Source organism: Zingiber officinale, chromosome 6A (genome assembly GCF_018446385.1).
Source record: "Zingiber officinale cultivar Zhangliang chromosome 6A, Zo_v1.1, whole genome shotgun sequence".
NCBI lineage: Eukaryota > Viridiplantae > Streptophyta > Magnoliopsida > Zingiberales > Zingiberaceae > Zingiber > Zingiber officinale.
This window is the reverse complement of record NC_055997.1, coordinates 112,842,807-112,903,754: the sequence shown is the minus strand read 5'-3', so window position 1 is coordinate 112,903,754 and position 60,948 is coordinate 112,842,807. Positions and strand designations below refer to the sequence as shown.

The window sequence follows — 60,948 nt, the reverse complement described above, 5'->3', positions numbered from 1 at the left end:
AATGATGGATCCTACAAAAAGTGAAATGATGGACTATGACTTTATGTGTCTATTCTTAAAGTTTTCCTTAAATTTTTTTCCTTGTGTATATTATTACTTTTTAGGAAAGTATAAAGTGAGTGAAGGAAGAGGTATTATCGAAATTAAATACGCCATTTGAGAAAATAAAAATTACGATGCGTCCGTTATAATTTAGAAAGTTCGAGTGAGCCATTTGTTATATTTTCGGTTTAAATTAATTATTATTCCTTTTATTTTACTGTTCTTCGGGGAACCTATTTAATCCGACCCACAGAACGGCGTGCAAACGTCCGATTGGAAGTGGGTACATAACAAATTTGTTTTTTTCATTTCCTTTTTCCTTTAAAAAGCAAAAGCAAAAGCAAATGATCCAACAAAATGGAAATATATATATATATATATATATATATATATATATATATATATATATCTGTTTATTTATTTATTAGAGTTACAGGAGAATTTATATAATATTTTATTCTCATAAATAGCGATATGAATCTTCCTTCAATCGACTAAGCAGCGGGCGGCGGGGGATATCGAAGCACCGGAACCAGGCGGAGCTCCTCCTTCCTCACCACGGTCGCTCCGAATGCCTCCGCCATGTCCAGTTCCTCCGCCGCCGTATTCCCTTCTCCTCCTCCTGGAAGCTTCCAGTCGAAGTGGAACAGCAGCTGCGCCAATACGAGGTCCACCGTCGCCATCCCGAATGTCATCCCGGGGCATATCCTCCTCCCGGCGCCGAACGGAACGAACTCCAGGTGGTTCCCTTTGTAGTCCACCTCACTGTCCTCGAACCTCTCGGGCCGGAACCGCTCGGCGTCGCTGCCCCAGTAGAGCGGGTCCCTACCTAGCGCCCACGCGTTGATCAGCACCCTCGTGCCCGCCGGGACCTCGTAGTCCAGCACCTGGCACGCCTCCTTCGCCACCCTCGGCAGCATCAGCGGTAGCGGCGGGTGTAGCCTCAGGCTCTCCTTGATCACTAGCCTCAGGTAATGGAGCTCGCTGATGAGTTCCTCGTCGAAATCCCTGCCTTTCCTTCGCATCATCGCTTCTCGCACTTCCCCCTGTGCCTTCGCCATCACGGTAGGGTTCCTGATGAGCTCCGACATCGTCCATTCTACAACCGTCGACGAGGTCTCCGTCCCTCCCGTGAAGACGTCCTAGACACAATTAGGTTAGAAATTCCCCTAAATTTGTTGCGCAAAAAGTCGATTTTTGTGGAGTTCGGTTACCAAAATCACAGCTTTGATGTTGTCGAATGTGATTGGGATTTCTAGGGCTCCGTCGTCTTTTAGACGAAGTAGAACGTCGAGGAGATCCTCTTCGTCCCCTTCGCTCTTGCTCGATTGGTGCTCTTTGATGGTCGCGTCGAGAATTTCATCCACTTTGCGGTGAAGCTTCTTCAGCTTGGAGGTGACGCCGGAGAACAAGCCCACGAACTTGAACGACGGGAACAGATCCGCAGCGCAAAACCCTGACGCGAGCATCAGCACCTCCTTCATGGTCTCGACGAACGCGTGCTGGTTATGGCATTTGAAGCCGAAGGAAGCGCGGGAGACGATGCTGTTCGAGAGGGCCGTGAGCTTGCTGTTCACGTTCATCGGCTGGCCGGCCGCTGCTGCCTCAGCAGCGTCGCAAAGGAGCTTGGCGACCTCTTCCTCGCGGATGGCGGAGAATGACCTGACGCGCTTGGCGCTGAAGAGTTCGGTGGCGCAGATCCTGCGCATCTGGCGCCAGTAGTGGCCGTAGGTGGAGAAGGCGATGTCGGAGCAGCCGTAGAAGATGATGAAAAAGGCCAGGAGCTGGGGGCGGTAGGCGAAGTTGAGGTCGTGGGTCTTGGTGACCTGCAGGACGGCATCGCCGGAGGATACGACCGCGATGTCAACCTGGCCAAGGCGGAGGAGCATGACGGGGCCGTGGACGCCGGCGAGATCGCGCAGGACACGGTGGGGGAGGCCGCCGCGAAGTTGGTGGAGGTTGCCAATGATGGGTAGCTTCGACGGGCCGGGCGGGAGGCGAGCACTGCCGGAGTTGGAGAAAGGCTTCCTCTCTGTGCCGATAAGGAAGAAGGTGAGGAGGAGGAGGAGGAGGAGTAAGAAGAAGAAGAGGAGAGGAGTGAGTTGGGCCTCCGCCATTGCTCTGTTCGTGTTCATTCTGCAATTCTTATCCTCATATATTTAAATATGATTTTGTCCTGACGCATTTTCGCAACATTTTTTAATCTCAATCATCATCTCTCATTTTGTCTTTTTAGTCGGTATGTACGTACAAATCTATTGCATTTGATAATATCCTGAATTTTCTTTTACAATATCATTGACAATTCACTCAAAATATTTCATTGAATGTAAAATCAAATACAAGTATAAAGTTTAATAAATTAAATGTCTCATTTTTTTATCTAAATAATTGAAAATATTTTGTGAAATCATTTCAAACCCATTGGACAGTAGAGAACATAAATAAACATGAAGTTAATCAAAAAAATTATAACGTGACCCGTATCCCTTACACGTTGAAAGTTACTTTCTTAATTAAATGCTCGACCGTTTAAAAGTTCATCCCTTTCTGATACTTTATTAATAAAATCTGAATATTTCTCTTTCAGAAGATTAGAATGTTTATAAGATAATTCAATAATATTTATCACATCACCAATAATATAAAATAAAATTCGAAATCAATTTTTCTTAGACACAACTATAAGAGCTAGTTGAAACTATTAAACAAAATAATGTATATAAAATATACATAAGTAATTTTTTAAAATAAGTATTTTTAGACCATTAAATTTACTCGGTATATTATTTATCCATCAAAATCTTATCATCTCAATTTATACCTGTTCAAATTATATTTACATAACATCTTATAAATGCCAACTTTAAGTGAAAGTGTTATAGTATTGGTAACATGTTCAATTTTGTCAAAAAAAAAAAAAAAAAAAGAAAAACTCATTTACGTGTCCACTATTATCCACATAATGCAAAACAATTGACATTTGCTCTTTTGCGGACACATCACGAGATTCATCAAATAAAATAGGGAATAATGAATCACAATCACTACAAGAAAAAAGCTGAAAGATAACGCTTTTTATGTATTGTCTATGTAACTGAAAAAATGTTATTGATACGGTGAATAAGGTGGGTCCCCGAGTCAAGTCAAAGTTCAGGAGGTCGACTGATGTGTCGATCAAAGTCAAAAAAGAGTTAACCCTCGAAACCAGCACAGTCAATCATCGTGACCAAGAGTCTATCCGACCAAACCATTGGATCGGTTGGACACCGAGTCCCTCAGTATTGAGGGATAACTAAAAACAAGTCAACACCCTCCAAAGCCAAGTCCTTTTCATCATTTAAAACTATCATGATTAACTACTCCAGCCGAGTCATCTAGCCAATCGCACCTATGGTCCGACCGGACAAACTGGATACTTGGTCTGATTAAATTCAGTGGCCAGACTAAAAGGTCGATCGAAGGAGGAATCCTCGACAACATCCCCAAAGCTGACCCAGTGGCTCTTGCGAGTAATAGCCGGTCGGGCTTTACGAAGGACTTGGTTAGCTTGCCAAAGAAACCTCATATTCCTTTTTGACATTTTATGCTACGGAGGACAGAGAATATTCTATATGTAAACTGTGTACTAGAAACTTCTAGCCTGCCAAACATAGAGATTACTGATCCATTTTAGGAAAGGTGTTAGAGTATCTTTATGGTCTGTCCTTTTTTGAAAATGCTTTAAGATTCGTGCACAAGCAAACAGTAATACTATAAAAAGAGGTCTCCATCTACAGGTGTAGGTATGCGATACTATGTAATTTTACATACTCATAGCCACTGTTCATTTTATTGTTTACATTAAACCCAATCACTGACTTGAGCGTTAGAGTACATGCGTCGGGGACCCCTTCCCTAGCCCGATTGCTAATGTAAGTAACCCATGGCAGTTTTGATGTGGTCAACCGAGTTAAGTTAGGTCATGTTTGTATTTGATCCTTGTGTCTAAGTGTGCAGGAGCTTAGGAACACAAGAAGTCGAGCGGAAGACGCAACTAGCGAGAAGGATGTTATAGTAAGGGAGTGGATGGGCTCGGTGTCGATGGGCTCAGTGCATCGAGGGACGAGCTGCAATTCTAGTAAGCTCTCCAATGCTAATAAGTAGATTTACTTGGTATCCACCTCAAGAAGAAGTGACTAATCCAAAGATCCATACACACGAGCACTCTCCACTAAGAAAGAAGCTCTTTCTCGGATACAATCGGAGGTGGAGAAACCTCGTACAAGACTTTCACAACAAGATACAGCACACGCAAGAAGTAAATACACAATAATACAAATAAAACCTTCTTCTTGCTTGATATTATTGATGTAGATTGCCTCTGAAACCCTGGAAGTGCAGCAACACTTGTCCCCAAGAACCTCCAAGAACTGGTGTGAAGAGATGAGAGCTCGGTGAAGAATATTGGGAGAAGTCTACAGAGAAGAAAACTCGTCAACGACTTTATACTCTGCTCTCCTGGGGCTCCCGATCGATTGGGCCTGCTCCCAATCGATTGCCATGTCAGATCAGTGCAATCCCAGCTGTCCAAAGCTCACTACTTGCACAACAGTCATATCCCAATCGGCCGGTTGATCGTTGGGAAGGCTTGAATCGATCGACCGATCGATTCAGAGCGCCTCTATGGTCCTCCTTACAACCTCGCGAGAAATCCAACCCCAATCGATTGACTGATCGATTGACAGTGCCCAATCGATCGATTGATCAATTGGGAACCTCTCTGTGCTCGCAAGAATGTCTCACAATTGATCGGCTAATTGATTGGGCCCCTTTTTCTCGTAGCACTCTCTCGATTGATCAACTGATTGGTTGGGCTCTGGTTCAATTGATCTCCTGATTAAATTGACTAACCTTAACTTGCCTAAATCAAATCTAGGGTTCCTAATACCTAACCCCCGGTTAACCGTGACCTGTTGGGACTTCGTCGCCAAGTGTCCGATCAATCCTTTGACCTACTTAGACTTTTCTCCTCATGCCAAGTGTCCGATCAACCTTGACCCACTTGGACTTACCGTCTTGTGCCAAGTGTCCAGTCTTCCATGACCCATTTAGACTTCCAAACACCAGGTGTCTGGTCACCCTAGACCCACCTGGATTTCTACACGCCTGGCTTCACTCACCAGGACTTCCTCACTACCTAGCTTCACTCACTAGGTCTTTTACCTGGCTTCACTCATCAGAATTTTTCATCTGCCTAGCTTCACTCACTAGGTCTTTTCTAATTACCTGGCTTCACTCACCAGGACTTTCCCACCAAATGTCCGGTCAAACACTGACCCACTTGGATTTTTATCTTCTTCCAACCTTCCCGTTGGACTTCCCTTGTCTAACCTCCAATTAGGACTTTCCAGTCAAGTATCCGGACAACCTTGACCTTCTTGACTTTTCTTCACATTCAACTAGTCAACCTTGACCAATGTCCCTAAACGGACATTGCTCTAACAAATCTATTGAAGGCGCTTTGGACCTACTTAAATGTGCCTCCGAGCCACAGATAGATTTTTCCATAGGCTATAAAAAGATCCCTAGAGTTAGGAAATTAACAACAACTCAACTACAACTTCTTTAATCGCTTCCTAGTCTTTTTTAAGCTGTCAACGTCTGTAAGAGGCTACTCTGCCTTTAACAAAAGAGATTTCTAGTGGAACTTCTTCAACGCCTTAGATTAACAACCACCTAAGTTGTAACCAAGTAAATCTAGCCTTCTTACTATTCTCTTAGAAATTGTTAATTTTATGCATTCTTTTTTTTTTCAATTAATTATGCATAACTAATCAAATCCAAAGATCATGAAAGGACTTGTTTAATTTTTATAGACAATTCACCCCCTCTTGTTGGTCGTACCAGGACTAACAGCTAATACTCCTATTGACATGCAGGATCACTCAGAATCATCATTTCTAGCTAGGAGTCTTCATTTCATCAACACTAGAGTCATGTTCCCAACCAGCTATCTTCTCTGTTTTTTGACAAGATTATATTTGGAATCGTCTGTGGGAACTTTGTCTGTATCTGAAATGGAAAGATGGACGAGACTGGATGACCCATCACGGTAACTTTATCGCAAGAAGATTTAGAACTATTAATAACAGCCCAAGCGACTAGATTGGTCAGCAGCAAGCAGCGATCGGGTGCCCTCTTCCTAATTAGGGGTGCCAAAAATGAACGCAATTCGACGACCCAACCAGAGTTGACTCTAAAAAATCATGTTTGAGTTGGATATTTTTGAGTTTGGGTCGGGTTCATGTTGGAGGATTTTCGGGTTGAAAATTTTCGGGTTAGGTTTGGGTCGAGTTCAGGCTGACCCAATTTGATCCGAATTTAGGGTTTAGTGGGGTTTTAGGAGTTAAATCAAATTTTATTTTAAAAATTAAAATGTATTTATATATATTAATATCAATGTTAGTATGATATTATAGGAAAGAATTATAGGAAAAATAACCAAAAAAGTAATTTTGAATCGAATTTTCGGGTTATTCAGGTCGGGTTCAGGTTGGTCAGGTTCGGGTCCAAGTTTAGGGGTTTTGAGTTGAATTCGAATTCAGGTTGGATTTTTTAAAAAAAATCTAACTCGACCTAAACTCAATCTGACCCACCTGAATTGACACACTTATTCTCAATGACCTTGCTTTATCTATAACTGACCAGCAAGTCGAGCGCAAAACCCGAGTTGAAGGCTTGATCGAGTTCCAACCGATCCAGCCACCTCTGACCGCCTTCCTGCAAGTACCTGTACAGCTGACTAACCTTTCCACCCATGCATTCATCATCGATTGCATATCACCGGGCATTGTTCCGCACATCCCTTGATGATATGGGCGAAGCGGAAATGCATCAAGGATTGTCCTCTAAAAATGCACCTACTTGCAACATTCATAAAGGTAAAGCCCCAATGATCAGCAGCTCCCTTGAACAGGCAAGCATGCCGTTCTCCCAAGAAATTCTGGAAGACAAATTGTCTGCTCATTTCCTACCACTATCGATCAAAGAATATAGTGAAGCGACCGACCCCAAGGATCACCTACTCAAATTTGAAAACGCAGCTATCCTCCATCAATATATGGACGAAGTCAAATGCCGAGTATTCCTCACCACTCTCTTTGGCTCAGCACGGACATGGTTCAACCAGCTCCTAGCCGAGTCTATTTGCTGCTTCAAGGATTTCCCTAAGGCCTTCCTTCATCACTTTACCAGCAACCACCGTTATCATAAGACGACTCTGAGTCTGTTTTCTCTCCAGCAAGAGTCTAAGGAGACGCTGAGGGTTTACATTAAAAAGTTTAATCAAGTGGCCATGAACATCCCTTGGCCACCCCATAGATTTTAGTTAGTATATTCTCTTAAGGGCTCACAGATGGTGATTTTTTCTGATCCCTCATTAAGAAGCCGCCGAGGGACTTCAATCATCTACTCAGATGAGCTATCAAATACATCAACATAGAAGAAGCTCAATCCATTTGGAAAAAGGAGGTTGCTCCTGCTCCTGCCTCCGCTCCCAAGCACCGAGCGCCCCCTCCTACTTTGCCACTTAAGGGGCCTCAACCGAGTCACCCATCATATCATAATTAGGATTTTGGTGCATATTTTTAGCTCCTAAATTGAATACTTTATATCTCCTCATATGATTAATTCTTGATTTATCTTATATTTGACAAGTTAAGATTTATTGAGAGCTTTGATGCATTTTCTTTACATTTTGTGGAATTTTATCTAATAATTGCATTTTGTTTTGTAGGAAATTTGGTTCATTGAACCAAATGAGTTTATATTAGGTCTAATCCATCAAAATTGAGCCTACTTCTTGAACTTAACCCAAGTCAAACCCTCTCACCAAATCCCTAATTCCTTCCTAAACCAAACCTAAACCCAATTCAAATCCCGATTCAAACCATGGTATAAAACCCAAAAAAATTTGCATATGGACAGTGGTTGTGCCTACTGTTCATCGTGTCATTCTGTGTTTTCTTCTCCATGTGATTGTATGCCCCAGATCCCGATTGCTAACCTCTTCTTAAGCGACAAAACCATGGAGGAAGCCCAAGGAAGCTTCTGAAGTACTTTCCCGAAGCTGGAAGTTCGCCGGAGAGGTCTTGACGGCGAACTCTGCTTGTGATTTTGATCCTCATTTTCACCCTTGTTTGAACAGTGCTGATAGCAGGGGAGCTCCATCTATTATCGGGGACCATTAGAGAGGTTTCTCTGAGGATTCTGGACTCCATTCCAACCGCCATCAGTAATCTATCAGCATTTAATTACTGCCCATAAATTAGAGTCTTAGATCTAGCTTTTGGCATTTCAGTTTCAAATTCGAGCTTATGTTTTGCTGGATAGGTTTTCTTTGGCCAAGATCTATAAGTTTCAGATCTAAATTGAGTTCAACTGCAGTCTTCTTCTTCTTCTATGATTTACAAATTTAAGGTTTCAAGTGATGACTCTTGTGTGACAGCAAGAGTTGTGATTTGGGAATTGGTTGTAATTAGGATTGGTTTAGCTTTAATTCTACATTACATTATTGTTGGGCAAATTTAGATCTTATTTTGTTGATGTTTGGATTCAGTAGATTAGTTTCTTCCTTTCTAAATTATTTTAATTCTTGTAGTTGGTAATTTAGTTTCAATGAGTTTTTAATTTAGTTCAATTAGTCCTTAACCTTGTCTTTGGTAAGAATTTCATTGCTGTCTAGCTGTGTAGTGATAGATAGATTTAATTCCTTGCTTTAGTGTAGCTTTTATTTGATTACAATTGTCTTTCCTTACTTGGATTTCAATCTAAAGTAGTTTCATTCTTGTTTAGTTATCAAATTCGTGTAGTTGTTCTTTTTATTTCTTCAGATTAGATTTCTTTTACTTACGTGTAGTCTATTTCTTTAATCTAGGATTTAAATAAAAAATATAACCACCCCCACTTTTAAGGAGAAAATTAAAAAAAAAATAGTTTTAAATCTAAAACAAACATCCAATTGTTAGTTCCTCGAGAGATTCGACCTTGGACTTTATTCACTACAAGAAAATTGAGATTCTACAACACTTAAACGACAACGCTTTTTTTAAAAAGCGTTGTCTATTTTTTTTTAACAACGCTTTTAGTGAAAAGCGTTGTCTATTTCATTATTTTGTTATTAATAGACAACACTTTTTTAAAAACCGTTGTCTATTAGTGATTTTTATGGGTCAAAGACAACGCTTTGTAAAAAGCGTTTTCTATTAGTTTTTTTTAGTGTCTACGACAACGATTTTTAAAAAGCGTTGTCACTGTCAAGTTATCATCTCAATCTTAAGTGATCTAGACCGCTTATCTCAAGATCTGATGGCTGGATCTTCATCCATCTTCATCACAATATGGACGGCCCAGATTAAAGGAGGAGAAAACTTCATTTCCTTTTACCCATGCGATGACACGGTGCTGTGATTCCTTTCTATTCGCGACATCTCCTCTCGCGCGGCTAGGGCACGCAGCCTCCCACCGCCGGCCGTCTCTTCTTCCTCACCACCGGTCGGCAGCTCTTTCTTCTCTTCACTGCCGCCGGCCGGACCTCCATAGCCCACCCTTCTTCTTGATTCCAGCGGCGACAGCAGCAAGCACCGACGACGACTCCGAGCATCCACCTCACCTGTACGCCATGTGGTTGAAGCACATCGATGCATCATGCGGGTTCTCTGCCTCAGGTCCGAAAGGCTATTTCCTTTTCGCTATTCCCCGTCCTTTCCGTCTCCTTCAAAGTTGGCTTTTTGGTTGATATGAGGAACATCTCCTAGTGGATTCTTATTCAGCTTCTGTGTGCCTAGTCTCTACCGATGAATTTAATTAATGGATATATGTGTTTGGTGCTACTTTTCGCAGGTAGGGTGTGCTGGGTGTGCAGACGTTGTTAATAGAATCCGGGGAGTGCTTGGCGGGAGAGGGGATTTTCGGGCTATCAGGGAGATGAACTACAGGAGCAGTTCGATTTCTTCAGGTTTGCTTCCCTGTGTTTCTTCCACTTTCGATCTCTTGTTTTCAGTGGGGATTGATTGATCTTATGCTTTTGGATTGAAATCAAGCTGCTAAGGCTTCTGCCAGGGCATTTGATTTCGGAAGGACCCATGTGGTTCGACCCAAGGGAAGGCATTTGGCCACTGTCATGTGGCTTCATGGCCTAGGTGATAATGGAGCAAGGTACTTGACATTCCCTTTGTTTTTCCTTTCTTTGGTGTGTGTTCTCTATCTGTGATTACATATTCTGAATTATGGTATTAGCAAGACTGATTTTTGGTGTTTGCGAATCTTACCCATGATTTTTAATGGCTGCTTGTTCGGTAAGTGAAGTCAAAACTAATTCCCCTGCCTTTTGGTGTTCGGGGTACAACAATGACTACTATGCATTGTTTCCTTTGATATAGTAAGATGTGCTATGCGAATTAGAATCCATGCATGTTCGCCTGATGCTGATATGTTTGTTATCTTGCTTCTCAGGAAGTTAGTTATCTACACCATCTGTGCTCGTAGGAAATCTTTGTTCATCATAGGACGTTCATTTTATTGTGCTTGAGTTGACTGCTTGCTGAGACATTGACTCAATACACATTGAGAAGTGTAAAATTTTTCTTATGATGGTAATTCGAAAATTAGTTTGTATTCTTATTGGCTTTAAATGAAGGAGATTTGCTCCTGTTCTTCTTGATCCTGCAATAGAATTCACGTTTCTAAATTACAATAGCAGGATGTTTTTAGCTTAGTTAGTTGGATTTGTATCATATGTAGTTCTTTTAGTGAGAACTCAAAATGATAAAATCATTAGATTCTGATTGAGTCTTTGCTATTTTAGAGCTTTATGTAGATTTCATTTCATGCTTTAGGTTTCGTTCTATGTTTTTCTTCATGTTGTCTTTCATATAGAATAATGTTTTATGTGAATGTTAAGTGCTTGTATTAATTTGACCTCCTATGTTTCAATTTACACACATTATGATTTTATTGACTCATGCCCATCAAGTGTTTGATTAAATGTCTCTTCCATTATATAGATTTTAGTTGATACACAAGGAGAGCGCCATTTCAAAGCTGAAGTTGGAACTATCAGTCGTGCACACCATCGCCATTTGGTTTCTCTTGTAGGTTACTGTGTATCAGAGAATCAGAGATTGCTCGTCTATGATTATGTGCCCAATAGAACTCTTTATTACCATCTCCATGGTGAGTAATGATTTTTATTCTTTTTTTTTCGGGACCAAGTTAATTCACACAGGTCTTCAAAGTCTACCATCAAATTGTATTTAGTGATGCATGTATTCCAATCCTATCTGGCATTGCTTTTGCAGGAAAAGGAAGAGCAGTAATGCAATGGACCAAGAGGGTTAAGGTCGCTGTTGGGACAGCTCGTGGAATAACATACCTTCATGAGGAGTGTAATTTCTATTTTCTTTCTTGTTCCACTCATCTTTGTTGACTTGAAATAAACCATACATTAAATCAGAAATTTTTGTCAATTTTAGTTCTTGTATCAGGTAATCCTCGGATAATTCACAGAGATATCAAGTCCTCAAACATTTTATTAGATTACAACTTTGAGGCTAAGGCTGCCATACATCTTATTTGGTGCACTGAAACTGCCAGAACTTTGAAATAGAACTATCTACTTTGTCATCATATGTTTTAAATTCGAATGTCATTATTTACTTTGAAACAGAACTATTTAGTTTTTCTGTATAGTTGAATTCTCCTGTAAATACTAATACTTTGTATTGAATTCTATTGTTTTGGTACGAGTTTGAAATCATTAGCTGAGCTAATTAATGTTATTTTATATGTCAAATTCAAATCTAGACATGGTAAAAGAAAATTAATAGTTTTGTAAATATAAAAAAATGATTTTGTAAATATATATATTTTTATTTTTATTTTAAAAAGACAACGCTTTTAAAGCGTTGCACAAGTGTTGTCTTTGCCAAAAACAACAACGCTTTTATCTTTGCTACAAACGACAACGCTTTAAAAGCGTTGTCGTTGACCAGACTTTTAACAACAGTGCCTTTAACAACGCTTTTTCAGGCATAAAGACAACGCTTTAAAAGCGTTGTCTATTAGCTTTTTTCTTGTAGTGATTTGACAACATTCTTGCATAGTTGAGGGTTTTCAAAGACTTAATTAATTTCGAGTTCATTCGTGACACATCAATTTGGAGCCACCACGCCTCCTCCTACTTTGCTGCTGACAATGCCTTTGTACGGGTTCACTAGCAATGAAGTGCAGCCAATCGAACAAATTCGATTGGCTATCTCTCTTGGAGAAAGGCCCCTCATGAGGACTCGTCAATCAAACTTTATCGTGGTGGACGCCCCCTCAGCTTATAATGTAATTTTGGGCCGATCGGCACTGAACGAGTTTCGAGATGTCGTCTCCACATTCTTCAAAAAAATCAAATTCCCGATTGACGACTCGGTCGGTGAGGTAAAAGGAGATTAGTTGGTGGCACGTAAGTGTTACGTGGAAGTGGTGAGAGCTGCAATTTGTGCCGCTCAGAAAACTCAATGGATAGAGGTTAATAATATTCAAGAAGCTCCTTTGACTTTAATTTATAAAGAGAAAGAGAAAGAGAAAGTGCAAATCCATCCCAGCTGATCGGAGGCAGTCATTCAAGTAGCAGCCGATCTGAGCCTGGAGAGCAAAGCAGAGTTGATCACATGCTTAATGCACAATAATGACATCTTCGCTTGGGCACCTCAAGAACTAACGAGTATCTCGCTAATAGTAATGGAACATGTGCTTCATGTCAGCTCGGACGCTCGGCTGATGAAAAAGAGGAAGAGAGATTTCAGAGCCGAGTAGAACTAAATTATCCGAGCGGAGGTGAACAAATTACTGGCAGCTGGGTATATCCGTGAAGTACAATTTCTAATCTGGTTGTCAAATATAGTGTTGGTGTCCAAGCCCGGGAATAAATGGCGTGTATACATGGACTTCAGAGATTTAAACAAGGCCTGTTCGAAGGATTACTACCCTCTGTCGTACATCGACTAGGTGGTAGACTCAACTACGGGCTGCGAGTTGATATGCATGATGGATGCATATCAGGGCTATTATTAGATCCCTTTGGCTTAAGAAGACTAAGAAAAGGTTAGCTTCATCACTGTTGAAGGAATATATTGTTATAATGTTATGTTATTCGGACTAAAGAATGTAGGAGTAACATACCAATGGCTTATGAACAAGGTATTCCGAAGGCAGATCGATAGAAATATAGAGGTATATGTGGATGATATACTAATCAAGTCCCTTCGAACTGTTGATTTATGTACAGATATAGATGAGATCTGCCAAACCCTGAGGAAGTATGGACTCAAGTTAAAGCCCAACAAATTCTTATTCGGGGCCCGGAGTGGACGCTTCCTCAGATACATTGTGACAGAGCGAGGAATTGAAGCCAACCCGAGTAAGGTGAAAGCCTTCCAAGACATGGCCTCGCCGTGTAATTTGAAGAAAGCACAATGTCTGATCAAATGAATCACGACTTTATCCCAATTCATCTCAAGATCATTCGATAAGATTCTACCATTTTTTAAGATACTTTGCCGAGCCATAAAGTTCTAGTGGAACGCCGAATGTGATAAGGCGCTGGGAGAGTCTAAGGATTATTTATCTTCTTTACCTGTACTTGTGAAACCCATAGTTGGCGAGCCATTGTGGATATACTTATCTTCTATTGAAAGGGTTGTCGGATCAGTGTTGGTACGATAGGACTATAATAAGCAGCAACTTATGTATTTTTTTTAAAGTCATTTATTAAAATACATTGAATGTTGCCACACTACTCTCTAGAAGTTGGCATATGGACTGATCTTAGCCGTTCAGAGATTACGTCCTTACTTTCTTCTGTTGGAGCAATCTGGGTACCCTAGGTTTTGATGTTTGGGCAAAGGTTTAAGTTAGGTTTATTGTTGTATTTGATATGCATTGTGAGTGTGCAGGATACAGGTACAACAAGGAAAGTCCAAGAGTGAGTCTTGGTGGTGTAAGTCCAAGCATGTAGTCTTGGCAACGTAAGTCCAAGTGTGATCTTGGCAAAGGAGGAAAGTCCAAGGATGAGTCTTGGCGGTGTAAGTCCAAGCATGTAGTCTTGGCAACGTAAGTCCAAGTGTGACTTGGCAATGGATGAAGTCCCGGAGGCGCGACCTCTTGGAAAAGGAAGACCCGACAACAATGACAAGGTCGATGGAAGCTCCAGAAGGCAAGACGTGAAGGATGGGGAGGCATCCGAAGGATGCAAGGCTGATGGAGGAGGCTAGAAGGCTAGGTCTAGGTTGGTCGGGCGAGAATGAGTGCTGAGTGAATGTACTCGGGGTAAAATCCCAAAATTAGGGTTTACTGTAGTAGTACTGTAGCGTTACTATAGCAGTACTGTAGCAGTCGACTGTGTTGGAGGATCTTGTGGCTGGCTTGAAGGGGGGTCGGATAGACGGCGCCCCCAAATCCTTGCTTCCTACCATGTTAGCACAGCGGAATACAAACGAACACAAATAGAAAGCTAAACACCAAATACAAGAATGGAAATGCAAACCGCTAATACGTTCATTTACGTGGTTCGGAGATAACTTGCTCCTACTCCATGGCGTGTCCGTAAGGTGGACAATCCCTCAATTCGTCGGTGGATTAGTCCCCGGCAAACTCCGGCTAGCTCAACCTCCTTGTGGGTGGAGAAACCTCACCACAACACCAACCAAGAACACTTGGACACAAGAGACCTTGAGCACTTTGGTGACTACTAATTAGGCTTTAACCAAGTCTAATTTCGTCACCTTGGTCGGTCATACCAAGCACCTTCTTATAGAGCTTGGAACAAATCAGAACCTGATTTGCCCGTTACCAATCGACTGGTCCTTGCACCAGTCGACTGGTGCCAGCCCAACGGCTCTCTCAACGGCTCTGCTACAGTGCATCAGTCGACTGATCCATCACCAGTCGACTGCTACAGTGCGCTACAGTAACTGCTACAGTGCCGCTACAATAACCCCCTAAAACTAGGATTTTACTCCAAGTACAATCTCTCATGCACTCGTACCCTCACCCTTATGACTCATTTGACGCTTTCTTTGCAGCTTTGACCTCTTGCCTTCAAGCCTACTTCCTTTGGCTCTCGTCCCTCGGATGCATCCAAGCCCGCGGCTCGTCCCCAATGCCTGTTGGTGCAGGAAGCATCCGACGATCGAACCTTAGTTTTGATAATGGCAAAGGATTCAAAGTTAAGTTAGTGTGTGATCTAACATGTTTGAATGAGTGTTTCAGGAAAGTCCTAGCTGCGGTTAGGCAGGTGAAAAACCCTAAGGGGTGGTAACCTTAGGTCCTAGGGGGCGGTAACCCTAGGTGGAGGAAAACCCTAGGGGGCGGTAACCTTAGGTCCTAGGGGGCGGTAACCCTAGGTGGAGGAAAACCCTAAGGGGCGGTAACCTTAGGTCCTAGGGGTGGCAACCCTAGGTGGAGAAAAACCCTAGAGGGCGGTAACTCTAGGTCCTAGGGGGTGGCAACCCTAGGCGGAAAGTCCAGTCGGTCTGGAGGACCGGACTGGCATTAGGTAATCTCTCCTGAGGGGAGTAGGTGAGGACGCGTTCCCCGTAGAGGGAACAGTAGGCGTCGAGTCGACCTAGGGTTTCCGGTAGGAAATCCGAAGTCAGACTCGGACAGTCCGAAGACTGTCAGTTATTCCTTACTGTGTTTTATCATATTCTAACACTGTCTTGCAGGGTATTTTGCTCGGACTAACCTTTGTTTGCAGGTGAGGAACCTGCTGGAAAAAGGTGGTCCGGGTGCCCGGGACCAACTTTTATCCCCTGCGCGACTTCGCCACGTGGAGCATCCTGTTTGGTTGGCCACGTCGCACTCCAGGCGCCCGGAAAGGATCCAGGCGCCCTGAATGTCATATAAAAAGAGGGTTGAGGTGCAGCTTCAAGAACAACGATTCGACAAGCTTTCCTTCTGTTGTGTGCTGCTCAAGAAACGACTCTAAAGTGCTGTTACAGTCGCCGACGACCTAAAGCTTCAGTTATTATTTTGTTGTCGGTATTATTTCAATTCCAGTTGTACTTATTTCCTTGTGCTTATTCACGATATTATAGTTGTTGCCCACCGGAAGCGATCAAGGATCGCGGGCCTTCGAGTAGGAGTCGCCTTAGGCTCCGAACGAAGTAATTCCCTGTGTCTCTGTGTTTGACTGTCTTTATTCCGCTGCTTATTACTCTATTAGTTTCACGTACGATTTACGGATTTCGAAAAACGAAATAGCCACGAGCGCTATTCACCCCCCCCTCTAGCGCTTTCGATCCATCAATGTCATCCTTCGCGTATGTCTCGAAGTCGCTTCCCTAGGCCTTTGTTCTCGCTGCCTTGTCCACGGTCCCTCGGATGCTCCATCCTTCACTGGACCCGAAGCCGTCAACCTGAGTCACATGTGTCATCTGCAGTCCTGCACAACTCAAGTACACATATCAAATAACGAGGGTAATCCTAACTTAAACCCTTTGCCCAAACACCAAAACACATTGTCTCGCGGACCATTGAGATTGCTCCAACAGACTGGTGGTTTCATCAGTCGACTGGTGCAGTCGACTGGTAGCGAACAGAGGGTTGGTATCGAGCCGTTGGGCTGCAACGGTCGAATTTCCACGAAGGGCAGTCGACTGCATGTTTTGACAGTCGACTGGTAGGCGGGGTTTTCTAACCCGTGGCCTATATAACCAAGCATTGGAAGCTTGGTTGAAGTTGACGAAATTAGTGGTGGTTAACCCTAATTAGAGTCTCCAAGTGCCCAAGTGATCTAGCGTGCTTGTACGAGGTTGTGGCGAGGTTTCTCCACCCACAAGGAGCTACGCGAACTAGCCGGAAGTTTTCCGGGGAATCATCCACCGACGGATCGGGATCGTCCACCTTATGGACAGCCGTGGAGTAGGAGCTTTATCTCCGAACCACGTTAAATCAACGTGTTAGGTTTGCTTTCTATTGTTAAGTGTTTATCTTGTATTTTCGCTGTGCATACTAACCATTGTAGGAAGCGACGATTTGGGTGAGACGCTATTCACCTCCCCTCTAGCGGACGTCAAGGTCCTAACAAGTGGTATCAGAGCAAGATGAGCTCTTGTTGGACTAATCGCCAAGAGAGCGGCTAGAGGAAGAAGATGGAGTCGGAGGGACCTCTCGGATGGGACATCCGAATCCCACCTCCATACGAGTGCGAGGACTTCAACTATTAGAGGAAGCGCATGGAGATGTGGTTCCAAATGAATTGAGACGAATGGATTGCGTTGGAGGAACCGTTTAAAACTCCAATGGACAAGAAGGGAAAATGTCTCCGACGTCAATATTGGACCAAGGAGCAAAGGGAGCAATCGAAGATGGACAAGGAGGTAACTAGAATTTTAATTAATTTATTACCTCTTAATGCGATATTGAATGTAGGTGAATACGAGAATGCAAGTGACCTTTGGAAAAAGGTAATTGCGCTTCATGAGAGTCCTACACAAATCCAAGAAGAGGAGGAACCCAAGGAGAAGGACTCATTGGTTCAAGAAGAGAAGGATCAATCGAATGTTGACACGAGCTCAACATCCGAGAAGGAGAAGGAAGATGAGGAGGTATCATCCACATCTTCAAGGGAGGAAGAAGTGGAACCGTCCACATCTTCAAGTGAAGAGGAAGAAGAGCAATCCAAGGAAGAGGAGATCTTGGAAGCTCAACCCTCCACCTCAACTACCAAGAAGAGCACAAAGGATCACATCAAATGCTTTGAGTGTGATAAGATGGGGCACTACAAGAGTAGGTGTCCTTCGCTCAAGAAGGTAAAGGAGGTAAACCCTAAACTCACTAAAGTTAATTTAGAAACTAATGTGAGTTGTAGGAAGAAGAAGAAGGAGAAGAAGCACATTAGGTGTTTCACGTGTGGTGAGTGGGGACACTACCACACAAAGTGCCCAAGGAGAGGAGAGCTCAAGAAATTGGCGCACTTGAAGAAGTGGGAGAAGAAGTGGAGGAAGAATGGAGGCTTATGTCAAGGGGGAGCTCCAAAGGTAAAGGGTAAGGGAAACCCTAATTTGAATTTAAGTTCAAATTCAAATTCCTCCATGCATGTTAAAAATAATATGAATTATTTTCCCATGCATATTTATAGTTTTAGATATAATGATAGGAATAGGGTTAATGTAGGTGATAACCCTAGGAAATCATTTTCAAATGATAGACCTAAAAGAAAACAACCTATCTTGCCTAAGGAGAAGAAGGTGGTTGAAAACCTAGGCATTAATCCCAAGAAAGGGAGACATATGCCTAGGAAGGTGGGTAGGTCTAGGGATGCCCAAGTGGACATGTTGACTTTAGGGTTAGAACCCTAAAATTGGAAAATCAAGCCTTGAAGACAAAACTTGAGGAAATGGAGAAAATCCTAGAGAGGTTCATTATTGGACCTAAAGGACTTGACATGTATTTGGGTGGTCAAAGACCCAAAAATGTCAAATTAGGTCCCTCCAAGACCAAAAGGAGGTCAAGTGCTAAGGTAGCACATGACATTGGTAAGAGAGGTGTGACCAAGGATAAGGGAGAGTTATCCAAGGCCAATAAAAAGGAGTATGCTAGGGTGGCATATAATTATGGCAAGGATGAGGTGTCCAAGGTTAAGGACAAGAAAAAATTAACCAAAGACAAGATGTCTAAGGTTAAGAAGGTGAGTTTAGTAGGCCAAATGTCACCCGAGGTGCACCGAAATGGCCTAACCATAGTGGATGAGTCACCAAGGGAGGTGACTAAGGCTAAGATTCCTAAGGTTAGAAAGAGCCTCTGGGACCCATGGTAGATGGGTTATCAAATGTGCCAAGTGGTTAGGAAACAGACTTAAGCCTCTAACCTAGTGGGTTGACACAATTGGGATGTGTTTCGTGCATGGAAATATGAATTGGGTTCATATTGCATGAAAATTAGTTTTTGATGTATATATGTCATATAAACTAATTCTAGGGATGCATTATGGTTTAGTATGGGCAGATACATCAAGAGGAAGCCAAAACTAGGACTTTAGGTCAAGGTTCAATTGAACCATTTAGCTAGTTTTGAATTTTGTGTCAATCTTGAGATCTGTGATAAATATATTTTTATATATATTTTTCCCAAGTAGACATGGATAAAATAGACCTCTCCACAAAATTTGGGATTTTTTGGAGGTCTGTGAAATTTTTGGCGCATTTCTGAAAGTGGATAAAAAGGTTGATTTTTGCCCAAAAAGAGTATCAGTCGACTGGTACAGTTACCAGTCGACTGGTAACAGTAATTTTCAGTACAGAGGACCTCTGTAAGCTCATTTTGACGAGGCCAGACGACTGCTGGTTTTACCAGTCGACTGGTAACATTATTCATGAGCACAGAATGTCTCTGTAAGCTCATTTTGACGATGGCAGTCGACTGGTACTTATAGCAGTCGACTGATATGGTCTAAAAATATTTTTCAAGCATTAGAAAATGACCAAAAGAGTGGTGAACATGTATGTAATCTTATGGGAGATTAATACATGATGTTTATGGTCATTAGAGGTCAAAGAGTCCAATAATTGGGATATTGTTGGAGCTCTTTTTGATGTATGGCAAAGGGGGAGAAGTTTAGGTTTAAGTGGGAAACTTACATACCTTTGCAAGAAATCCTAGGTCAAGGGGGAGCTTAGGTGAAGGGGGAGCGATTGCTCATTTATTAGCAAAAGGGGAGAAGTTTACCTTTGCAAGAAATCCTAGCTCAAGGGGGAGCTTAGGTGAAGGGGGAGCCTAGGATTAGGTTCCATAATTTATGCATGTGTAGATTACATATATTTATTTGCATATGTATTGCTATATTGTTTCCCTAACTTAAACGGGTTGCCAAACATCAAAAAGGGGGAGATTGTTGGAGCAATCTGGGTACCCTAGGTTTTGATGTTTGGGCAAAGGTTTAAGTTAGGTTTATTGTTGTATTTGATATGCATTGTGAGTGTGCAGGATACAGGTACAACAAGGAAAGTCCAAGGGTGAGTCTTGGCGGTGTAAGTCCAAGTATGTAGTCTTGGCAACGTAAGTCCAAGTGTGATCTTGGCAAAGGAGGAAAGTCCAAGGATGAGTCTTGGTGGTGTAAGTCCAAGCATGTAGTCTTGGCAATGTAAGTCCAAGTGTGACTTAGCAATGGATGAAGTCCCGGAGGCGCGACCTCTTGGCAAAGGAAGACCCGTCAACAATGACAAGGTCGATGGAAGCTCCAGAAGGCAAGACGTGAAGGATGGGGAGGCATCCGAGGGACGCAAGGCTGATGGAGGAGGCTAGAAGGCTAGGTCTAGGTTGGTCGGGCGAGAACGAGTGCTGAGTGAATGTACTCGGGGTAAAATCCCAAAATTAGGGTTTACTGTAGTAGTACTGTAGCGTTATTGTAGCAGTACTGCAGCAGTACTGTAGCGTTACTGTAGCAGTACTGTAGCAGTCGACTGGTGGTTTCATCAGTCGACTGGTGCAGTCGACTGGTAGCGAACAGAGGGTTGGTATCAAGTCGTTGGGCTGCAACGGTCGAATTTCCACGAAGGGCAGTCGACTGCATGTTTTGGCAGTCGACTGGTATGCGGAGTTTTCTAACCCGTGGCCTATATAACCAAGCATTGGAAGCTTGGTTGAAGTTGACGAAATTAGTGGTGGTTAACCCTAATTAGAGTCTCCAAGTGCCCAAGTGATCTAGCGTGCTTGTACGAGGTTGTGGTGAGGTTTCTCCACCCACAAGGAGCTACGCAAACTAGCCGGAAGTTCTCCGGGGAATCATCCACCGACGGATCGGGATCGTCCACCTTACGGATAGCCGTGAAGTAGGAGCTTTATCTCCGAACCACGTTAAATCAACGTGTTAGGTTTGCTTTCTATTGTTAAGTGTTTATCTTGTATTTCCGCTGTGCACACTAACCATTGTAGGAAGCGACGATTTGGGTGAGACGCTATTCACCCCCCTCTGGCGGACGTCAAGGTCCTAACATCTTTCTCATCCTATAATTGTATTGACTAACAATATCCTGAGTCGAGTACTCATCAACCTAGAAGCGTTGAGAAGATTAATCAAATGGACTACTGAACTAAGTAAGTATGACATACAGTACCAACTCTGGACAACCATCAAAGCATAAACCTTAGCCAATTTTACGATGGAGAGACAAAATCTTGAGCTGGACGAGATTTGGAGAATTTATGTGAACGGATCTTCCACTCGGCAGGGCAGTAGGGTCGGGATCCTTAGATATCCCCGCACGAAGATAGAATGCATCTATCCGTTCGGCTATAGTATTGGGGCACCAACAATGGAGCGGAGTATGAAACACTAATAGTTGGTCTATAGACAGCAAAGTATGTAGGAGTTTTCCGAGTCCTAATCTACTTTGATTCTTAGCTAGTAGCTCAATAATTATCAAGCAATTTCAAAATAAACAACGATTGGCTAAAATTGTATATGGAAGCATTCGAGAGGCTAAAAGCGGGATTCCAAGAGGTGGTACTACAGAAAATCCCTCGATCAGAAAATCAGTATGAGGGTGAATTAGCCATGTTAGTTAGTTCTCCGAGCCCATGGACTCTGGATAAATCGGTCAAGCAAACATTATTGATAGCTCACATTTAAGGAATTTTATCGGCCAATCGGGAGCAAACACGTATGATAAAGAAGCGGGCAGCTCAGTTTACATTAGTGGGAGATCATTTATACAAGAGAGTCTTTTCTCGTCCGCTGCTCAAATGAGTTGGATCAGATGGCATTCAATATATTCTATAAAAAGTGCATTAAGGTTCATGTGAAAGTCATCCGAGCGGTCGATCACTCACTCGAAAGATTCTACTAGCTAGATATTTTTGGTCCACACTGTAAGCAAACTCGGCCAAGTTAGTAGCCACTTGTTTATCATATCAAAAATGTCAAAACATTCCACATCGACCTATGGAACTATTGAAGACCTCAATTGTCTCTTATCCTTTTGATCAATCGGGAATGGATATCGTAGGGCATTTTTCGATGGCATCCGATTAGAGAAAGTGCCTCCTAGTAGCTGTGGATTATTTTTCCAAATGGGTGGAACCAAAGACGTTTGCCAAGATAATCGAGCAGATGATCATCAAATTTTTGTGGAAAAATATTGTGTGTCGATTCGATATTTCTTATAAGCTCATATCAAATAATGAGAGACAATTCTAAAGATGAAAGATCCAGGAATGGTGATCAAATTATGGCATTCTGCAGGCTTTTACTTCCGTGGCTTGTCCCCAAAGCAACGGTTAGGTGAAGGTCACCAACAAAAAAAATCATTAGAGGATTCAAAACCAGGCTTGAACATCTTAGAGGAAGTTGGATCGATGAATTGCCCAGTGTATTGTGGGCTTACCACACTATGCCCCGAGAGGCCACGGGCATAAACCCTTTTCATCTAGTGTACAACAGAGAAGCAGTTATATACTAGTGAAGGTTGGCATAGAGTCCGATCGGAGGTAATTATACGATGAGGATAATGTCGTTCTGCATCTTATGGAGCTTGATCTTATAGACAAAATCAAAGATAAAGCAATTGCTCGGCTAACGGTGTATCAGTAGCAAATGAAGCAAAACTACAATCAAAGAGTCATTCCCCTTATTTTTTCAGGTCGGTGATTTAGTTTGGAAGTGGATCAAGTCTGTTGGTGATGTTAACAAATTAGAGCCACAGTGGGACGAGCCATACAAGGTGGTATGAAAGCTTACCTCAGGTTCTTATTATCTCTAAGACTTAAAAGAAAAGAACTTGGATCAACCATGAAGTGCAAATCATCTATAGTCTTATCGGGCTTAAAAGTAAATCCATAATAAATTTGTGCAAATAGTAAAAATTTATACTTAATGAATGCAAGTAAATTCAACCCAGAAAGTCCAAGTCCTAGACTCTCATACTGAGCGACTGAGTTATAAGTGAGTTTGCTCTCATGACCAAGTCTCAAACTCTCATACCAAGTAATCGAGTTATAAGTGAATTTGCTCTCATGACCAAGTCCTAGACTCTTATGTTGAATGACCAAGTTATAAGTGAGCTTACTCTTACGACCAAGTCTCAGACTCTCGTGTCGAGCGGTCGAGTTATAAGTGAGCTTGATCTCACAACCAAGTCTCAAACTCTCGTGTCTAGCGATCAAATTATAAGTGAGCTTGCTCTCATGATTAAGTTTCATATTCTCATGATATTCAACCACATTACAAGGGCATTCACTCACGTGCTTAAATGTGGCACACTTAGAACTCTGAAGGAGCAATGGTTATTTAGGGTCTCTTTAAGCCTTTAAAACATGGAGTTATCTGAGTGGATGTTTGCTTAAATAGCGCATGAATAAACTAGAAGAGGCAAGTATAAGGAAAGTAAAAGAGATGATAAAATGCTAAGGCATAAAAAGCATTGAATGCCTGAGAGCAAAGGAAAGTATCTACAACCACATAGTTGTTAAGATCTTACAGAACCATGGAAACTTTTTACAGAGGATATTATCCGAAATCAGGCAAGGCATCCTTCGAGATGATCTCCATGATCTTCTGGTGCTGAATGAATTTATAGGAATGGTGGTTGTCAGATAGCCTCCATCCCTCAGCTATTTGATGGCCCTCTTTGCATTATAGCCGAATATTTTGGAACTATGATTGACAAGAATTTGGTTGAAGTCCTTTGAGTGCAGATATTCTACTCTAAAGGCCTCTAGCCAATCGGACTCCCGTTCCTTATAGTTTTCCATCTCTACCTTTAAAGCCTTTAATTATGCTTTCAAAGCTACCAGCTCGGTGTCTTTTGCATCAAAAGCATGTTGTTTCTCTTCAAGTTGAAGATCATTTACCGTTTGCTTGGCCGCTCGACTGGCATGTTCAGAGAGAAGACTGGCCTCTACTTCTTCCAACTTCTTAGAAAGGGCTCGGGCCTCCTTGTTCTTGATGTCTAAGTCATCTACGGATTTGAATTTTCGAGCATTGGCCGAGTGGAGGCGTGACTCGAAGGTTTGTGCTTGTTTCTAGAGTCTCTCAAGTTGGACAGTCTGGTCGTAGTTTTTATCTTTCCCACTGCAAGAGCCCACATGGCCCCTAATAATATCTCTGGCTGGCTCTCCAACCCCCTCTTTAGTTGGGCTACCTCAGCTGATGGTTGCTTGGCTGAGCCTTGGGATGTGCTTGCTCCCCTTGTCAAGCCCTACAGAGTTTGATGTTCATGGCTCAACTTGGCAAATTTTTGACATAAAGTTAGGTCATCCACCCAAAACTATCAATGTAGAGAGAAGGTTAGTGGATGCATACGAGAAAGATGAATGTACAAGTGCAAAGTAAGTTTACCCATTGATATCTTAGCTAAAGCGATCAACCAGCTCCTCAAGTGAGCTCAAGATCACCCGGGCTCAGGAATCAGCCCAAGTTTGGGCTAGAGGACCTTGTATCTTTATTATATACTTTAGAGCTAGCGACTCGGTTAGGAATGTGCAAAGCCATTCATGAGAGAGTAACCTGAGGGTAGCCTTGATCCGTTTAGGTTTACCCTAGTCGCTTAGTTCTGAGCTGGATTTAGATTTGATCTTGGACTTAGAGAGGATGGCAGAATGTATCATTGAATGGAGTGGAGTCGGTTCAGTTGGGGGAGACATCAAAAAGGAAATGGGTTGTGCTGGGATAGCTTCAGTCTACAATTCGAGGAGTGAAGGCATCCGCTTGGATGAAACTAGGATATGAAAACTGGCGGCGACTACAGGGACCGCGGAGGTTGAACTCTCCCCTCATTCAGAGAGGGCTCGTGCAATCGATGCTTTGGCAAACATTTGTTGATGGGGTGTCACCAATCGCATGGGTGTGGTCGATCAACGTCTCTTACGTTGTTGCTAGAGGATCGGGGGTTCTCCAGATTCTATAGACGCGGAGGGGATGGTCACAGGAAGTAAAGATGGTCGCGAAGGTGGCAGTTCTTTAGTGTTTGTAGTCGCGTCGCTCCCCTCAACTCGGCTGGCTTCCGCTTCGCCAATAGGCTCCTTGGATGGGTCGATCAACAACAGCCCATGGCTTTCTAACTCGACTTCCCCTTGAGCGTTTATCTCTTCGTCTACTAACTTTGTGGAGTCACTCAGTACATGATTTTTGCTGTAAAATATAAAAAGAAATCAGTTAGATCCAACAACAATAGAAGGATGAATTTCTCATCGAAGCTATTAGGCTATCTGGTTCGGATGAGACTAAATCCAAATATGTATAGCACTCCCTCAGTCATCAACTTATGAATATGGTACTTCAGACTGACTAGCTGAGCAAAGGTCATGAGGTAGACTGACTCCAACTTGTACTTGCTTAACTCAGGAGTGTTGGCAATTCCATTTGCCACCCGGTCAGCAACATTACTAGATGGGTCGATCGAAAGTAGAAGTAGTGGAACTTCCGTCCTTTATTAGACAAGGGCATTTTATCAAAAAATATTGCACCCACTCGAGCTTGGAAGATAAAAAATGTCTGGCTTGGACTTTTTTGGATAATAGAAATATTGAAAGACCTAGGGGTGCAAGGGGACATAGTACAGACGGAACAGTATGATGACCTTGCACAGTAACCTAATGGAATTAGACGCTAATTGTTACAAATGGATATGAAAATAGGAGTAAACTTCAGAGAAAAAAGGATGCAAAGGAAAATGAAGGTCGACCATAAACTGGTCCTTGAAGAAATAAGAAAGTCGACTGGAGGAAGATGAGGGCGGTCATAGCTAGAGGGGATGATAAAGCAATGGTCAAGGGAATATTGTAAGAGGAACACATCTGGTTCACCTCCTCGCCATTGAATTCAGAGGTTGTGGAGGTATACCAGAGCCTGTGGACAGTGACAGGGGGAGCGAATGCCATGAAAGAAATATGACTTACTAGAGGATCAAAGGGTTTGAACAAGCATTAGCAATAGCGAGCGAAAAATGAAGAAGAAGAAGAAGAAGATAGAGAGAAAGACGCAAGAACGATGAAGTGGTATTAAAATGTAAAGCTTAAAAACCCTATCGAGAGTCTCAGCAAGCCATTCGATCAAGGGTACGGAGATCAGAGATTTAATCTAGATTATTGAGTTTAAACAGTCAATAGTCACATTGAATCTCAAACAGGCGCTTGTCACATTAGATATTCTTTTCACCCGTGTGCAACATGTGACGCTCTGACACATGGTGCATTTATAAGGGATGGAAGGCAATAAGTAAGCTTATGATAAAAAAGATGTGCTCATCATGTTCAACATTAATAATAAGTGATGTACCTTATTTCCAAGGTGTCAGAGTGATGTCAGCTCGAGCCAAGCAATGGTACAAAAAATGAGCGCCCAGTTGGTAAACATTGGATCCTAGAAACACTACCGGCTAAGTATAACATCAGTTCGAGCCAAGTGGCAGTAAAGAGAATAAAAACCCGATCAGAGGACAATGAGCATAAACAACACAAGTGTCTAGTTAGTTGGGCTTGCAACCTGCTTCGACTATACTTGAAGGGGAGACTTGTGATACGACAAGTAAGGTGAGGCCACCGAGTCATGTCAAAGTCCAGGAGGCCAGCTGATGTGGAGGTAAAAGTCAAGGAAGGGTCAACCCTCGAAGTTAGCACAGTCGATCGTCGCAATCGAGAGTCTATCCGACCAAACCATTGGGTCGGTCGGATGCTGAGTCCCTCAGTATTAAGGGATAACTAAAGATGAGTTAACACCCTCAAGAGCCAAGTCCTCTTCATCATTCGAAACTGCCATGATTAACTACTTACTCCGTCCGAGTTATTTAGCCGATCAGACCTATGGTCTGACCGGACAAACTAGATACTTGGTCTGATCGAATTCAATGGCTAGACTAAAAGGCCGATCGGAGGAGGAATCCCCGACAACATCCCCAAAGCCGCCCCAGTGGCTCTTGCGAATAATAGTCGGTCGGGCTTTACAAAGGACTCAGCCAACTTGCCAAGGAAGCATATCGTGGGCCCCTCAACCCAATGACTTTATATTTCTTTTTGTATTTTGTGCCACGGAGGACAGAGAATACTCTATATATGCAAACTTTACATCAGAAGCTTCTAGCCTGCCAAACGCAGAGATTGCGTGCCCATTTTGGGAAAGATGCCAGAGTATCTTTACGGTTTGTCCTTTTTGTTGGGACTCATTGGCCGGCTAGAAAGGGGGTTGAATAGCCCTGCATAAGTAAAACAAACAGCCCTTCTCGGACTTAAAAGAACACTTGCATAAAATAAAATAAAGAAATAAATTAAAAGACGAGGCTCACAGATTTTACTTGGTTACAACCCGGGAGGTTGTTAATCCAAGGAAATGAATCGCACTAAGTATCTCCTTCAGGCGAAGAAGCCTCTTACAGCAATGAAAGCACAGAAAGATGAAGCTAAACTAACAAAATCAAACGCATAAGTGTTGGAACTCAAATTGCTTGTTGTTGTTAAGCTTCTGGACCAAAGCTGTATTTATAACCTTGGTCGGGACGCTTGGAAGGATTCCAAGCGCCTGGAGTGGGATAGATTTCTATCCCCGACGCAACGGTCAACGCCCACATCAATGATGATAAAACTTGGGTTCCGGGCGCCCGGACCCTCAAAGTCAATCCTATTGACTTTTTCGGTCCGGGCCCTCTGCTCTAGTGCTGCTCGCTTCGATCTGGATCTTACACTTCGGTTCTGCTCGCTTGGATGATTTCGGCCAACCGAAATAAGGCTCACCTGAACTCAATTTCGTCCTTCTCCTCGAGCAACCTTCCTCCCCACCTTCTCGTCCCTCAAACGTCGCGCACGTTCTTCTCGTCCACCAGTGTACTCTTCCGGGGCACCTCATCCCTCGGATGCACCAAGTCCGTCGGCTCTCTCCCGTGTCGTCCTTCTTGTTAGCCGCGTCTTCCGCTCGACTTCCTATGCTCCTAAGCTCCTGCACACTTAGACATAGAGATCAAAATCAACAGGACCTAACTTAACTTGTTTAATCACATCTAAATAACCTTAGGGTTCCAACACTTTTTTGAAAATGCTTTGAGATTCTTGTACAAACAAACAGTAATATTATAAAAAGGGATCTCCATCTACAAGCATGGGTATGTGATGCTACGTAATTTTACATACTCATAGCCACTATTTATCTTATTGTTCACACTACTCGATTCGATCACTGACTTGAGCGTTAGAGTGCTTGCTGGGGACCCTTTCCCTGACTCGATTGCTAACGCTCCTGTTGACACGTAGGATCGCTCGGAGTCATCATTCCAACGAAGAATCTTCATTTCGTCATCATTTTAGCCATCTTCTTTATTTTTGGACAGCGGATCAAATCAATAATGAAATTATTGTATTAGTTTATCTTAACTATAAAATTACATTAGTACACTCTAAGCGTATTGAGCAGGACCATTTAAGATAAGATTCTTGTACAAACAAACAGTAATATTATAAAAAGGGATCTCCATCTACAAGCATGGGTATGTGATGCTACGTAATTTTACATACTCATAGCCACTATTTATCTTATTGTTCACACTACTCGATTCGATCACTGACTTGAGCGTTAGAGTACTTGCTGGGGACCCCTTCCCTGACCTGATTGCTAACACTCCTTTTGACACGTAGGATCGCTTGGAGTCATCATTCCAACGAAGAATCTTTGTTTCGTCAATATTTGAGCCACATTTCTAATTAGCCATCTTCATTTTTGGACAGCGGATCATATCAATAATGAAACTATTGTATAAATTAAAATTTTAAAATAGGAAGATTTGAAAATAATAAGTATGTAATTATTTTACAGTGTTTTATGATTATAAAATTTTATATTTTTTATGTTATTAATTATATATATTATTATCTATATCGAAATAAGATGCGAGCTCCGCTCCGTAAATGTTATAAAAATATTAAAACGACCGGTATAACAATTATAATTGAAGCAGACCCTGAAGAAAAATAGAATAATTTAATGTATATAACAGTATTATGTAGTAATTTTAATTAAAAGTTGTTGATCGTCCTCTTATTATTTTTTGATAATAATTATACATTTATACACCTTCAAATTTGACTTCTAAAACCAAATTAAATAAAAATTACAATGTTGTTCCAGTAGTTTAAGCATTGCTGGCGTAACTTAGCTGTATAAGAACGGGGGAGTGTCTTTACAATATATCATTGTTATATATCAGTGATATTGATGATTCTCAAATCAAAATTGTGGATGAAATGGCTTCTCACTCATGTCTTGATCGCAATTGAAAGTTCATGTCTATTAAAAAAAAATACATATATATTCTATTAGTTCGTCTTCCATATGTGAAGATAAATCTTGTATTTATAATATTAGATTGCATAATATTATTTATGGAATTTATCATATCAGAGTCATAGATGAATTATATTACCATAATCAATGTTATTTTTCATAAAAATTTCTCCACCCTCAAAGTGCCCTTCAGGTTTCAGCCAAGGACATTTGACCAAGAGGCCAATAGCAATGCCATACATTTTTTTTTTCAAAAATAATCTTTTTATGAAAAAAAACAAAGTCAACTTCGAACCTTACTCAGAGTCAACTCTAAAATTTTGTGAGAAGTTAGGGAGAACAAGTATTGCTTTAATAAATAAATAAATGAGTAAAAATAAAGTATATTTATCTGAATATTTGTCTTTGCTCATTATTATATTTCATCAGCCATGCTAGTCCCGTTCGAACCGAACCGAGCGAAATGTGGGTCCGGATTCTATCACCCAATCAAAAGCCTAGTACGCAAGGGTGAATCAAGGTTTAATTTGTATTCGCAGTCGCCTACTGGAGAAATCCACGCGAAGGAGAAGTCGCCGTCGAGCTCTGGGAAATGGAGGGAGGCGGCGCCGGACGTTTTGTTGGTTGATGCGAGCGATGTCAAATCCGATCGCCATTTCATGCTTCCGATCGACGGATCGCGGCTTCTCTCGCACTCCATTTCTTCCCTCGTTCTTCAAATCGGAGCTTGAGCTGCGCGTGGATTGGATTTGGGAGGTGGTTCGTCGTCCCGTCGTTTGATTTTGTTCTGGATTTGGAGCAGTAAGCTCGAGATCGGCTACAGTTTGCCAACCAAAACCCTATAACCAAAACTTGGTTCGGGGGGATGAACTGTCTTCCGCAGAAATTTTTGATCTGATAAGCGGAAAGATCAGTTATTTGATGATTTTGAGGCGTTCTCGGTCGGTGAGGCTGCTTTCCCCCAATTCGCCGATGAGTCCACCGCCGGCCATCAGCACAGTCTACTGCTGCGTCGCCAAAGGCAGAAAGGTGATCTATTTCTACAACAACGCCGGCCAGGAGCTTGAGACCCTCGCCGCCGAGTGCCTTCAGAACGCCCCCGTCTTCCATTACTGGTACTTCCACACCGCCGGAATGAGGACCTTCGGCTTCTTAATCGCCGACGGATACACTTACTTTGCGATCGTCGATCCCAGCGCGGGGAGTTCGTGGGTCCTCACATTCCTGGAGAACATCAGGGCCGCCTTCAGGAAGTCCCCCAGGAACGAGTTGATCTCGGTCATCGAACACTTGGTGTCGACGCTCAAATACACGCCTCGTTCCTCCTTTTTGATCCGCGATGACAACGGCGAGGGGAGCCATGCTTCACCTTCAAGAAGAAGTGAGGAAGACGAAGATGACATGGTGATGATCAACATGCCAATGCAGCAAGAACTGGAGGTTGCACCCTTGCAGAGTTTGACCTCAAATAGGCCGCCGCGGTCGCAGCCAGTCGTCGGATACAAACTGTGGTGGCGCCATGTAAAGCTCATCGTCTCCGTGGATATCATCCTTTGCCTGGTCTTGTTTTCGATTTGGCTAGCGGCCTGCAACGGTTTTCATTGTGTTTCCAAGTGATGAGCAAACATATCGAATATGTGACTATGAAGAAGATCCAGGTATATACATACATACATCTTGTGAATTATTGATGTTTATCAACTGATTTTTTGCATCCTTTGTTTGTGTCTCTTAATTTGTATTCTTCAGTTTAATTCAAGTCGTTTGGTTGATTCTGCTTGTTTTACTTAGTACATTGAAGATAAGAAGTTGGAGTGTTTTCACCAGCAAGTTATTAATGAGCAAACTGTGAGACATCTGCGAATATATGTTTTTGATTTAGTTAAATTCTCAATAAAGCAAACATCCAAAGATAATGACATTTTCGATGAAGATTTATTGAAAGAATACTAACTATAAGTAGCAGCGAAAAAGGTATGCGAAAATGGGAATAATAACAAATATTTACCAAAACAACCTATGCATTCACAAAAGCTAATTTTAACACGTCCAGTATAAATCTAAACCTAAACCTAAAAAAAATGACTAATAAATGAAGCAACATGTACAATTTTTATTTTAAAGTAGCAGATCATGGCTATAACCTGAGTTCATGACCCTAGTCATCTTGTCTTGGCTTTCTGCTCAAATCAGAATATTGCCCTCCCATCAACTGCAAAATCTCTTCCCACAAAATTGGAGAGTGAGCGGAAGACTTGATCAAACCCGAGCTGCAAGCAGCGACGACCCAGTAGTCAGACTTGATTTCTTGCAGCAACTGATCGATATGCCAACCGGCGTAGCCAACGAAAAATCTGATATCATTTGGATTCACCACTCCTTTTTTGACCAATGCTGCAACTTCCACTATGTTGTTCATGTCTCCGAAGCAAATGCCTGATATCATCTCATTGAATCTTGGGACCAGAGAGCTGTCTTGGGAACTCATCAAGAACAAGTCGCCCACGAGTGGCCCTCCATAATCAACGGTACAGTTGGCAAACGTAGATGCAACCTCAGTGTTCGAGGGATTCATGTCCTTGATCTTAATATGGAGATGGTGGTTTAGGATGATTCCAATGGGGCCGTCTCTTGGATTTTTAGTTCCTAATCTGAGGAGGAGGATGACAGTTCTCCCAAAGTTGGGTTCTTGGTCGAGCTTTTCTGTAGCAACTAACACGCATCCATCCTCTGGCATCGGAATGGGGTGTGCCCACTTTACACTCAATTTTGTTGGGGAATCGTTAGAGGATGTATGATTGTGCAACTGCTCCTGAATCAACAATGAGCACATGCATCAGAGTTCTACTAAAAGAAACATGTGATCTTCAATAGGTTATGTGCTACTCACTTCTTTGGAATTTACAAAAATAGCATAAAAGATAATTCTTGTGATTAAGCCTAAATCCAAAGCAAAGATTATCCCAATGATTACTTGATTTGGCGTTTTAAACATGCACTCCGCAATTAGACAAAAAACTGCAGTGATCAAACTAAAAAAAGGAACTGAATTGCTCTCTGAATCAGTTTCATTCAAAGTTTAGATAAGAAAAAGAAAAAAAAAAAAAAAAGAGGCAAGGGGTTCAAGAACCAGAAAAACTATACTATACTGGCCCGGATATTTAACTCCTGATCTGGTAATGAAATTGATTATATAATCTTCCATAGGTTCAATGGCGCATAGAATCTATGCCACAAAACCAGAATCGTAGCAGCATTCAGGAGCAGTGTTTCATGCATTTGGTAGATTATAGACAAGAAAGTGGCTTTAACTAGCATAATGACCACAAGTGGAACAGCAAATGAACAATTGAAATTAACCAACTCAGACAAATACAAGACTCTACCGCAAGACTCTTATGTGAAAATAAACAACTCTGGGAAATACTGTATATAAACACCTCATCAGTTTCATCAAATTGTGGTTGTCCTAACTATTTGGATCAACTACATGAATATTATCTCTATATATAAGTCTATATCCTTCACATCTAGAAACTTTCACTTTGATGGAACGAACTCGCCTTTGGCCATATCCATATCATCTCACTTAATTTCTCTTATTTTATTATCAACGGGAGACATTCCTGATTGTTCTCAGATATTGAATCAACTTTATGTACCTATCGCTTTCTAATAGCTTTACACTCTGACCCATAAAACTTATGAGCATGGACTTTGAATTATCTCAAGTATGAAAGAATAAACCCACAAATAACACACACCATAAGTTTAAATTAAAAATAAAAAAGTAAAGATTTGTCACCACACATTGCAAAATTTGTGTATCAATGATGCTAAAACATGACATGTGAAGTGCTTCATGGCTTGCATTGGCCATGCAAGCCCAAAACAGAGACTAGTTTAGTACCAGGCAAAACAACCATTAATGGATGATGCACTACTTGCATTTGTTTTCAACTTACCTTCTCTCTAGCAACAAGATTTGCCCTGAAATCTCGCCAACCCCACAATTCATTATGGGACTTGCTTGTGAGCTCATTGGGCTTTGGTTTCTTAAAGTGTGGAAAGTTTTCATCAAGATCATCCTCTTCTTCAGGGATTGAAGGGTTGCCTTTTCCTGCTGATTGGGACTTCATCATGGGATCGTTGGACTCTTGTTTCCCATGGTGTGCAAAGTTTTCATCAAGACCATCATCTTCTTCAGGGATTGAAGAATCATCTTTCCCTGCTAGAACATTTGATGAGATAAGAAAGTATCTCAAATTTGTCATTACAATATCGAACGGTTGACTAGTATGTAGTACCATGAAAGTTTAAATCAAGAAATAACTCTTTACTAATGCTTCAACTGAAAACATGGATGTGGGGAAAAAAATGCACAGTCAAGGCACGACCTATTATCATTTTTTTGCTTGTAAATTAGATCACTTAGTAGCTTATACAATATTATGCTTCACTTTACAACACAAAACAAAATATAAGTGTAACCTTATTAAACTATTGCACATAAAAAAATAGGTCCGCTCAAAAATTTATACTTAGTCTGAACAAAGATGGAAGAACCAACTGCTGAGACCTTCAACCAAGAATTAAGTTTAGTACCTCTCAAGGTATGGATTTGATTGAGTTCAACAGAAACATAGTATTGCCATTTTTAAATAATCATGGCACTGCTGATGAGGCTTAAGTATGAAACAACCACTATGGCTTTCCACTACCTCAATAGCTGGTATAATTTATTGTAGTATTAGCTTAAAATTAATGTTCCTCCTGTTGTCACTAGTTTATATTTGCTTCTTCAAAATCATGGCACTGTTGACACGGCTTAAAACACCTTGAGATAATCTAAACAGATAATATTGCTTCATTATTGAATGAACCATTTTCAGCCTAAATTACAAAAAGATAACACCAATCTTCTATATAAATTTAGAGTCTCCTTCAGCACTCTGAACAGAAGATAAACTAACTTGATATCATGATATCCAACTGCTAAATGTATTGAAGTGTACCTTTGGGTTGCTCTTTAATATCATTTATATGAAGGGGATAAAATTCCCATCTGTATAGTCATATTTCATATTGATATACCCAAGTACAGATATGAAGAACATATAGCAAGTTCAGAAATGTATTCAGAATGGGTACAATAACGTTTATCCATCCACACGAACAAAATCCGCAAAACACATTTTTGTTGAGAAGAATAAGCATCTGGTATACTCAGAATCAAGAAAGGGAAAATGATGTTTTCTTTCAAATGTATACAATGATACCAAGTCAGCAAGCTCAAAATTTTCGTTATTAGGATTATCTTGATGTTCTGGCTGATCCAGTGCACCCTTCTCCACATACTAATGCCACAATATAACGCAGAAAATCGAGAAAAAATAAAATAAAATAAATCTCATATATCAATAACATTTTTGAAGTGATATAGTATGGAATGGTAAATCTATAAAATTTCTTCTCTTTGATCAGAATCCGATATCGTGCTAGAACCCTAAATATATTACCCAAAAAAAAAAAAAACAAGGGAACAAGGGAGAAGGTGAGGCCTTTACCTGAAGAAGAGGAATTTCCATGGTTGTTCTTCTTCTCACTGCCGGATCTCACCACCGCAGACCGGAACCTGGAACTCGGACTCCACCTCCGCCCCCTTGCCGATACACGGACCTTGATCCTTGAGAATGCTTCTCCGCCGACGATCGCCCAGCCAGCTACAGAAGAGTAGAGCGGGGCTGATCCCATCGTCACATTATTCCTCGCCGCTCGGAGTTGGGGAACCGCTCCTCCGCTACTGAGATTGAGAGCACAGGCGTCCATGGGCGATCCCCGAGTGCCCTCCCTTCCAACGATTCGCTCGCGGTCGAATTGGAGATGATGTGCTAATGAGTACAGTCACCGGCCCGTGACGCTAAGAATGTTAGGACATGTTAGGACTTGTGACTCTCTTTAGTTTCACCTCTGACGTTGGGTGCGAGTGCGACCCGAGCGCCTTTGTCTTCATGGGAGGTGAGAACACTGGCGGAGGCCGGTAAGCCTATTGGTTGTCACCATTACACGGTCAGATCCCATAGGAGAAATGATCTAACGGTGTAGCAAAATTTTATAGTAAAGGCCTTAATCCGACTTGATCATCACCATTCGACGCTCAGATTCAATATGACAAATTGATCACCATAATCATCAATATTCTACGATCAGAGTTAATGTAGAAAAAAAATGATCTAACGGCTCCGGAAAGTATTACGGCCTCACAGAACCTAGTCCACTTTAATATTCACAAAAACTTAATCGGTCAGATTCGATATGGAGAATTAATCCAACGGTGAAGAAAAGCATGGCTTAATCTGCTTTAACATTCACGAAGTTTTCAGGTGTCGTTGATTTTTTTTTAGGCATTTTACTGAACAAAAGTTTAGATAAATTTTATTTCATTAGCACAATGATATCCACTGACCAATAAATTTTTAAAACTCACCTTAGAAAAAATATCATACTTTTAAATTTATGAATAATATAAATTCACAAAATTAACACTGATGGCCGATGGAAGCTAATAAATCTAAAGCAATCTGTATCATTTTAAATTAAAATTAATATATTTATCTAAATTTTTTTAATAACCAAAATTTAAGGGGACGGATCCTCTAGTCCTAAAAATAGAATCAATTCATGATCTAGTCTTTACATTGGTAGGGGATAATAACCCCCATTTGTTAACAGGTGGGGGTCATTACCTCTGACCAATTTCTTTATCCTGATTTAGAAGTGGATCAGGATAAAGAGACCAAGAGATCAGAGGATCCAATCCCAAAATTTAATAGTTTAAATTGAGAAGATTAAATTTGTAATCATGAAAAAAGTTTAGAAAATTTATAGTAAACTTATTATAAAATACAATAATATTTACAAACTAATATTATCAATAGATTCTACGACTCCCTAATTCAAAAAATATTTTTTAAAAAATGTTGAATGATGTATATCCTGGTTTAGAATTTAAGTTTGTTTAGAATTTAAGTTTTTTTTTAATGTATCCATACCCTTGTATCTATCTGAATTCCATAGTAATACGGTAGATGATATGAAACCTCTAAGTCAAGTCAAAATAAAGAAGGTTGATTAATATGACAGTCAAAATTAAGGAGAAGTCAATCCTCGATGCTAGCGTAGTCGACCATCATGATCGAGAGTTCGTCTGACCGGACTGATGGGTCGGTCGGACGATGATCTATTGAATACCGATAAATAATTAAACATGAGTTAGCACTTGCTCGAGCCAAGACTTCTTTGACATTCGAAGATAGCAAGATTAACTTGCTCGATCGAGCAGTCTAGTCAATTGGAACTACGGTCCAATTGGACAAACTAGACGTCCGATCCAATTAAACTCTTTGGCTAAACAGATAACTCAAGTGAAGGACAAGTCCTCGACAATACTTTATAAATTCGATTAACCGCCCTTGCAAGCGATGGGCGATCAGGTCATAAGAGGACCTCGGTCGGCTTGTCATGTAAGTATATTATGGGCCCCTCAATCTAACAGTCTTATATTCCTTTTTAGCATTTTGTGCTATGGAGGATAGAGAATACTCTACATGCATGTTGTACACTAGAAGCTTCCACCCTGTTAATCATCGAGATTGTGAGTCCATTTTAAAAAATGTGTCAAAGCATATATAAGATTGTGAGTCCATTTAAAAAAAATGTGTCAAAGCATCTTTATATATGGTCTGTGCTTTTTTGGAAATACTTTAGAGATTCATTCATAAACATTAACACTATAAAAAAAAAGTCTCCATCTAAATGACAGGTACGTGATACTACACAATTACACATGCTCATAGACACTATTCATTCATACTATTGTTTACTCTACTCAATTGGATCACTGACTTGAGCATTGGGTCATTAACTTGAGCAACAGAGTGTCTATGCCGGAGACATCTTTCCTAGTCGGAGTGCTAATGCTCTTTTTTACACGTGAAAACACTTTGGAAGCATTTTTTAGACAACATAGAGTCTTCATTCAATCAATATCATAGCTACATTTTCTAGTTTATCATTTTCTCCGCTTTAGAACACGATCATATAAATTGAGATAGTAAACTTTTAACGGTAATTTACCAAAAGCTATATTAGATTTTTCAAATTTACCAAAAGATGCAAGTTACTTTGTTATTTACAAAAGGGTGCACCTTTTTACAGTACTTTTCTTTTTATTTTCTCTGTCATTTCTCTCTTTCTTTTCTTTCCCTTTATGCATGGAACATCTCTTCTCTTTCTTCTCCTCTTTTTTCTTTCCTCTCTTTTGCACGTCGATTCTTATGAAAATATTTTAACATATCTGAGAAGCCAAAATAAGAAATGAATAGCATCGTTTAACTCCTTACAATTCTAGAAATCCACAGAAATTAAAATGAATGCAATCAGAGCTTTCTAGCCTTAGAAATAGTGACTAACACATAAGGGAGGTATTTACCTCGGCTATGTCGAGACTTGAACCCCAGATCTCATGGTGGCAACTCATGTGTTATCATGGTGGCAAAAAGGCAAATACGCTCGTCCCCAGTGCCCCCGCCACCCCGTCCTAACGCCAATATGGAGGAGGTAAATCACGGGCGACTACTAGCCTTTGGAATAGTGATTAGCACATAAGGGAGACATTTTCCTCGGTCGTGCGTTATCATGCATGGTGACATGGTGGAAAAAAAAAGGCGAGTACCCTCGCTCCAGCGTCCCCGTCAACCTGTCCCAAGGCCAACACGGAGGAGATGCGTGCATTATCATGCATGGTGGCAAAAGGCGAATACGCTCGTCCCCAGCGCCCCTCCTAGACCTGACCACGGTTCGAAACCGACGGTTCAGAACCGCCAGTTCAACGGTTCTAGGCAGGCCGACCCTTAGCCTTAACCGCCCAAGATGATTACGGTTCACGGTTCAGAACCGCCGGTTCATGGTTCGGAACCGCCGGTTCATGGTTCGGTTCACGGTTCATCACGGTTTGCCACGGTTCAAAATTATTATGTTAAAAAAATTAAAAATTAAAAATTAAAAACTATTGGAAAAAAGGTTTGCACTTATTTAAGTTGCCTATATATCCCTTTCGGGGAATCAAAGCCCACGTAGTTTTTTTACATTTTTATCGTTTTACATTTTCTTTTACATTTTTATCCTTTTACATTTTCACTCACTACCATTTCCTATTCTTGTCGTATTTGTTCCTCCAGTATCAAAATCTTCAACTTCGTCATCTGAAAGTTGCATTCCTTGGATTCTTTTCTTCGCTCTGGTTCAATAGTCCAGTAATGCTTGGGCTTCCAATGAGTCAGGAGACAAAGTTGATCGTCGTTCATCTAATATATTACCGCTGGCACTGAACGTCTGCTCTACAGCAACAGTTGACACTGGACAAGCTAAAATTTCTTTTGCGATCACGGAGAGAACGGGAAAAACTTTAAGCCTTCTATGGCCACCACTTTAAGATATCGAAGTTTTCACTATCTGCTTCATTAAAATCAAAAGAAGTCGTAAAATAATTCTCAAGTTCCTATGTGGAACTTGAGGATCCTCGTGGACGTTTTGTCCGTTCTTTTAATAAGAGTTGTGTTTTTGTAAGTTTTAAATTACTACTAGTAGTTTGTTGTATTTCAGAAATATTAATTTGTGTTCCATATTTTGCATAATATTGATTATAAATATCATATAAATAAATTCTAACATTATATATAATATTAACTGGATCAGGGTAAAAAAAATCTTTAATTGGAATTAAAATGTCATAATATAAAGTTAACATTTCTTGTAAAAATTCTAATTTAAATCTAGGATCTGAAGCAAATGCAATTAAATAAATTTCAGAAATTAAATAAAAATAATTTTCCCATTTAGTTTTCATAGCTAAGATGCAGGGAGATAAAAATTCATTATTAATATGTTCATTTAAAACTAATACTATATTAGAAAAACTTTCTAAAACTAATTGAGCAGTGGGATAATAAACACCAGAAAGTTGTTCGGTTGCATCATTAAATACTTTTAAAATTTCACAAATACTACTACAAATATTCCATTGTTGTGAAAATAAATAGATATTAGTATTAGTGTTTTGTGTAAAAAATGAACATAATAATTTTTTATATTGAAATGAATCTTGTAATAATTGGTATGTTGAATTCCAACGTGTTGGTACATCACGGGAAAAATTTTTAGGTCTCATCCCATTAATTTTACAAAACCTACCCCATTGTTTCATTATAGATAGATGAGACCATAAACAAGAAATTGCAATTCTAATTGGTTTAATATAACTTTCTAAAATTTTTAAACCATCTTGAACACATAAATTTAAAACATGATATACACAACGAATATGAAAAAATAAATCTCCAATAATAGGTTGACAAACAAATTTTAGATCATCTATACAAGCGGTATTGGGACTAGCATTATCTAATGATATTGAAAATATTTTATGAGTTAAACCATATTCTTCTAAAATTAAACATAATAATTGTGCGATATTATGAGCATTATGTGATTCATCAAAAACTCTATAAGCTAATAATCTTTTTTAGAGTATCAAGAGTTATCAATCCAATGACAAGTCACACCCATATACGAATGTTTGCCAATGATCACTCCAAATTTCAGAACATAAAGAAACTTTATTATCTAATTTACTAAATTCATCAATTAAATTCTTTTTTCCTTGTTTTACTAATTTTTTAATTGTACGAGTAAGTGTAGTCTTAGGAACACGTTTAGCACATAGATTAAGAGATTCTTTACAAAAATCTTCAAATATGCATTTAGATCCAAAACTAAAAAAAAATGTTCTACGGAAACAAATTTAGCTAATGATTCTCTTAATTTATTATCCGAATATAAAAATAAACCGGAATCGGTACTACCGCTAGTTGAAGAAAATATTGATAATTGTGTTTGAGAATGGTCGAGTCTATATTCCGTCGGGTGCTTCGTTTCTACATGTCGTTTCAACAACCCATAGCCGTCGCCGGCTTGGAATTTGTAGGAAGCATTGCAGTGCTTACATTTTGCACGCATTTCTCCCGACGAAAGAGTGATCTTCTCAAAATGTTTAGTAAAAATAGAAGACTTTAGATGAGGAAGTTCTCAAACCTTAGAAGTAATTGCATCGGTACTTCCTTGTGTTTCGAGTGACGGATTCAGAAGATGCTCGATCTCATCATCGGTAGATTGAATGTTAGGGTCCTCCTCTCACGGATTCATTATTTGCTTTCCCTTCCGGGCTCGAGATGATGCACCTCCGCGGCCTCCTTCCATTGTAATTAAAAATTGGAAACGAAAGCGTGTAGAGTCTAGAGATTAGAGAATACGAAAATGAGATTAAGAGTAGAGAAGATGTGTGTGAAAAATGAGCTCTCTATTTATAGAGTTTTGATAGTAACGGATACTAAATCATAGCCATTGATCAAAAAACGGTCAAATTATCTTAACCGTGGAAAAAAAAACCCAAAAAACCCTCCCAACGGCTACGAATCGTCGGTTAACCGGTGGTTCCAACGGCTATAAACCGCCGGTTAACCAGCGGTTCAAGCCGCTTAAGGGGAAAAAAAATTATCGGCTGAACCGGCGGTTCAACCCGCCGGTTAACCGGCGGTTCGCCGATTTTACAGCGAATGAATCGGAACCGACCAGGCAACTTGCCGGGCCGGTTCCGGTTCGACCCGGTGAACCAGATCAACGAGTAACCGACCCGTTGACACGGTTACGGGCCGGGTCCGGGCCAGACCCGGCTCGGGGTCGAGTCTACCCCCGCCAACCCGTCCCAGGATCAACACGGAGGAGGTAAATCACGAGCGGCTACTAGCTTTTGGAATAGTGACTAGTACATAAGGGAGACATTTACCTCGACTTTGTCAAGATTTGAACCCCAGACCTCATGGTGGCAACACCTCATGCGCTAGTCACTAGACTATCCCGAGGGGACGTGTGTGCTATCATGCATGGTAGCAAAAGGGGAATTGAATACGCTCGCCCCCAACACCCTCGTCAACCTGTCCCAAGGCAAACACGAAGGAGATAAATCACGAGCGACTACTAACCTTTGGAATAATGACTAGCATATAAGGGAGGCATTTACCTCGGCTTTGCCGAGATTCGAACCCCAGACCTCATGGTGGCAACACCTCATTTGCTAGCCACTAGATCATCCCGAGAGGAGGCGTGCGTTATCATGTATAGTGACAAAAGATGAATACGCTCGTCCTCAATGCCCCCGCTAACCTGTCCCACGGGCAACACCTCATGCATGCGTGTGTTATAATGCATGGTGACAAAAGGTGAATACACTCGCCCCTAGCGCCTCTGTCAATCCACCCCAGGGCCAACATAGAAGAGGTAAATTATGGACGGTTACTAATTTTTTAAATAATGACTAACGTATAAAGGAACAATGAGACGCGTTATCATGCATGGTGAGAAGAGGAGAGAGAAAGGAAAAAAATAGAAGAAGGAGAAATAATGAAAAAATTAATAAAAATAGTCAAATTTAATAGGATAAATAGAAAATGTATAGTAAAAAAGTACGTTTTTTTATAAATAATTAGTATTTTTTTTTGATAAATTTTAAAATCTAAATACGCTTTTTTGATAAATTGACGAACTTTTAAACGAATACAATACAAAATTTAGAAATGCACGTGCCTAAATTCATATAATTATTTCGTAATAAAAGAAAACGGAGTATAAGTAAGCTGTGATATGTGTTTTTAGAATTATGAAAGTTAAGTAAATAAGTTAATGGTTAAATTTATAATTCGAAAATTTATTTATAGAAAGAAAATTGTAATGTCAAGTACTAACTTATATCAATTATCTAATTTACCTTTCTTCATATTCATAGAACCAACTTAAGGACCGTTAATATGATGATTCCATATTTTTTTTTTATATCAATTATCTAATTAAAACAAATAATTTAACTACTACATATTATTTAGAGAGGTAACTTGTTTTCCCCACCCCTTTGACAGCACACCCCCTCTTTCTCCCCTGTTATATGTTCTTTTTACCCCTTTTCTTTAAAATAACAAGTTATTTTATTTTTTTCCCCAATTTTATTTACTTTCTTAGTTTTATTTTTTTCAATTTTATTTACTTCCTTAATTTTATTTTTTAAAATAATTTTTATTTATTATTTTTTCAGCATTTTTTTTTTAAATTTTATCCATATTTTACTTTTAAATTTTGTATAAATAATAACCCCTAAAATCTACTATTAAAAAAAACAAAATTATAATATATCGAATCCTCTATCCCAATATCACCTGTCCCCGTATCCTACTCATTACCCCAGCCCATCATCGGTGGCATCGCCGACGGCCTTCGGCTGTTGCCCCGATTAAAACTATATCCTAGGAGGAAGGTGAATGCGATCGCCATCGACGCGATCAACCCCGAAATTCGATCAGATTTGAGTAAACTTTTCTTCATCGACGATCTGAGTCCCTGCTTAAATTCGGTCGAATTTCGACGTCGATCGTCCTGATAGCGACCCTCGGGTTCACCTTCCCTTAAGGTAGTTCTGATCGGGTTGACGACCAGAGGCCGCCGGTAGTGGGCTCGAGGCGATGAGTGGGATAAGAGGACAGAGAAAATTGAGGATAAAAGATTCAATCTCATATTACAAATATAAAAAAAGCATGACACTTTTGTCGACAAAATACTTAAAAAACAAAAAAAATGATATAAAGATAAATAATATGAAGGGACGGGGAAGGGAGTGTGTGCGAAAATCTACGACTAAAAAATAAATAAAAGATTATAAATATATAATAAAAAAATTTAAAAAGAATTAAAATTATAAAAAAAACTGATTAAGAAAAACAAAAATCAATAAAATAAAATAAAACGTGACACTACCCCTCAATATATATTAATTTCATATATATATATATATATATATATATATATATATATATATATATATATATATATATAATTTTTATTTTGATCCATATTTTTATACTATTTAAATTTTTATAAATAATAACTTTAAAATCTAACATAAAAAATAAACAAAAATTAAAATATATAATAAAAAAATTATTCAAAAAATAAAACTGATAAAAAATAAAATTAGTTAAAAAAACAAAACTTAAACAAATTAAAACAAAAAAAAACGTGAATGAGGAATAAGGAAAAAGGTAGAAAGGTAAATACAATTATATTTTAGGGTGGGCCCGGGGAGGGGAGGGTGTCAACAGGAGTGGGAAAAGCAGCTCTCAGACAATTAATAGAAGGTGAATAGCTAATTAATAGTTTGTTTACTTGATTCTATAATAACAATTAATAGACAATAATAATATACAAATAAAAGAAACTAAATAATTTTAGCAGTCTTCTCGTTGCTAGGAAATCGAAAAAAAGGAAAAAAATTAAGGATGAATGGACATGAAAAGATTTCGAGTCAACAGACGGCAGCATTTGCACCTACCCCTAATCTACATAATAAGACGACACTTTCATTTTCACCCACGATCGTACCTTCTCATACGTTAATGTAAGTAAATTAAAATACTGAAAAAATCGGGAGAAGGTAGGGGTGGTTGGTGCAAGGGCGATGGCGATGGCGATGGCGATGGCGGTGGCGGTGACCACCACGATCACCTTCTCCCCGTCTCCATTAAAAGCCCATGGGACGGTCCTTTCTCACCTCGCTCTCGCCCACGGCAACCCTCACCTACTCCCCTCTTCCTCCTCTGTGATCTGCTGCTTTCATGGCTGGCGAAGCTGGGGATGGCGTGGTGGTGCAGAACAAGCAGGTGCTGCTGAAGAACTTCATGGTCGGATCGGCTAAGGAGTCCGACATGGAGTTGCGCGAGAGCACCATCAGCCTCAAGCTTCCTCCCGGGACGGAAGGCGCCATCTTGGTCAAGAATCTCTTCCTCTCGTGCGATCCCTACATGAGGGGGCGGATGAGGGAGTACTACGAGTCCTATATCCCGCCTTTCCAGCCCGGGAAGGTACTATCCCTCCACATCTAGGGTTTTGTTTCGCTTCCCCTTGAATGGTCCTCGATTTGGCTATTCTCTTTTCTTTTGTGTGTTTCCCGAGGCCGCTTCCTCCAAATCCTCGTCATCTGTTACTTCTCCAGTAGGCTACAGAAGTTCTAGTCACTCTTAAAGAAGTTCCTTTTTTTTTTTTAGGATTTTTAAAATCAACAGTAAGGCTCCGTTTGGTAGGGATGATAGGATTAGGATTATGTTTTCAAAAAAAGTTATTAATATGTTTAGTAGGGTTGAGTAGGGGTAGGATTAGGGTTGATTAGGAGTGGGATTCACAATCCTTAGGCATGGGGAGTGATTATTAATCCTACCCCCAATCCTATCCTAATCAACCCAATTCTAATCCTATCACCCCTACCAAACGGAGCCTAAGTGAGTAATTTTGTTTCTTGATAGGAACAAAAGGAAGTATAGAACCCTAAATTAGGCAAAGACTAACTAGGAACGAACATCTGGCAAATAACTTCTGTGAGCTAAATTATACTTCAGCTGAAATGAACAATATTTATTGAGATTTGATTACTATTCTTACATTGACAAGGAGCTTCTGTGAACTAAATCATGCTTCAACACAAAAGAAACAACTTCAATTATTGGTGTGTTTAGCCATTTATAAATAGGTAATGTGGGTAGGTAGTCTCAGTATGATCCACATGCTTCAAGATGAACATATTCAATTACAGTGCTGAGATAGGATATGTTTAAAATATAAGATGGAAAACTACAGGGTAGGTTGACATATAAACAAAGTATAATGGGATCGAACTCTAGTGGAAATGAGACTACACTGCTTAATGTCTAAGATTCTTTTTGAATTAAGCATCTTACAATATATACTTTGATTTCTTATTACCAAGTTGTATGCATTGGTTCGATTAAGAATATGACTTGTATAGGCAATCATAAGCAATCCAGGTTCAAGATTTATTTGTGTTGCTGTACCTATTTGACTCATTATGCATTGCATTGTAAACTAGAAGTCTAGAACCATATTGTTCTATTGGATACCATGTTCCCCAGTTATGATTATTCAAAGTCGTCTAATGACTGCCTTTTGTCGTTCTCATGAAGCCCATAGAAGGATTTGGGGTGTCCAAAGTGATTGATTCCACAAACCAGAAATTTGGTGTGGGTGATTATATCACAGGTCTAACTGGCTGGGAAGAGTACAGTATTATTACAAGGACCGATCAGCTGAGAAAAGTTGAAAGTCTTGACATCCCTCTTTCATATCACGTCGGACTTCTTGGTAAGCAACTCTTCTTAGCCTGGGCATAAATGACATTATTTTACTAAACTATGGAGTTAAATGAAGCTATAGCTAATCTTATAAGAAAACACTTGTATCATTCACCTCTGTTTCCTCTTCTTCATTTGTCATTTGTACTCGGTCACATATGTATAAGAAACATGGTTTGAGAAAATACCTTTTGGAACAGGTATGCCCGGTTTTACAGCTTATGTTGGCTTCTATGAGATCTGTTCTCCAAAGAAAGGTGATTGTGTCTTCATATCTGCTGCATCTGGAGCAGTTGGCCAACTTGTTGGTCAGCTTGCCAAACTACATGGCTGTTTTGTCGTTGGAAGTGCTGGGTCAGCCGATAAGGTATCGCGGTTTCTTAGTTAAAGTTATATATCTTTGTTTTTATTTCCCACATGACTAACTCAACTACATGTCAGATTGAACTTCTGAAGCACAAGCTAGGATACGATGAAGCATTCAATTACAAAGAGGAACCTGACCTGGTTGCAGCCCTCAAGAGGTTAGTATCAATCATCCACATGAGCGAGTGTATCGTTATACCAACTTATGTGTCCAGTAGCTGTGTATCATTATACCAACTTTTGTGTCCAGTAGCTGTGTATCATTATACCAACTTATGTGTCCAGTAGCTTACACGTCATCAGAGTCCATTCATCTTGCTGTGACTTTTATTGATGGCCTTCTTTCATCTTCTGCGTTATCCATGTAAATCAAGTGTACTCAAAACTTCTCTCATGTCTGACTCCAGGTACTTTCCCAATGGCATCGACATCTACTTCGACAATGTAGGTGGGGAAATGCTCGATGCAGCACTCGTCAACATGAAAGTCCACGGAAGAATTGCTGTATGTGGGATGGTCTCTCAAAGTGCTGTCTCTTATCCTAAGGGTATCACCAACCTGTACATGCTAGTGACCAAGCGCCTCACCATGAAGGGCTTCATCCAGAGTGACTACCTGCACTTGTTCCCTCAATTCATGGAAGCCATATCAAACTTGTACAAGCAAGGGAAGATTGTTTATATAGAGGACATGAACGAAGGGCTGGAGAATGGCCCGGCGGCCTTTATTGGACTGTTTTCTGGCAAGAATATTGGCAAGCAAGTAGTCCACGTCGCGGACGAGTAACTGAATTCGAAGTCTATGCGTTCCTCTCATGTAATGTCGAGTAAAAGAGTAGCTATTTATCGCACAAGAGGCATATTGATTGTTCGCATTCGTCTTGTATCGTTTGATTTTTCATTAAGACACAACTATTTATAAAATATGAAAAATTGCTTCACCAGGGATGCCATCTTATGAGTTGCTCTGTTTACTTCGGTGGAAGGAAAGGGATCAACAGAGGAATCAACTAAGGCATTCACATTTGGATTAGAGGAAGGCTTCAACTTAAAATTTTAATTATAACTTCTATGACCTTTACCAACTTGAGCTAGTTGATATTGTCAACTATGAATTTAGCTTTGACACCAAGTGTAGTTTCAATTTTAATAAATAATTTTTTTAACTAATACAAGGTATCTCGCCTTTTGGAGTCGACTAATCCTAGAGATGTCAATCTTATGAAAATTTTTCATCGCTCATGATGAAGATAAATCTGAAAGGTAGCGAACCGTCTTGCAATCAAACCTTTCAAATTTATCATCCCACTAAAAAAATTAACCTGTAAATTTGTAATGTGGTGTAATTAAGAATCAAACACCATAAATACTTTCTTAAGTACATTAGCACCCTACAGTTGCACCCTAGCCTGGGGCAATAAAAATAAATTCGAAGTGGCTGATAATTGAATCAAATATACTCCAAACTGTAGGAATATAAGGAGATTAAATATCTTTTATCAACATAAACTTTAAATTCTAGATATTGTTTACAAAAAGTTTAAGATTAATTATATTTTTAAAGAATTGAGTTATATAACGTAATTAAATTTTAAAAATAACCTTAGATCATTTTGAGAGGTTTTATCATCATCGTTAGTTGTGTTTAGAGTTTAGACACTATTATATGAACAAAAAAAAACACACGATAATTAAAACAAAAAAAGTGTCATCTTGACATGCAGAAGTCTTCATCAACACTAATGAAAAAGCCTTAAATCACTATTTTTCTCCACCGAATCGAAATTAATTGAGCTTGATAATAGCTTATTGGGCATAAGACACAATAGAGTATACTCTGGATAATGAAACATGAAGGTTATAGCATGAAATCTCACTCTTGATCTCCCTTTTTTCCGCAATCTTCTTCACCATCCTTCAAGAAATGAGAAAACCAAAGGGCACTCGATTTGGGGTACCTAGTAAGACCATTCTTGTAGTCGATATAGACCATCCCAAACCGTTTGGTGTATCCTTCTGCCCATTCGAAATTATCCAAGAATGACCATGCAAAATATCCCCGGACATCGACACCATCCCTGTAACAATTATGACAAATACACGAGCTATATAGCAAGAACCACCAGCTTATGCTGCCTGAAAACAACTAAAAAGATGTTGTTTAGGGACTGTGATAACGTACTTGATTGCATCAGCAACTGCTCTGAGGTATGTTTTATAGTAATCAACTCTCATTTGGTCATCGAGTAATTCCTCAAGACTGGCTGTTTCAGTTTCTTCTTGATCCATGCCTGGCAGTTAATAAAAGGTAGACAGTTATGAAACCAAATCTTATGAGGGGTAAGCAGGAACTAGTTTGTGGAGCTTTCTTTCAGTATTCATTTAAGTCTGCGATAAATCTCTTAGGGAAGTATGTAAGATACTTTTGTTTGTTCAGCTAAGTTAAACTACTTTTGGGGACTTTCAGAGGTATTTTCCGAGTCTACTACAAATGAGAATTAGTTAACAGGCCATTAATTTTCTAGTGAATTTCTAAAACAGAAACATAAAACCTGATTACTTTCTATGGTTGTTCCAAGTCTGAATAACTTTTGTTAGTAGAGAGAACCCTAGAAGAGGAGGTCAAAAGTTCCAGAATATTCTAGAAATGACAACAGGTAATGTGAATTTTATAAGGTTTCATCAAACAATTTTATTGTTTACCATATTCTTGTCCTAGTTCAGGAGTGATACATCAAAAAACAATACAAAGAAAGGCCTAGAAGAATTGTGACTTACCATTCTCAGTAATGTATATTGAAGGATTGTGGTAGCGCTTTGCTATATAGTTAAGAAGCTTCCGTAAACCCCATGGAACAATGTAGAGCCATTCTGATGCAGCCTGCAAGATAGAGTTTACCGAACAAGATTATGCATCCTTACGAATTATGGGGGGAAAAATCATTATTTTTGCAGACGGATAATTTCATCAATGAACATGTGTAAATTTTTATTTGTATACTTTGGGAGGAGGATTTCATCGATGAACATGTCTAAATGTTTATGTGTACTTTTTGAGGAGGCAGATGCTTACCCTTGCACCAACAGCTTCACCATCACTCCCTATGGCTTTTCATGGCAAACAGAAAAGAAAATTGTTAAATAGAGAAACACTATTAAACGTAGAACTAATGTAGTTTCTCAAAGTTAGGATGAGCAAAGGAGCTAACAAGCATTCAGTTTGATAAGAGTAAAATTGTTCTTTTGAGGATGGTGCAATAGTAGAGTCATTGCTTTCCTAAATGAGCAGTATGAATACTAATTATACTGCACATTGAACTTGAGAGTCCAACTTAACTAGTACACATTTAAAATGTTTCTGAATGCTCAAGTAAAAGAAGTAAAGAATGTACAAGAATATTTTGCTATGATAAATTCCCCAAAAATTACTTAAATAGTGTACCAAAAGAGCATATTTACTGAAATATAAGGTGGCATAATAGGTTTCTGATATTAAACATATCTTCTAACGTGCATAAAGAACAACAATGACAATTAAAACAATATACTAAAGTCTAAATGTATATCAACGGGTAGGCATTTTGCCTTTGTTTATACCTGTGATATGTGATTCTTGAACTTGATAAAAATGAAGACCTCCTGTGTTTTCTACATGACGAACAAACTTAGTGGTGTAATGATTAAGACCAATAAAATCAGTTGAATTCCTCAACAACTCCTTATCTGCCTCTGAAAATTTTGGAAGTTGATCTCCAACCCTCTCGCGCATAGACAAGGGATACTCCCCATGGTAAATTGGATCCAGATACCTTGGGACAAAAAAACTGTGTGTTAGATAGCTTCTATAAGCTCAAACAACTTGTAAAATGTTACCCAAAACACAAAATTGGCCAAGTATTTCAATCTCAGGGATCAAGAAATAGCTATTTCTAGCTTTACTTCAGGAAAAAAAAAATAGTAATACAAGTTGTTTGTAAATAAGATTCTCTAGTGTCTCAAATTGCTAATAACCATTTTTCACAAAAAAACAGGATTAGAAATCTCATGTTAGGGGTACATATTGCCTGAACTGGGAAAGATAGACCTCTCAATTTCATATATACCATGCCAGTTCATCCTATACAGAGGTTTGAGGAAACGAGAAGGGATAGGACGAGAATTACATGACAATGACTAGCATTATTTTGCCTTATTTTTATTGGTAGGTTCAGAATTATTTCATATCTCATCCTCTCATTTCAAATTCTTTCTTTAACTTTTAAAAGTTCAACATAACATTCTTTCTCGAATTCTGTTAGTTCCAGAGATGCATGGCCCTGGAAATATAAAATGACGATCTTCAAAAGTAATAAGTCGGACTGAGCAAAGTTGGGAGACATCATGTAATTGGCGGCGGTGGTCTTGCTGTCAACAGAACTTTAACTATTAAACAGCAGTTAAGTCACAAAGTTGGCTCAAGCTATGCAAAAAGGAGCTCAAAGAGTGAGCTTTAAAATAGTTAATTTACAATGTACTCACAGAAATGAAACTGAAGAGGAACCTAAAAAGGTAGATTGCCACATTCTTCCATAGTATAAGCATGAAAAAAGGTGGCATACTGGCTCAAAAATATGGTAATCGCTACATCTATAGGTAGGCCCCAAAAATACTTCTTTATCTGTACAGGATTAATGTTTAAAAAAAATGGAGAATTCCAGAAAACTCCTGAGTAAAGAAAAAAAACTTCATCCATTTCCTTTGACAATCCATACAGTGTAGTCACTAAAAAGACAAAAAATGCGAAATAAAAGAAAAGCAATTGTTTGAAAAAACAATATAAAAGGTCACAAATAGTGGTTTAACTGAGGTCAAACTGTCATGAAAACAAGACTTAACAATAGAAAGAAATTAAATGAGCAATTCTAATAAAAATGTAATTGACAATAAAGAAGCGCTATATGAAATGGTACAAGGTAGCCCTATTTTTGATGTGGCAGTATAAAGAAGCAAGTTGACCTCAAAAATGAAGATATCCAACTGGAAATTAAAAATACAAAAAAATTACCATCCAAGCTGAAAGTCCAGCCATCTCTCAGCAGCAAGTTTATCTTCCAGTTTATCAGAAAATGGTTCAGCCCACTCACAATCCACTACCAGGCCAATTAGACCACCTTGAGTATCCTGGAGAAAGCATAGTTAACCGAACTCATTGTCATAATACATGACCAAAATATGGTAAAAATGAAGAACAAATTATAGTTCGATCAACAATAAGTAGCCATCTATTATGCTCTAACTTATGCAATAAGCGAATCACAGGCTAAACATCCTTCGACTTAACATGGTATCCTAGGTTTCCAAAAAATGCAGATAAATTGTACAGACATCAGACCTTAAATTTCTTCTGGTAAACAGAAACAGCAGCTGCATGAGCCAAAAGTTGGTAATGGGCAGCTAAATAAGGCTCCACAGATGAGTTTTGATGTCTTCCAGGAGCAAAAACACCATAACCATATCCATTAATAGCTGTTTGTCGTGGTTCATTGATTGTTATCCAGTGCTTCACCCTGTCTCCAAACTTCTCAAAACAAACTTCAGCATACAATGCAAAATATTGCCTGTCATAAAAAGAGTGACAAATAATCAAAATAAAAAATCATCTAAATTGATTGATAAAACCATAAATACTAGAAATGAAGATTAAGAACTATAGTGTTTGAAGGTGACATTTATTAGCTGTACTGACTGTATAGTAGAGATGACATGTATTGGAGCAAAAGGTGAGAACGCTCACTTCAGGCGGCTGCCGACCCCTGACTAGATGCAGGCAGCTAAATCAAGGAGGTATTTTGCCCTAGCACAGCGGCCCTTTGTATGGGGAAAGTCAGGCACCCAACGAAACATTTTACACCCGCTGGAATTGACTTAAGATCTATTAGCTATTGGAACAACCACTCCTATAAGTACCAATTGTGCCGATCCGTGGGAACTAGAGATGAAGTGTATTGGCTGTACTGATTGTGTAGTAGAGATCATTATTTGGGTCAAATAATCTGGCATCAAATTCTAACAGGAACTTCTCAGGTCATGGGAGCAATGATATTTACGTATGTGTCCCCAGGAATTAGGCTTCTATGACCCAAATGACGAAGTAAATGATAATAGAATGGTCATACTAGTTTCTTGGGAAATTTGGATTATCTCCTACTATATCAATCAATTATGTTTTGATGGAGGGCCTCAAGCAGAATAAATGAAGAATAGTAATATGAAAGAGAAACTAGAAGTACTATGCTTCAATTTCACTAAAATTCTAATATAGGGGGAACCTCTCAATCAGCGGGTTTGAGGAAAAAAAGACTTCCATCAGTTATAATGGATCATGTGATAATAATGTTGAACAAAAGTGATTGTAAATTGTAGCGATAATTCAAGGATTTGCATAATCACAATATGTATGATGTACGACAACAAACAATGTTTCTCTAGTAAAAGTCACTTTCACAAATAGGATGAAACAAATGGAAAGTTCATGCAAACAAAGGAAGCAAAAAAGATCAGTATGCTTTCCACTTAAGAACCATTTAACTTAGTTGTAGCATAATGACAATCCAATTTAATAACTTCCTCAGGTGCAAGAAATGCTATTGTAATCATATATACTATGACAAGTCAAAATACAGAGACAGCAGATGTTTTTGAAGTGCCAGTTGTATGGTTCTGTTTGTTATAAAACAAGATTGGTTGAAACAAGAGACGTAGATATATTATAGCATCCATGATTGAATTTCAATAAACCTATATCCCGCATGAACTTTTTATGTTCAGACATACACAATATTCTCTGACAGCCATCCCCCTATAGACTCGTGCAGAATATTTGGAAGGTCCCAATGATACAGTGTGGCATAAGGCTGTATACCTGCAATTCAAAGTTTTCAAAATCTAGAGCATAAAGTTGATGGTCTAAATTGCTGTCTGAAGGTACACATGATAGTTAATGACCTTTTTCTAGTAGAAAATCGATCAAACTGTTATAATAAGCAACTCCATCCTCACTGATCTTACTTCCTAATCCATCTGCCAGAATGGAAAAACTGTCAAAAAAAATAATGAAATTCTTCAAAAGCATTAAAACATAATCTGGGTAAAGAAAATATAGTCCAAAAATTTTAGTGAAAGAGATACCAAATAGTTTACTTCAACCATTATGGAAATGGTTTTACAATCATTACCTTGTATGAAAGAAAAAGGATGGACCTGACAACCAGACACTTTTAATCTTCAAGTCATTGGTTAGTGAACCTGTTCTTCAATTAGATCCATTTTATGTAGTCAATATGACATAATTGACGTAGTTTTATCTCACTGAACACCATTTAGATTTTAGTGCAATAACAATATGGTTGTAATGCAAAACAAAGAACTACAGATTGACTAATTGAACATCAGTTAACAGGAAAGAAATAGAAACATCCACCCTATTTAAATGGATTCTTATGCTGGTGTTAAACTTAAAAAATTTAGTAAAATTTCCATAATATTTATCAACAAGTTAAAAGGAAACTGAGAAAATTTTGGGTTTCTAAGAGATAACTCATATTAATTATAATCAACTTGTTCTCTTTGTGTATTCTTAATTTCCTATGAGTAGCTAGTGTAGAAAATGGGAAACTTTCTGATGGCTCAAATAAATGTCTAAGAGCAATCGGTGATAATTGATGACTTACCACCTTATATAATGTAGCTCATTTAATCACCAAGTTTAGGTCAACACTTGTATGTTAGAAAATGTACCAGGAAATATTCGAGTCCAAGCTATAGAAAATCGATAAGCTCCAAACCCTAGAATGCACATAAGCTCCACATCCTCCTGTATAACAAAAAAAATGCAGGTTGTAACAGATAGCATTTATGTTCCATCAAAAAAAAAAAAGGGGATCATTTATGCATAGTGAATCTTGAACATAAGCTCTATGGTTCCCTTTTTTTATGAAGTATTATAGTTGAGTGTTTGATATGTTATAGTACATTGGTTTAATAATACTATGTTGCCGAACTCGAATCTGACTGGTTAGAATTTGACCCAATAATATTGTTCCACACAATAACTAACAAACTAGTTACAAAAGGCATTTGCTCTTAAACTTTCCTCTTTTACATTTGTTCAGTTATAAGAGAAGAGACCTCTGGGTTCTCTTTTTCTTAAAGCAAACACAATTCTAGTGATAACATAAATATCCTTCCTTAGTTTTTGCATGATTTCAAATTTTGAAATGCCTGGAGTAGGTTTATATGAAAAAGTTGCAATAGAGAGAAAGGTAAAATTGATTGAATTGTGATGTTAAATAAAATAAACAAATAAAAAAAAAACAACTGCCAAGAACTAAAATGTTTCTCTTTGAATTGAAGAATGGGTTGTCTTGTTTCAAACTCCATATTCTTTAACTTAATTGTGCAAGCATGATAATCATGTGACAAAAGTCCCAAAATAAGGAACTGCATCAAGATTCATCATTCAAGAATGACTTATATAAAAATTAGCTCCAAACATATTGGTTCAGAGTGAAAATACGTGACTGAAAATATGTGATATATTATGGCTCTGCAACCTGAAGCATTAGAATAAATAAAATGATAAGATTCCTTAGGTAGTCAAGATGAGAAGAAGTATATTTGACCTTGAAACGATGATATTGATCTACTGCAATGTCTCCATTACATCCATCCTTTATGTTCTCTGATCATACAAAAAATTAATAGCAGATAAATTGAGGTTGGAGGAAGTGAAGTTTACAGAAAATTTTGAATCTGTACCTTTTTTCCCTGAAAAAATATCCCAAATGCTATCTCCTTTTCCACCCTCTCTTCTTGCTCCTTCTACCTAATAAATTGAAACAAAAAGCTTCCTTATCATCCAAAAGAAATAATTTCTCATTAAACTGTCAAAAAAATGAATGTGCTGAAAGAATTTAATGCATTACCTGTCATCATGAAAACAAGATATAAAAAATCTAGTAAGATCCATCTAAAAATTTAAGTTACTGTATTGAGAGATGATAATGAGGATTTATTTATCTAGTTATGTATAAAGAACTTAAAAATGGTAAACAGTCATATATGAGATACTAATTGTCATGGAATCTGCACATTGAGGAAATTTCAAAGATATATAATATTCTAATGTGCACTATTTTAGATTGATAAAAAGATCTATCCTCTGAAGGACTCCTACTAAAATGGACAAGCTTTCCTCCAAGCATATCTGGTAGTAGGTTACACTAGCTTTCTTAATGAGTTTCATATTCCCATTGTACAAGAACAACTGTGTCAGTCATTACCCAGGACTTTTGGTACTCAAGTAAGTACGTCGAACCCATTGCGAGTAGGGAAAGAACAATGCATCCTCTTTTATAGGCAGAGACAATATTGAGCATTTCCACGTGTTAGATAGGTTGGTTGACACTCGACTAACCGGTATGATGCGGCGAGGCATATCAATGAGTGTGGTTTGGTTGGAGAGGAGTTGGGACCTGAAATGCGGTAGGCTATTGATAATAGGTATAGTGTAGGATCAAGAGTCACAGAACTCAAGCAGGTACTGTGTACGGTCAAGTCACTCACGGAACTCAAGCAGCACGTTTTTTGTGCAAAGAGAAAGAAAGATATGAGACATACAGTCATACAGAGTCACTTCACTAAGTCACTCAAACATTCGTCACTTGCAAGAAAACACCTCACTCACACTCTAACTAGTGTACTTCACAGTTCACACTCATACATTTGCACTTGCAGCTTCACCTACATTTGCACCCACCACTAATTTCTTGCAATCTCACTTAGATTTTCAACACACAAACTTATACTTATAGCAGGCTAGGAACTTCATGTGATTCTAGATACAAAGTCCGAAAATGGTAGAAAAAGTTGGAACATTTGGAAGCTTGTTAAGTGAAGTGATTAATACTCTAGACAGAGTATATGAGGCTTATGAAAACGGGACAATACTTCATCACATTCCTCTCCACGATGTTGGAAAAATAATAATTGGATCAAATAAACTCATTGTTGAAGATAATTTGAAAGGTACCTTTCTCTCATTGCAAACAAGCTCACACTGACATTTGTAATATAAAGAAATAATTGTTAGTAACATTTACCCGCCATTGGACTGAGCTATTTCAGCATCACAAGAATAAACCAAGAGAACAAAAACAATCAAAGGGGAAACAAAAACGTAGAACTGTGTTCGAGATTCAGAAAGAAGCAAGAGATAAACAGGGAGAGGAATGAGGCGTCTCGTGAGGACCAGAGAAAAAGGACGCAGGAAGATCGAATTGAGATCCATTACCTGGTAAGCCGAGGTGGCGGATCCGAAGACGAAGTCCCCAGGGAAGTCGCGCCGGGTGACCTCTCTGGCGGCCTTTACGCCGCCAATAACCACCTTGGAGCTGGCCATCGACAGGAAGAGGCGCGGCCCTTTCAGATCCCCACACCATTCGCACCGGACTCCACCATGGCTCTTTAAATCGACCCAAGCGAACGAAGACCCGGCCATAGCGAGGGCATTATAGTCAGCGAAGTGAACAAGTAAGGGTATCTCTGCTATTTCAGAAACTTGTAGGTTTTAATTGAAAATATTTCATTAAAAATTTCAATATAGCTGAATTAAGAATCACCAAAGCTGTTGCCCTACAACTTTACCACGACTCCAGGATTCGCTTTTGGTCCAATCAACGAAAACTGATGGCTGACTCATGGAGGCCTACAATTATGATTTACGATGAGGTGTCGAAACAGTGAGGCACGACGCGTCAGGATGCGTTGGATTATCTCGCCTCACAGGTTGTCTTAGACGGGGACCACAACGGTCTCCAATAACAGAAGGCCACGTGTGTAAATATCGAATAAGCACGCACTTAACCTAACTTTTCCAATATGGTAGTTGAAGGGCGAGTAGGAAAGGTTGGAACGACTGACAGTTGATCGGTTTGGAAGATTTTTTAATTAAAGATTACGGTTTATATTTGTATAACTGTATTTTTGACAGAAATTTAATATTTTTATTCTTATTCTTATTCTTAGGTTTGAATAAAATTAAGAAAACATTTGATTTAAGGATTTAAAAAATAAGAGAATAGATTCATTTCTAAATTTTATATTTAGTTGATGTAAATGAAATCAAGATTTTAGAATGAAATTCAAAAATTTAAGTATTGATGAAACTCATCTCCTCCCTTAGGTTTTAATGGAAATGAGATGAGAATTACGTTTTAGATAAAAATATCCTTAATAATTTGTTCAATTTTTTTTTTCTCTCCTTATTCTCTCATCACACCACCTCTTTCAACATATTTTCTCTCTCCTCATTTTTTCTCATCACACATTCTCTATCACACACTCTCTCCTTATTTTCTCTCTCTTCATTTTCTTTCCTCACATTTTCTTTCTCATAACACTTTTTCTCCCATTACACACCTTTTTCATTTTTTTATCATATTTTCTCTCTCAACATACTTTCTCTCCTCAATCTCTCTCATCACACTCTCTCCTCATTTTCTCTATCACACTTTCCCTCTTTTCATTCTCTCCCATCACACTATCTCTCCTCATTTTCTCTATCACACTTTTCCTTTTTTCATTCTCTCCCATTACACTATCTCTCATTTTCTCTCATCACACTTTCTCACTCTTCACTTTTTTCATCAAACTTTCTCTCTCAATACACTTTCTTTTTCAACCTTCTCTCTCATCATACTTTCTCTCCTCAATCTCTCTCATCACACTCTCTCCTCATTTTCTCTATCACACTTTCCCTCTTTTCATTCTCATTACACTTTCTATCTCTTTATTTTTTCCATCACACTTTTTCTCTCATCACACTCTCTTTTTCATCATATTTTCTTTCTCATCATATTTTTCTCTCACATTGAACTTTTTCTCACATCTAATTTTTTTTCTAAGGGTAAAAAAAATTTAAGTTCATTTCGATTGAAAATATTTAACTAACCAAATATTATTTTTAAGAGTGATACTTAAACTCATACTCATTTTCATTCCATAATACTATGATACCTATTTTTATTTCGATTTCTATGAGAGGACTCAACGTCACCTCAATTCTATATTTAATATCTTAGAGAAATACCTTTTGATAATAAAATAATAATAATAAATTTAAACAAGAAGAATCCTACGTTGATTATTATATTTTTTCAGTAATTTATTTATGATAAAAATTTGAAGGATATCATTTTTTTTTATAGAAATGACATCTCACTCACTTTATTTTTTTAATGTTAAAAATATTTTTACTTTATATTATAGTAATTTTGATTAATTTTAATCAAAATATTATATATGCAGTGGTTCTAATTAAAATCATTATAACATATCTATAATTATAAACTCTATTATAAGTTGATTAAAATTATTTTAGATTCATAAATTACTTCAACACTATTATAATAATATTTTTTATTAAAATTATTACAACCGTGTTAAATAATGTTAACCATCTTTCACTAAGACACCCTTTACGATGATTTGATCTATACTACTTATATAATACTTTTGATAAAAAAAATAATATAATAATATTGAAGCAAGTTTTTAATAAGATACCTCTTTTTAAATTAATTTTAAGTAATTTTAACTAATTTATAATAGTTTAACTATCATTAATTAGAGTAATTTTGATTAATATTAGAGCTATTTTAAAGTTTAGATTTCAGCTACCTCTATATATATATATATATATATAAAATTTCTCGGAAGAATCCTAATTATTTATATAATTATATTTATAGTTGACATAAATGTTAGATGAATAAATTAAGTCTGTTTTATATCAATTATGATTTTATAGTTGATATAATATGATTCATTTAGTATTTAAAAGATTAATTAATGATCAGCCCACTCTTTCATTTAATATTAACTTTTTTTGTTTTGTCACTATTAATTGGCTATGAATTTTCTGTGTGCTTTCCTAATTTTCTACTGTTGCTATCTAAAAATTTACTCCTGTTAAAATCTCTTTTTTGCTCCAGTATCATAGATATTTAGGTTAAAATGTTAATAAAGGGTGATGATGGTAGCCTATATGCGAGCAGCAGAAAATAATGATAGAGGTAATTGCACTTTATGATCTTACAACTATTTTTGCATATTGTACCTACAAGGGGTTACTTGGGACGAGCGAATTGTCTTTTGTCACTTGCAAGGGGCTACTCAAATCAACAATAGTCCATTTAGGTTGTAATCGCAAACTTAGCTATGTTAAACGGTTAAAGACCTCATTGGTACCACTTAGTGTAACAAAATTGGGAATGAATTTTGTGATGATTTTTTATAAAAAAATTGTCATAAAATAAATTTACAATGATTCTGCGACGAAACAATTTTCGTTGTAAAAAAGGCGTCACCAAATTTTGCGACAAAAATATGTAAATTCGTTGCAAAATTTGCGACGAATTATATTTTCGGCATCATTTAATTCGTTACAATTTTGCAATGAAAACTAAAATCATCGCAAAATTACCAAATACAAATCTACGATGAAATTATGTTTTCATCCCAAGTTTGGTGATGAATCCAGTTTTCATCGTAGATTTGACAATGTCGTCACCAACTTGGTTTGCCAGATTTGGTGATGAATATTATTTTTATTGTCAAATCTACGATAAATATAGATTTGTCCACAATATGCTAATTTGTCAAATCTACAATGAATCCAAGATTCATCGCATATTTGGTGATGAATCCGGCATTCATTGCAGATTTGGCTATGAATCCGGGATTCATCATAAATTTAACGACGAATCCACGAATTCTTCACATATTTGGCGATGAGTCCATAGATTCATCGTAGATTTATAATACATTAATTATAATTTTATGATAATTTGACAACGAAAATAATTTATCACCAAATTTATCCCAAAATACTAAAATTTTATCCAGAACCTAACCATTTTTTATATTTTATCGTATTAAAAAAATATACATCAATAATCATTTACAAACCTGTTTATATAACACATCATATTTAACATATACATCTAACACATCATATTTCATAACATACACATCCTATTTATATTAGAAACCAAATTCATATCAAATCCATACATCAAAACCAGTCAATAGGTTACATACACATCCTATTTACATATCAAATCCATAAAAACAAGTCAATATAAGAAGTATCAATTATATATCAAATCCACCGTACAAGTCAATAGGTACATCACCAAATAATCTTCTTCTTCCATAACAAACACTTTTTTCTCCTGCAATTTTTCTTCTTTTCCTGCATCAAAACAAACAACCAAACAAAAAGTATTATTTATAAAAGAAAAAATTCCTATAAACTAACACAGAATTTAATAGTTACTTTCTGCATGGATTTTCAATTTGTATTAGTCTCACCAACCTTATTTGAAACAAATTAACAATATTATAACAAATACAAAAATGAAAAATTCATAACAAATAATTAATGTTCAAAATCACTAATTATGAGACAAATAACATTCATACATAAATAAAGTCATGAAGAACCATCACCATCATCATTGTCATCGTCGTCGCCATCATCATTGCAGCGGGAAGGAATATAGATTGGAGCAAAGCTCAACTGAAGATGTTGGATCATAGAAGTCACTAGAGAGGGGAGGGGTGAATAGCGATTAAAAATTCGTTATCGAATTAGAGTAAGCAGTTGAAAAAGCACAAAACACAATGCTAACACGAACCAGTTTTACTTGGTTCGGAGTCTTCGTCGACTCCTACTCCAAGGCTTGCACTCGTCGAGTGCTTTCGTTGGGCAATTCACTAGTAGTTCGAAAAGTGTTTACAAATGAAAGTACAAGAACTCGTCTAAAAAGAAAAAAATACCGACAACAATTAAAAAAAACTTGAGCCGCAAGTTGTTGGAGAAGCGTCGTCGCGTCGCAGGAGCAGA

At 38.7% G+C, this 60,948-nt stretch overlaps 5 protein-coding genes and 1 long non-coding RNA gene across 10 annotated transcripts; 3 read left to right on the top strand and 3 right to left on the bottom strand.

Annotated features, from left to right (window-relative positions):
* Window positions 1–454: 454 nt before the first annotated feature.
* LOC121997496 (premnaspirodiene oxygenase-like) lies at window positions 455–2,171 on the bottom strand. The gene is made up of 2 exons (XM_042551937.1): window positions 1,257–2,171; window positions 455–1,184 (listed from the first exon to the last, which is right to left on the bottom strand). Exons 1-2 carry the CDS (start codon window positions 2,157–2,159, stop codon window positions 537–539), a joined length of 1,551 nt encoding a protein of 516 aa, XP_042407871.1. The 5' UTR covers window positions 2,160–2,171; the 3' UTR covers window positions 455–536.
* A 7,313-nt stretch (window positions 2,172–9,484) lies between these two features.
* LOC121997495 lies at window positions 9,485–11,812 on the top strand. Of its 2 annotated transcripts, XR_006116298.1 has the most exons (6): window positions 9,485–9,749; window positions 9,925–10,039; window positions 10,125–10,239; window positions 11,088–11,256; window positions 11,382–11,468; window positions 11,568–11,812. It is a non-coding gene; the product is annotated as an uncharacterized LOC121997495 (long non-coding RNA). The 2 variants fall into 2 exon arrangements; XR_006116297.1 differs by having other exon boundaries at window positions 9,486–9,749; window positions 11,382–11,812.
* Window positions 11,813–29,861: 18,049 nt separating this feature from the next.
* On the top strand, window positions 29,862–31,145 carry LOC121997494 (phytolongin Phyl1.1-like). Its single transcript, XM_042551935.1, has one exon. The coding sequence runs from the start codon at window positions 30,257–30,259 to the stop codon at window positions 30,950–30,952; it is 696 nt and encodes a 231-aa protein (XP_042407869.1). The 5' UTR covers window positions 29,862–30,256; the 3' UTR covers window positions 30,953–31,145.
* LOC121997492 lies at window positions 30,676–35,235 on the bottom strand. 3 transcript variants are annotated; one of them, XM_042551933.1, is made up of 4 exons: window positions 34,903–35,235; window positions 33,301–33,566; window positions 31,480–32,147; window positions 30,676–30,921 (listed from the first exon to the last, which is right to left on the bottom strand). In XM_042551933.1, the coding sequence occupies exons 1-3, from the start codon at window positions 35,162–35,164 to the stop codon at window positions 31,494–31,496; spliced, it is 1,182 nt and encodes a 393-aa protein (XP_042407867.1). In that variant the 5' UTR covers window positions 35,165–35,235; the 3' UTR covers window positions 30,676–30,921; window positions 31,480–31,493. The 3 variants fall into 3 exon arrangements, with proteins under 3 accessions (XP_042407867.1, XP_042407866.1, XP_042407868.1); XM_042551932.1 differs by lacking the exon at window positions 30,676–30,921 and having other exon boundaries at window positions 31,249–32,147; XM_042551934.1 differs by lacking the exon at window positions 30,676–30,921 and having other exon boundaries at window positions 31,249–32,147; window positions 33,301–33,563; window positions 34,903–35,229.
* An 8,708-nt stretch (window positions 35,236–43,943) lies between these two features.
* On the top strand, window positions 43,944–46,942 carry LOC121997491 (2-alkenal reductase (NADP(+)-dependent)-like). Its single transcript, XM_042551931.1, has 5 exons — window positions 43,944–44,355; window positions 45,469–45,646; window positions 45,837–46,003; window positions 46,078–46,160; window positions 46,410–46,942. Exons 1-5 carry the CDS (start codon window positions 44,110–44,112, stop codon window positions 46,786–46,788), a joined length of 1,053 nt encoding a protein of 350 aa, XP_042407865.1. The 5' UTR covers window positions 43,944–44,109; the 3' UTR covers window positions 46,789–46,942.
* Window positions 46,943–47,692: 750 nt separating this feature from the next.
* LOC121997490 (beta-glucosidase 4-like) lies at window positions 47,693–56,558 on the bottom strand. 2 transcript variants are annotated; one of them, XM_042551929.1, is made up of 13 exons: window positions 56,332–56,558; window positions 54,798–54,864; window positions 54,662–54,720; window positions 53,778–53,853; window positions 52,986–53,060; window positions 52,815–52,902; window positions 51,373–51,598; window positions 51,046–51,161; window positions 49,599–49,810; window positions 49,075–49,109; window positions 48,780–48,882; window positions 48,184–48,292; window positions 47,693–48,079 (listed from the first exon to the last, which is right to left on the bottom strand). In XM_042551929.1, the coding sequence occupies exons 1-13, from the start codon at window positions 56,536–56,538 to the stop codon at window positions 47,875–47,877; spliced, it is 1,578 nt and encodes a 525-aa protein (XP_042407863.1). In that variant the 5' UTR covers window positions 56,539–56,558; the 3' UTR covers window positions 47,693–47,874. The 2 variants fall into 2 exon arrangements, with proteins under 2 accessions (XP_042407863.1, XP_042407864.1); XM_042551930.1 differs by lacking the exon at window positions 56,332–56,558 and having other exon boundaries at window positions 54,662–54,722; window positions 54,799–54,860.
* Window positions 56,559–60,948: the final 4,390 nt, after the last annotated feature.

What these genes read in the sequence shown, in the direction of transcription:
- LOC121997496 (XM_042551937.1), bottom strand. Translation starts at nt 2,159, where the DNA reads ATGGCGGAGGCCCAACTCACTCCTCTCCTCTTCTTCTTCTTACTCCTC. An exon ending in ACATCAAAGCTGTGATTTTG is followed by an intron (nt 1,185 to 1,256) that starts GTAACCGAACTC and finishes AATTGTGTCTAG; the next exon opens with GACGTCTTCACGGGAGGGAC.
- LOC121997494 (XM_042551935.1), top strand. Translation starts at nt 30,257, where the DNA reads ATGATTTTGAGGCGTTCTCGGTCGGTGAGGCTGCTTTCCCCCAATTCG.
- LOC121997492 (XM_042551933.1), bottom strand. Translation starts at nt 35,164, where the DNA reads ATGGACGCCTGTGCTCTCAATCTCAGTAGCGGAGGAGCGGTTCCCCAA. An exon ending in TGGAAATTCCTCTTCTTCAG is followed by an intron (nt 33,567 to 34,902) that starts GTAAAGGCCTCA and finishes CAAATGTTCTAG; the next exon opens with CAGGGAAAGATGATTCTTCA. An exon ending in ATCTTGTTGCTAGAGAGAAG is followed by an intron (nt 32,148 to 33,300) that starts GTAAGTTGAAAA and finishes TTGTTGATTCAG; the next exon opens with GAGCAGTTGCACAATCATAC.
- LOC121997491 (XM_042551931.1), top strand. Translation starts at nt 44,110, where the DNA reads ATGGCTGGCGAAGCTGGGGATGGCGTGGTGGTGCAGAACAAGCAGGTG. An exon ending in GTGCTGGGTCAGCCGATAAG is followed by an intron (nt 46,004 to 46,077) that starts GTATCGCGGTTT and finishes ACTACATGTCAG; the next exon opens with ATTGAACTTCTGAAGCACAA. An exon ending in CTGGTTGCAGCCCTCAAGAG is followed by an intron (nt 46,161 to 46,409) that starts GTTAGTATCAAT and finishes GTCTGACTCCAG; the next exon opens with GTACTTTCCCAATGGCATCG.
- LOC121997490 (XM_042551929.1), bottom strand. Translation starts at nt 56,538, where the DNA reads ATGGCCGGGTCTTCGTTCGCTTGGGTCGATTTAAAGAGCCATGGTGGA. An exon ending in TTTACCAGAAGAAATTTAAG is followed by an intron (nt 51,162 to 51,372) that starts GTCTGATGTCTG and finishes TGCTTTCTCCAG; the next exon opens with GATACTCAAGGTGGTCTAAT. An exon ending in TCAAGAATCACATATCACAG is followed by an intron (nt 49,110 to 49,598) that starts GTATAAACAAAG and finishes TGCCATGAAAAG; the next exon opens with CCATAGGGAGTGATGGTGAA.